Raw genomic sequence first — 72,089 nt, forward strand, 5'->3', positions numbered from 1 at the left:
ACGCGAATCCGTGTTTTGGGGGCGGAGCCAACTTAGACCGAGCAGCCAATCGTCGTTGAGTGAACGACTTGCTGGAGAAGCCTGACTAAACAAAACAAGCACGCTGAGTGGATTTCTGCAGAGTTCACCTCATGTATCTGAAACGCTTCAAACTGCGTTTCTTAATTTACCTTTACAGAAAACACATTTAAATGTAAATTGCTCGTCTTTTAACACTCGACATGGCATGTTTCAGTTATTTTACATGTGCATTGGTTTACATTTATCATGTGAAATTTTGATAGGCTACCACATGTTCCTTACATTTTTAGATCTGTTGACACTTAATGTTGTAGATGTACATTGAGTAAAACCACATGTTTCACACATTTTACATGTTAATTTTTGTCCCTTTACTTTATGTTTCACACATTGTGACATGAGTTTTCCACCTTTTCAACATTCTTGTGTTTTGACACTTTAACATGTTGTGTTTTACACATTTCCACATGTGGATTTGTAACACTATATGTTTCGCACATTTTAGGTGAATTTTAAAGGATTTTTTTGTGGATTTTTAGGATTTTTTTGTGACCTCCTAGTAAGCCTTTGTTGAGAAAGACAAAGATATGGTAACTTTGTACAAAATAGGGTGATATTTCATACCCCTAAGAACACATCTCAGGTTGCACTATTTTATACTTTTAGATTTTTGACACTACATATTAATACAGTTTTACATGTGCATGTTGGGCACTTTACTTATGTTTGTTTTTTTGTGATTTTTGAAACTTCACGTGTTTCACACATTTTGCATGTAAATTTTTTTTACAAATTTTTTACAAATTGGATTTGTAACACTATATGTTTCGCACATTTTTAGGTGAATTTTAAAGGATTTTTGGTGGATTTTTAGGATTTTTTATGACCTCCTAGTAAGTCTTTGTTGAGAAAGACGAAAATATGGCCATTTTGAACAAAACAGGGGTGGTATTTCATACCCCTAAGAGCATGTCATGTTGCACTATCATTTTTACAATTTAGATTTTTGATGCTGGATATCACTGACACATTTTTACATGTCCATGTTTGACACTTTACATGTTTAACTTAGTTTTTGACACATTTACAAATGACTTTTGACACACATTGCATGTACATTTTCGATATCTAACATTTTACGCTATATTTAGATGTTTTGACACAACACTATTTTTTTACACATGGATTTTAACACTTTACATTTTTCACAATTTTAACAAGTGGATTTAGACAAATCACATATTACATATATGAAATAACAATCTTTTCAACGTTCTTGTGTTTTACACATGTGGATTTGCAACACTATGTTTCGCACATTTGTAAGTGGATTTTTAAGGATTTTTTGTGGATTTTTAGAATTTTTTGTGACCTCCTAGTAAGCCTTTGTTGAGAAAGACAAAAATATGGCCATTTTGTACAAAACTGGGGTGGTATTTCATACCCCTAAGAACACGTCATGTTTTACAATTTTTGATTTTTGATGCTGGATATCACTGACACATTTTTACATGTCCATGTTTGACACTTTACTTGTTTATCTTTGTTTTTGACACATTTTACAAATTACTTTTGACACACATTGCGTGTAAATTTTTGACATCTAACATTTTACACTATTTTTGGGTGTTTTCACACAACACTATTGTTTTACACATAGATTTTAACATTTTACATTTTTCACAATTTTTACAAGTGGATTTAGACAAATCACATGTTGTGGTTTAACAATTTTCACCTGTAGATTTTTAACAATGCATGCTTTATACATGAAGTTTTGACGTCTTACATGTTATGTTTCACACAAGGATTTGTGACACTTAAAATATTGTTTTTACAAATTTAACTTGTAGATTGTTAACACTTCACATTCTACCCATTAGAGATTTGACACTATACATGTTATTGTTTTTCATGTTTACACATTTTATATGTGCATTTTTGACACCACGTTTTCATAAACATTTTATGTGGATTTATTGTGACATTTATTTTTATGTTTCACAATACATTTGACACTGGAATATTGTTGCACATATTTTTAAATAAGTATTTTAACACTGCATAGATTTTTGGAGTTTTAACAATATACATGCTATTGTTTTAAACATTTGCACACAAAGATTTTTGCCATGTGGTACATATGTTTCACATGTCTCTATTTGGATATGTTACACTTTTTATGTTGTATAAAAGCATCTGCTAAATATTGTAAATGTAAATCCACATATTTTCAACCTAATTTTTAAGGGTTCAATATTAAATGAAAGACTTGTTGCATTTCTGCATACATGTTGGTTTAAAGTAATGCTTTATTAAAATATAGACTTCCTGATTTATGCCACTACAAAGTTGAGTTTTTCTACATATTTGTACCTGTCAATTTTTGACACAACACCTTATTTTACATATTGTTACCTGTGGATTATTGATGCTTTGACACTACATACCATGACATTATGTTTTACTTTTTATTTAAAAGTGCTGGGTATTATATTAAAGACTTTGACAGACTGTAATGTTTATGTCATCAACAGCCTTGTTTAATTAAGGGGTTAATCCATGCTTTACTATATTTTTGGGCTGGGTAATGCCAAAATATATTGCATGTTTACAAAGCAGTAGAAGTACCATTTTGAATATCCTAGAGACTACATTTTTACAGTTAAAATGGGCTTGTTTTGTTTTCCCACCTGCATGGCATTGACACAATAGTGTGTCTTTTCGTAGTCTTGGGTTTTAAGAAAAAAAAAAACTATGATTTTGTCATTGCATTGTCATATTCTAACAGTTATAAAATAGTCAAACATGTCTTCTGTTTGTAGTGAAAATACTTCATGCAGTAGTAGACAGAAATCACAAAGGTGGTTAAAGTTAGGATATGTCTCAACACTGCCAACAAGTGATCTGGAGATTATTTATGTTTTATTTTTCCTATAACAGCCTTAAACTGTTTACAAGTGTGGACTCCATAAAACGTTTGCATTAATAGTTTTTTTTAAACATTCACCTAACTAATATTAACTATGAATAGTTTGCAGACGAACTAGCCTAAAAATTTCATTTCAGGTCACAATTCCTGAGAAGCTCTAATTTTCCTGATCTTTGCTTCAGAGCGCCTGAAACATTCAACAAGTCCCAACACGCCCCTATAGGCAAGTTCAAAGAATAAAGCAGACAAGAAAAGAAACTGTAGCGTCTCCACCAGGTGCATAGAATTACAGTTTAGTGTTTGTTCTGCATTCATGGTAAACTACAGTTTAACTATTTATGAATACGTGTGTACATAATTATTTCACGCAGTTTTAATGTGTTTTGCAATGCAGCCTGTAAACTTGTGTTTATTCAGCTGTCATTTTACATGACACAGTGCTGCTGTAAATGTATTAATATTTTACATTCAACAATGCTGTTTTCAAAAACCATTTTAATCGCGTATGTTTTTTTACAATTAATATGAACCAAAGAATCTTTAAAAACACTATATTCTTTAAAGTATAGACTTTAAACAGGAACCCATCTATTTTAAATTAAGCTTTAAATACTTCTATTAAAAAAACATTTAAAGAATAAAAAATGTGCATTAAGATGCGATATTTAAGGTGTAAACCACTTTTACTACCAAATATGTACACCTCCCATAGATAAATCAGTGCAATAATTAATGAATTATGATTCATTGGGGTATAATATGGTTCTACGTGTTTACTAATATAAATGAAGTTTAATGGCTCAATTCAAATTCGTGAGTTGTGCATGTCTAGACCAAGTGTGTGTGTGTGTGTGTGTGTGTGTGAGTAATGAATGCTAAACACAGAAGAGTGGGGGTAGCTTCCCTGCAAGTCTGAGTCATAAAGAAGAACCGACTCTTTTATCTGAGGTTTAAAACTTCTTTAACATCTTGAACTGATTCACTTTGCTTTTATGCGCTGATTAGACAAAGGCGTTTTTTCAAGCGTGTTCGTTTGTAAGCAAGGACTGAAAAGTATAGACTAAACATGCATTTAGTTTTTGCAACTATAACATTTATTTGGCATTATTTCATTTTACTTACCCAACAGACTGAAGAACACGTGTTTGTATACCGACATGATAGACATATTTAATGCACACATGTATTTTAAAAAGGTTTAAACATAACCTCTCACATTGTGTTCAATAGTTTGAGACTTGTTGCTGAGGCATGTCCCAAGATAAATAAAGAAATGTAGAAATAAAAAAGCCTCATAGATTAGTAATTATTCTAACTGAGATGTAGACTCTAGGCTTGTATGGTGCTTTGAAGCAAAATAATTAGGTAAATAAAATACAAATTAACTGTGAAAAATCTGAACATATTTAATGTGTTAAAACCCTACACAGCTGTTTAAATAATATGTTAGGCATTTTTGCCTAACATTCAAAAGTACAAAAATGTCAGGATGTGCTACTGATTATGTATAAGCCCTTTAAATGTAAAATAAATAAATAAAAAGCTTAAAAACAACTGTGTGGCCGCTCAGGTGGCGCAGCGGTAAAGAACGCTAGCTCACCAGAGTTGGGGTTTCGAATACATCATATTGAATCTCATCTCTGCCTTTCCGACTAGGCTGGGCGGCTGCATGAACAACGATTGGCTGTTGTTCAGGGTTAGGGGGTAAAAAGTCGGATCATAGGTCCTCGTAACTGGTGCGACTGCGGCCCCTGCTGGCTGACTGATGGCGCCTGCACAGGGCTGAGGAATAATGCTGATGGGGGTGTGGCCCTCCGTGCACAGTGCCTGTCAAGTATATGAACTAGACTTGTGCAGGTGAAAAATGCAGTCTGTACTGACTGTGCGTACCGGAGGGGGTGCATGTCAGTTGAGAGGCGTCCTCAGTCAGCGGTGAGGGGTCGAATCAGTATAGCCGTATTCAGTGTAATTGGACACGACTAGACTGGGGGATATAAATTGGGGGGAAAAAGAGGGGAAAAAAACAACAACTGTGTGACTGTTTAGCAAGTGTTCACAGACTGGACTGAACAATGAAGATCTCCTCCAGGCCACTCAAGAAGGATGGGTCCTTGCTGAGTCTTGTTCCTCTCAAGGTTTCTTCCTGTAATTTTAAGGGAGTTTTTCCTTGCCACTGTCGCCCTCGGCTTGCTCAATAGGGGTTTTTGGTCCTGGATTCTGTAAAGTTGATTTGGGACAATGTTCATTGTAAAAAGCGCTATATAAATGAGTCTGACTTGACTTGATACACATAACCTATTCTGTACAATACCTGCACATCTGGACATTATATATTTATTCTAATTCTAAACTGAAACGTTATATGCCGGAATAATACTTAAAACATTTACATTAACGGACTTAGTAGATTATACTTTAATGCTGTATATCTGGTTTTTGCATTGCTGCACCTTATTCTTTTTTTATATCTCCACTGCTGAAAAAAAAAAAACCTATGCTGCTAACTGCATATCAGAATATGTTTTTCTACCTTACCCATCGTTTACTCAGTACCATGCACTGACCAACACTTGTCTCTAGTCTTGTCTTCCTTAATTACTCTTTAGATTAGAAATGTCTTTTTTTTTAAATTTATTTTAGGCCTTTTTTGTATTTATTGTACTGTTGTTTATCTGCACTGTGTACTGCACTGTCTTGCACTTTTGTTCTGTGTTGCACCCTGGTCCTGGAGGAACGTTGTTTCGTTTCAATATGTACTTGTATAAAGCTGAAATGATAATAAAGCCTCTCTTAAAGTACTGTAGTATGCTGGGGCATTGGTAGCTTCACTGTGGGTTAGCAGTACATCATGGACACATTGCCTCTTCTGATGTTAATAGTTATGTTGCAAAGACTTGTGGGTAGTCTACCCTTTTCAGGGCAGCCTTTTTTTTTCTTTTTTCTTTTTTCTTTCTTTAGGGGGGTGACTGATCATGGTGCTTGAAAACAGGTTCTGTGGTTGGTATCCTTGGTACTTGATTTGTTATATTACAATACAACGTAAAAAAGCTACATTTTATGTTTTACTGTTTTATTCTGTACAAAAATAGTATGTTAACATGCATTAAAACATTCACGTTGTGCCACCAAACACACACAGGTCATTACAAATGCACAATTGGAAATCTAAACCTGCTTTACCTCATTAGAAACATAAATTATATGTAAACTAAATTTAAGAGGAGGGCTTGTAATGCTCCAATTTGTTAAGACAATTGTAAATTCACAATTGCATCAAGAAACACTACAACACTAGAATAATCTTAAATGAAGGAATTGTGTGTTTTTAAATGGCCATGTTAGAGTTATTACAGTGGAAAGATGCTTAGACCTGATAGTGTGTGTTTAAAGATATCACCACAATGCTAGTCTTTAATTTGAGAGGCTGTTGTTGTTTAAATGGCTGTTTCAGAATTGATTTTAAAATAAGAAACTAGATAAAACCAGGCATTGATTAACGTGGAGATTGTGACGTGTGGTCAGACAACAGTAGGGTGACAGAAAACCTACCACCAGGCTAAGCAACTAATACTCACTCTAAATGTGCTAAATCACTGATGATTGTGAGCTGTTTCATGGCTAATAGCTAATATAGCCCAGAAGAATATAAGACAGTCTCATGAATTGTAGTACTCATGAAATCAAGCTCCATTATATTGTTTTATCTTTTTATTGCCCTCTCGTGTCTGGCTCTGGAAACTACAGTAACAATGTCTGTAGGCAGAATTGAGTCAATTATCTAATTTATAAAATGCAGACATACAGCATTTTTCTATTGAGTACGTTTGTCCTGCTGCAAGATAAACGTGGTTTAAGATTTCTTTGTACATTAGAAACACTCTGTTACTCTGTTACAAAAAACCTTCTGATTAAATTATTAAATGGTGTGTTCTAAATTACTTTTATTTTCAAATATTTTTATTCATTTATTACAAATGAAAGATCCCCAACTATTTCATTGATCAATTTAATTGAATTAAAATGTAATTAAATTAAAATAAATACATTTGATATCTGCATCACACTCTTCATGTTTACCACAGTGTTACAACATTACTGTGTTCATATTAATTACAATTTTAAAGCATTTGGGAACTGGGGATAATGTACAACCCCAATTCCAATGAAGTTGGGACGTTGGGTAAAACATGAATAAAAACAGAATACGATGATTTGCAAATCCTTTTCAACCCATATTCAATTGAATACACTACAAAGACAAGATATTTAATGTTCAAACGGATAAACTTTATTTTTTTTTTTGCAAATATTCACTCATTTTGAATTTGATGCCTGCAACACGTTCCAAAGAAGTTGGGACAGAGGCAACAAAAGACTGGGAAAGTTGAGGAATGCTCAAAAAACACCTGTTTGGAACATTCCACAGGTGAACAGGTTAATTGGAAACAGGTAAATGTCATGATTGAGTATATGAAGGGAGCATCAACGAAAGGCTCAGTCGTTCACAAGTAAGGTTCACCACTTTGTGAACAACTGCGTGAGCAAATAGTCCAACAGTTTAAGAGCAACGTTTCTCAATGTGCAATTGCAAGGAATTTAGGGCTTTCATCATCTGCAGTCCATAATATCATCAAAATATTCAGAGAATCTGGAGAAATCTGTGCAAGTAAGCGGCAAGGTCGAAAACCAACATTCAATGCCCGTGACCTTCGATCCCTCAGGCGGCACTGCATTAAAAACCGACATCATTCTGTAATGGATATTACCACATGGGCTCAGGAACACTTCAAAAAACCATCGTCAGTGAACACAGTTCGTCGCTCCATCTACAAGTGCAAGTTAAAACTCTACCATGCAAAGCAAAAGCCATATATCAACAACACCCAGAAACATCGCCGGCTTCTCTGGGCCCGAGCTCATCTGAGATGGACTGACGCAAAGTGGAAAAGTGTCCTGTGGTCTGACGAGTCCACATTTCAAATTGTTTTTGGAAATCATGGACGTCGTGTCCTCCAGGCCAAAGAGGAAAAGGACTGTCCGGATTGTTATCAGCGCTAAGTTCAAAAGCTAGCATCTCTGATGGTATGGGGGTGTGTTAGTGCCCATGGCATGGGTAAGTTGCACATCTGTGAAGGCACCATTAATGCTGAAAGGTACATACAGGTTTTGGAGCAACATATGCTGCCATCCAAGCAACGTCTTTTTCAGGGACGTCCCTGCTTATTTCAGCAAGACAATGCCAAGCCACATTCTGCATGTGTTACAACAGCGTGGCTTCGTAGTAAAAGTGTGCGGGTACTAGACTGGCCTGCCTGCAGTCCAGACCTGTCTCCCATTGAAAATGTGTGGTGCATTATGAAGCGCAAAATACGACAACGGAGACCCCAGACTGTTGAGCAACTGAAGTTGTACAGTGTATCACAAAAGTGAGTACACCCCTCACATTTCTGCAAATATTTTATTATATCTTTTCATGGGACAACACTATAGACATGAAACTTGGATATAACTTAGAGTAGTCAGTGTACAACTTGTATAGCAGTGTAGATTTACTGTCTTCTGAAAATAACTCAACACACAGCCATTAATGTCTAAATAGCTGGCAACATAAGTGAGTACACCCCACAGTGAACATGTCCAAATTGTGCCCAAAGTGTCAATATTTTGTGTGACCACCATTATTAGCACTGCCTTAACCCTCCTGGGCATGGAATTCACCAGAGCTGCACAGGTTGCTACTGGAATCCTCTTCCACTCCTCCATGATGACATCACGGAGCTGGTGGATGTTAGACACCTTGAACTCCTCCACCTTCCACTTGAGGATGCGCCACAGGTGCTCAATTGGGTTTAGTCCATCACCTTTACCTTCAGCTTCCTCAGCAAGGCAGTTGTAATCTTGGAGGTTGTGTTTGGGGTCGTTATCCTGTTGGAAAACTGCCATGAGGCCCAGTTTTCGAAGGGAGGGGATCATGCTCTGTTTCAGAATGTCACAGTACATGTTGGAATTCATGTTTCCCTCAATGAACTGCAGCTCCCCAGTGCCAGCAACACTCATGCAGCCCAAGACCATGATGCTACCACCACCATGCTTGACTGTAGGCAAGATACAGTTGTCTTGGTACTTCTCACCAGGGCGCCGCCACACATGCTGGACACCATCTGAGCCAAACAAGTTTATCTTGGTCTCGTCAGACCACAGGGCATTCCAGTAATCCATGTTCTTGGACTGCTTGTTTTCAGCCAACTGTTTGCTGGCTTTCTTGTGCGTCAGCTTCCTTCTGGGATGACGACCATGCAGACCGAGTTGATGCAGTGTGCGGCGTATGGTCTGAGCACTGACAGGCTGACCTCCCACGTCTTCAACCTCTGCAGCAATGCTGGCAGCACTCATGTGTCTATTTTTTAAAGCCAACCTCTGGATATGACGCCGAACACGTGGACTCAACTTCTTTGGTCGACCCTGGCGAAGCCTGTTCCGAGTGGAACCTGTCCTGGAAAACCGCTGTATGACCTTGGCCACCATGCTGTAGCTCAGTTTCAGGGTGTTAGCAATCTTCTTATAGCCCAGGCCATCTTTGTGGAGAGCAACAATTCTATTTCTCACATCCTCAGAGAGTTCTTTGCCATGAGGTGCCATGTTGAATATCCAGTGGCCAGTATGAGAGAATTGTACCCAAAACACCAAATTTAACAGCCCTGCTCCCCATTTACACCTGGGACCTTGACACATAACACCAGGGAGGGACAACGACACATTTGGGCACAATTTGGACATGTTCACTGTGGGGTGTACTCACTTATGTTGCCAGCTATTTAGACATTAATGGCTGTGTGTTGAGTTATTTTCAGAAGACAGTAAATCTACACTGCTATACAAGCTGTACACTGACTACTCTAAGTTATATCCAAGTTTCATGTCTATAGTGTTGTCCCATGAAAAGATATAATGAAATATTTGCAGAAATGTGAGGGGTGTACTCACTTTTGTGATACACTGTACATCAAGCAAGAATGGGAAAGAATTCCACCTACAAAGCTTCAACAATTAGTGTCCTCAGTTCCCAAACGCTTATTGAGTGTTGTTAAAAGGAAAGGTGATGTAACACAGTGGTAAACATGCCCCTGTCCCAACTTCTTTAGAACGTGTTGCAGGCATCAAATTCAAAATGAGTGAATATTTGCAAAACACAATAAAGTTTATCCGTTTGAACATTAAATATCTTGTCTTTGTAGTGTATTCAATTAAATATGGGTTGAAAAGGATTTGCAAATCATTGTATTCTGTTTTTATTCAAGTTTTACACAACGTCCCAACTTCATTGGAATTGGGGTTGTAAAGTTTTTCTCCAACTTTATCTTTGCGTAATAGAGTTTCAGGTTAATTTACGGTTCAAGGTTCATGCACAATAAATTAAGGTTTGCAGCCGTGCCCTACACAGACTGAGATTTCTCAAGATTTCTTTAATCATTTCACAATAATCTGCAAAAATGCTAAATTAATTGCAGTCATGATACCTTCGCCTGTTAACAATTTACCTGCTTATAGTGGAATGTTAGAAAACAGTGTAACTTTAATATGCTACAAACCTTTCACTCATATTTTGCCCCTTGACATATTTTGCCCCTGTCAAGAAACACAGATTCCTGTTTTTCTTGATTCTTGTCTGGAAACTGAGTTTGTATATTCATGTGTATATGTATAAAAAAATGCTAGATTTTTTGTGAGACATTTTACTATATCATTTTTTACTAAATGCAAAAAAGCACCCCTTGTTTATTCAACAGAATTTTATTATTTAGTACTTCTTAATAAAAATAATACATTACTTTCATTTTGTAGCATGGGCTTCTAATTCCTTGTAAGTGATAAAGATTGACTGTATTTGGTCTCAATGCCATATTAGATAGATAGATAGATAGATAGATAGATAGATAGATAGATAGATAGATAGATAGATAGATAGACAGACAGACAGACAGACAGACAGACAGACAGACAGAAAGACAGACAGACAGACAGATAGATAATTTATTAATCCCGAAGGAAATTAATGTCTCAGTAGCAGGTTACATAGATCAAAAGTAATATTTGTTTTGTTTATTTAGGATTTTAATGTCATGTTTTACACTTTGGTTACATTCATGACAGGAACGGTAGTTACTCATCACACAAGGTTCATCATTTCACAAGGTTATATCGAACACAGTCATGGACAATTTAATATGTCCAATTCACCTCACGACTGTGGGAGGAAACCGGAGAACCCGGAGGGAAACCCACGCGGACACGGGGAGAACATGCAAACTCCACACAGAAAGGTCCCAGACCGCCCCACCTGCGGTTCTAACCCAGGACCTTCTTGCTGTGAGGCGACAGTGCTACCCACTTAGCCACCACGACGCCCTCAAAAGTACAAGGCTGGTATAGATTGTATTAACTGTAAAGTATAGATTATAAAATGTACAGTGCAAAGATAAAAATGTGTAGATGGATGTGCAAAGAAGTTTTGGCTTGTCTAGGGCTTGTGTAACTGCAGCCATCAAAAAGTACTTGGCCCAGTGTCTCTTGCCTATGTCAGAAATAAACCCAAACTGTCCCCTAATGCTAAGAGGAAATTAGTCCGTATAATGTAATTACATGTAATCCAAAAACCACCAAAAACAGGCAGCCAGACTGGCAGACATTTGGTTATACAGTAAACACGGTCATTTTTGTAGTCTCTTTGTAGTGTGAGACAATAAAACTACATTACCCAGAATGCACCGCAGGAATAATAAAAACAGGAAGTAAGTGCTAGGGAAATGTCAAATGAATCAGAGAGGAGCGTCATGTGTGGGTTTGTTGTATTAAACGATCCAGTGCCAACCGTCTTTACGAAATGGATAACCTAATAAATTAGAGTCTTTAATGCGGTTCAGAGATAAGAGTGCCAGAAGCTTAATTCCAGCCGTTCCATCAGGGGATTTGCTACTCGTATGATGGAAAGAGCGATGGAGCAGTTCAACGTACAGCTGAACCGGCTAACGCGCTCATTACGGCGTGCCAGGACAGTGGAGCTCCCCGAGGGTAAGACTGGCACAACACTGATTTATCTCCCATCGCAGAGACTGGGCATTTCTAATGTATACCATTATCTGTAGAAGCTCTACTACAGTCTCAGCCTCTGGTTTAACCCCACCAGAACTTACAGTACTACAGTCAGGCCTGTACATGCTGAGTGAATGCGTTATTTCATGTAATACAGGCTACACACATGAATATAATGGATCCAGATAAACCACCAACAAAACACCAGTAAGACGCACCCCATCATGCCTTTGATAAACTGACATTTCTGGCCACATCCCAAACCGCATGCTTCTGTATGTAATTCAATAATAGTTCCCTACAAAGTCAAAAGCAGAAACTGCCCATAGAAATAATGACTTTTTGTGTGTTTACACAATGTCCAGCCGAACAAGTAGTAGTCTAGTAACTTGATAGAATTCAGGGGGCAGAATAATACTATTTAAATTTAATTATTCAAAATAAACATAAACATATTCAGAATATGTATTTTGAATATAAAAAAATGAATACAGGTTTATTATTTAAAGAAAATATTTCATGCTTTATATGAAGTTGTTTTTCCCCCCCACAAAATGAAGATAACACTTTATTGACCCCTGATTGGAGTTTGTTTGTTTGTTTATTAGGATTTTAACGTCATGTTTTACACTTCACGTTCATGACAGGAACGGTAGTTACTCATCACACAAGGTTCATCAGTTCACAAGTTTATGTCAAACACAGTCATGGACGATTTAGTGTCTCCAATTTAACTCACTTGCACGTCTTTGGACTGTGGGAGGAAACCGGAGCACCCGGAGTAAACCCACGCAGACACGGGGAGAACATGCAAACTCCACACAGAAAGGACCCGGACCGCCCCACCTGGGGATCGAACCCAGGACCATCTTGCTGTGAGGCGACAGTGCTACCCTCTGAGCCACCGTGCCGCCCCCTGATCAGAGTAAATAAAAATTGGGCTGTTCAGAAACATTTGCAGATTTTTTCACCCTTGAGTTGAAACACATTTAAGGTTTTTATACCAAATGCACCAACATGCATATATTATGGGAAGGATTTTCATAGCTGATATGAGCCCAAAAACTTAAGTACCACTATTGTTGACAAATAAAATAAAGAATTACTTAGGATTAAAGCACAATTTAATACTACTTGACATTAGGGTACATTTACCTGACTATTTGACTGTTCATTTGGGATTGAATATCACAGATCTTAGTTCATTCAAAAAAGTTTATTATGTTTTCTTCATTAGCCTAAATAATTCATTTACATTTACATTTTCGGCATTTAGCAGATGCCTTTATCCAAAGCGACTTACATTATGGTTACAGTGTACAGTCTGAGCAATTGTGGGTTAAGGGCCTTGCTCAAGGGCCCAGCAGTGGCAACCTGGCAGTCGTGGGGTTTAAACCAGCAACCTTCTGCTTACTAGCCCAGTACTCTAACCACTAGGCTACAACTGCCCTTATAAAAAGGATTTTATTACAAAAAAACGAAACATTTGTATTTAGTTCCATATACAGGTTAGGGGGGAAAATCTGAGTACAGGTTTATTATTTGAAGTAAATACTTTATGCTTAACATGAAAATGTTTTCTGCCACAAAATTAAGATAACACTTTATTGACCCCTGGATGGAGTAAATAGAAATCGGGCTGTTCTGAAACATTTGCTGATTGTTTCACCCTTGAGTTGAAACTTGAAAGTTGGATGATTTACATATTTAAAATCTTTTATACCAAATAAAACATGCACATATGATGGGAAGGAAAAGTCAAATATTGGTGTCATAATTTCCATAGCTAATATAAGCCCATTCATTTAAGGCCCACTATTTTTGGGTAATAGTAAATTATTTAGGTTAACAGCACAAATAAATACTGCTTGACCTTGGGGTACATTTACTTGACTATTAGCAAGAAGGTCCTGGGTTCGATCCCCAGGTGGGGCGGTCCGTGTCCTTTCTGTGTGGAGTTTGCATGTTCTCCCCGTGTCCACGTGGGTTTCCCTCCGGGTGCTCCGGTTTCCTCCCACAGTCCAAAGACATGCAAGTGAGTTAAATTGGAGACACAAAATTGTCCATGACTGTGTTAGATATAACCTTGTGTGAACTGATGAACCTTGTGTGATGAGTAACTACCGTTCCTGTCATGAATGTAACCAAAGTGTAAAACATGACATTAAAATCCTAATAAATAAACAAACAAAACTTGACTATTTGACTGTTTTCGGGTGGCATGATTGCTCAGTGGGTAGCACTGTCGCCTCATAGCAAGAAGGTCCTGGATTCGATCCCCAGGTGGAGCGTCTCTGGTCCTTTCTGTGTGGAGTTTGCATGTTTTCCCCGTGTCTGCCTGGGTTTCCTCGGGGAGCTCCGGTTTCCTCCCACAGTCCAATGCATGCAAGTGAGGTAAATTGGGGATACAAAATTGTCCATGACTGTGTTTGACATTAAACTTGTGAAATGATGAATCTTGTGTAATGAGTAACTACCTGTTTTGTCATGAATGTAACCAAAGTGTGTAAACATGATGTTAAAATCCAAATAAATAAATTTTACTGTTTATTTGTTTAAATATCATGCCCAGATCTTGGTTTATTCTAAAATGTTTTATGTTTTCTTTATTATCCTATATAATTTGACATTTAATTAGAATCGCATGTGCCTTATTCTATTATAAAGAAGGAAAAAAAAAACCTCACAAACATCTACCTCTTTAATTACATTTTTTTATAGCCCTTGTGTGTGGGGGCAGCAATAAAGAGCTTGAGTTGGGGCGGGAGGGGGTGAAAAAACATATTTGCTTGTTAGTTACTTAGTAGGTACAGTAGTCTCTGTGCTGTAAAGCTTCAGGTCATTTTATTGTGGATTTAAGCATTCTTATGTGGGTTTTCTGTAGGTACACAATTTACTTTTACTTCCCAACACATCCTTGTAGTTGTACTGGTTGCTCTAAATTACCTGTGGGTGTTTGTTTGTTTGTTTATTAGGATTTTAATGTCATGTTTTACACGTTGGTTACATTCATGACAGGAACGGTAGCTACTTGTTACACAAGGTTCATCAGTTCACAAAGTTATATCGAACACAGTCATGGACAATTTAGTATCTCCAAATCACCTCACTTGCATGTCTTTGGACTGTGGGAGGAAACCCACGCGGACACGGGGAGAACATGCAAACTCCACGCCCCACCTGTGGGTGTAAATATAAATGGGTGTAAATATAAGTGTGGTGGTCTGTGATGAACTGAATATCAACAAATGAATGAATTGGAACACACCTTAATGCTTTGCACAATATATCTGTAGAGCTTGATGACACAGCTGCCTGTTAATTCACCTGTTGTGCATCCAGATGTACAGCCAGCACCACAATGGTCTGGGTGTCCCACAAAAGAAATGGCAAAGCAATATTGGGAGATTTTAACTGTTCACGTTGTGCAAGTGTGCACATTATTTAGGGAAGGATGGTAGGGTAAAGAAATATTTTGAAAGCTGTTTAAAGTTTTAAAATTACTGTAGAACTGTAACTGCTGTTGTAGACCTGCATTTACAAGCTGCACTGGACCCTTTATAGAAGGCTAATTTAAAACTGCTATCCCTGCTGTTATTCTTGGATAAATTCCCTTCTCAAAACACTAATGTGAAGTCATTGTTTATTACATTTTTTACAGACAATGAGACAGCTGTCTACACCCTTATGCCCATGGTGATGGCTGATCAACACAGGTAGGGCTACAAAGCAAAAAAAAAAAAAGCCAAGCATAGTTCTCTTTTTCTTTGTGTGTCCAATGTCCTTAAAAATATTCTTTTTCTTATAGATCAGTCTCAGAATTGTTGTTAAATTCCAAGTTTGATGTGAACTATGCCTTTGGCCGAGTGAAAAGAAGCCTTCTCCATATAGCAGCCAAGTAAGGAGCCGTCTGAATGTCTGTTTGGCTGTTAACTGGCCTTAACTTAAATCTGTTAAGTTAAAAAATATGTTATTTGGTACATTTACAAACACATACACTGGACATATCTGGTTTCTTTCTTTTTTCTCCACTGATATCAGGCTTTTATCATGTGCACTCAGTAATAATAATACTGTACATCTTTTGGCAAGCTTGTTGCTTTATGCTAATTGTCTCAGATATTTGTATAGCAGATTTTATACGTTATGTTGGTGGATCCGATTATTAATGAATCCAGGAGTGATCCTGAAATAAAGAGCAGTATAGACTCTTATAATATTTATTAACTGCACATAGATATAATAGTGGCTCTTTCCCCCCGTCCTTAGCTGTGGGTCAGTGGAGTGTCTGATTCTCTTACTAAAGCGTGGTGCAAACCCAAACTACCAGGACATCTCTGGCTGTACCCCACTCCACCTAGCAGCAAGAAATGGGTAAAGTACTTTTTTTCTATAATCATGCACCATTTGGCACCATACTGGTTACAAAATGTCACTTCTACTATTTTTTGTATTTGTTTGTTTATTAGGATTTTAACGTCACGTTTTTACACACTGGTTACATTCATGACAGAAACGCTAGTTACTCGTTACACAAGATTCATCAGTTTACAAGTTTAATGTCAAACACAGTCATGGACAATTTTGTATCTTTAATTCACCTCACTTGCATGTCTTTGGGAGGAAACCGGAGCTTCCGGAGGAAACCCACACAGACATGGGGAGAACATGCAAACTCCAGAAAGAAGCGACCCAGACTGCCCCACCTGGGAATCGAACCAAGGTCCTTCTTGCTTTGAGGTGACAGTGCTACCCACTAAGCCACCGTGTCGCCCTGAACAGTGTATTTAAAGAGCTCCAGTTTTTATTGTACATCAGAGCAGTCCATTCATCATGGGGCAGGTTGTAAAAATTAAATGCTTATTAGAAAAAAAAAACCTTTAGCTTACTTACTTATCAAAATCATGAGCTATAAAAAGCCTACTATTTCTATTTTCATTTTTTTGATACATAATGTGTAAACTAGTTGTTTAAAAAAGCATTAAATGGCTTTATTTGTACTACGGTTAATATAGTTTATTTTTACCTGAGGACATTGCGAATAATAGAGCTGCACTTAAACTCTTTTTTAAAGAAATGTCATTTTAATTAAATTTACTGTATTTAGAAAAGTCAATACCAGGAAAAAAGCCAACAAATCTATTGTTTGACATCGTTTTAATGTTTACCTTAAATTAGATGCTCTGTCCTAAACTGCCTACTGCTGTACTATATAGTATTTCCATAAAGCTGAACTGTAAAGCATATTGTACCATATCTGCTTTTAACCGGTTAATTAAAGACCAGGCTTACAACATTTTTTCCTTAATATTATTGTGCTAAATGGCATACTTACCCTTCTACAGGTCAGGTCTAGTGATCTATAAGGTTAGAGTAAAAGTTTAAACTTGCCCTCTCTTTTAATTCTTTAAAAAGAACAAAAGGGCGGCACTGTGGCTCAGTGGGTAGCACTGTCGCCTCACAGCAAGAAGGTCCTGGGTTTGATTCCCAGGTAGAGGGGGAATCCGGCTTTCTGTGTGGAGTTTGCATGTTCACCCCGTGTCTGTGTGGGTCGAGCTTCGGTTTCCTCCCACAGTCCAAAGATGTGCAGTCAGGTTAATTGGAGATACAAAATTGTCCACGACTGTGTTTGACATTGAAGACTGATGAATTGAAAACTGATGAATCTTGTGTAACCAGTGACCACCTGTGCTGTGATGAATGTAACCAAAGTGTGTAAAACATGACGTTAAAATCCTAATAAATAAATAAAAAGAACAAAAAAATCTATAACTTTAATTGTATGTTTTTTTTAATACTGGATTTATTGTACAGTATTGTTCAGAAAATGACTTTGTGTGAATTTGTGTACACGTTACTTTGACAGGCAGAAAAAGTGCATGGCTAGGCTGTTGGAGTACAATGCAGATGTTAACATCTGCAACAACGAAGGCCTAACTGCAGTAAGTATATATCTAAATTTCAAAATGTTTGATTTTGTCTGTATGGTGTCAGACTGGACTTCATATGCACTCCCGTCCTTTTGTACTGTGTCTATAGATTCACTGGCTGGCAGTGAATGGCAGGACGGAGCTGCTTCATGACTTAGTGCAACATGTTTCTAATGTGGATGTGGAGGATGCCATGGGTCAGACAGCCTTACATGTGGCCTGTCAGAATGGACACAAGACTGTAAGACTTTTATAATCACTACTACAGGGGCTATTTAAAATGTGCAAGTGTAGGGGATAAGCACCGTCTCTTATTTCTATGCGTCTGTATTTATGTACCCTGCAGAGGTAGGTAACTCAGGGTGCTAACATAATTTTGGGTGGCGCAGCAGCTTAAATCAGTGCCAGACAGTTACAGGGTCTTAGGAGCCTGGATTCAAATCTTACCTCCGTTTCTCTCTGTGGGTTTTGGCAAGTCATTTATGTGGGTATACTTTGTGTGATTTTAGAAGACATGCTCTCAGACTGCTAGATAGAGAAGCATGATTCATTATTCCACAAAACATGTTTCCACTGCTTTAAAGTCCAGTGGCAGAGTCCAGTGGCAGCATGCTTTACGCCACTCCATCGCGGGTGACACGGTGGCTCAGTGGGTAGCACTTTCGTCTCACTGCAAAAAGGTCCTGGGTTTCATCCCCAGGTGGGGCGATCTGGGTCCTTTCTGTGTGGAGTTTGCATGTTCTCCCCAGTCCAAAGACGTGCAAGTGAGGTGAATTAGAGATACAAATCTCAAAAATTTGAGATATGTGTTTGATATTAAAGACTTGAACTGATGAATCTTGTGTAATGAGTAACTACCGTTTCTGTCATGAATGTAACCAAAGAGTGTAAAACATGGCGTTAAAATCCTAATAAATACATAAATACACCACTCCATCCGATGCCTGACATTGTGCTTGGTGATAAAAGGCTTGCATTCAGCTGCTTGGCCATATAAACCCATGCCATGAAGCTCCTTTCTGCTGATGTTAATGCCAGAGAATGTTTGGGTACTGAGTCAGCATAGCATTGACAATTTTAATGCACTCTCTACCTCAGCACTCTGAAACCCTGCTCTGTAACTTTACGTGTGTGGTTTCCACTTTTCAATTATCCCACTCACAGCTGATTTTAAGATCGTTTAAGATCTAGGACACAAAAATGACACAAAATGCAGCGAAAGCATCCTATCACAGAACCATGCTCAAAGTCAGTGAGATTTTTAGATGGACTCATTCATTTACAAATGTTTGCAGACTGCATGGCTAGGAGCATAATTTTATACACCTGTAGCAATGGGACTGAATGAAACAACTGAATTCAATGATTAAAAGAAGTGCATATGGTATATTCATAAATTCTATAAGCACAGAAGTATTAGGACACGGTATAACATAATTAGGGCTTTACTAAATTCACAGGAAAATGTGCTTAAGTTCACTGACCTCGTTTTTCAAAAATCACAGATTTCACGGAAGTGCCACATTTCACAACAGTCATTAAATAACACTCATAAATTGAATGATAGAATAAATGGAAGATACAATACACAGCACAGCCTTCCTTAATAGTTGAATGTGAACCTAGAACATCCAGCGACAATGTGAGGCTCTGTGTCAGATACGAAAATTCTCTTCCGTGTCCACAGAATTGGTTGGGAGTTTTCCTAACTCAGTTACCTGAGTCGTATTTTTAGCTGCTTTAGACTTGGACATCTTGGACATTTTGACTAAATTTTTAACTGAATTGCCATAGGATTGCTAAGACACTTGAGGCACTTGAACGCTATGCAAATTATTTTTATTTCTTTTATTTTATTTTTTTTCCCAATTTAGTGTAGTCAATCTGCTAGTGGTGCCCAAGGAGGGGGTGACTTGACTGACACACACTCCCTCCGATGTGTGCGCAGTCTACTGATGCCTTCTTTTACACCCACACCTTTTATTAGTTTTAATCAGAGCTTTGAGTATTAAAAATGGCAATGTATTATTATAACTTAAAGTTTGAATGTTGCTCTTATAACAGTCACTAGCTTTTATCTATTGCGAAAAGGTAAACTGAATTTGGCAGTAATGACTTGTCAGTGGTTACTGCCACTCATGATTAACGATCAGGCTTGTCTCTTATTTAATGGTTCACTGTTATATGTTATATTTCTCATAATAAAATAACTCAAGGGTTTATTTCATCATGTGTCTGGCTGTGTCTAACAATAGTTTTTTTTCCTTGTTGATTTCTGCAGACAGTGCTGTGCCTTCTGGACAGTGGAGCAGACATCAATCGTCCCAACGTCTCTGGAGCTACCCCTCTCTACTTTGCCTGCAGGTCAGTATAAATACTGCCAGGAAAGTTTGCACATAGAACTCAGAACCTTAGCACTAGTAATAGGAGAAATGGATCAGATAGAATCATACAGGATTAATCATATAGCAAAAGCAAAGCAAAAAAGCTTTGTTTACAGAAGTCTGTTTATTGTTAGACATTAATGGGACACAGTGGATAATTAATTAATTACCAGTAATTGTGTTGAATTCAAAACCATATTTTTTGGGACAGTGGTAGCCTAGTGGATAGAGCTTTGGGCTGTCCGTCAAAAGGTTGAGAGTTCGGATTCCAGCTCTGCCATGCTGCCACTGTTGGGCCCTTGAGCAAGGCCCTTCACCTTATCTGCTCTGACCTTAGCTTCCAAACAAAGAATTTAGATTAGATTAGATTAGATTCAACTTTATTGTCATTGTGCAGAGTACAAGTACAGAGCCAACAAAATGCAGTAGCATCTAACCAGAAGTGCAAGAAAGAGATTATTTACATATAAGTGCTGAAGTGACCAGATAAGTGAAAATGAAGAGACATATATTAAGAAGAGTAAACAGACAATGATTGTCCAGTGTGTAGACTAGTATATAATTACAAAGTTATGAAAGGTGACTACAGTGGCTAAATGAATGAAAATAAATAGAGTATATAAGTATAGAAGATACTATACAGTATATACATTATTGTGGTGCTGGTGTGATTAGTGCAATAGCAGACATCCCAAGTTGCAAAAACTCATTTCAGGGAGGTACCCCCGGACCTGGACCTCGACCCCGACCCCCCCAAGCCCCCCAAAAAAATAAAAAAAGCTAAAAAACCTCACCAAAGGATATGGGTGATAACAGAACTTTTAGGAGCTGCTAACTGAGCTACTAAGCTAACTGTTCGCATCACAAACACATTAATGTGTCCTACATAGTGCACTAGATAGTGTGAAAGATAATAGATTTATGTTCCCTACATAGTGCACTAGATTGTATATTAGAAAATAATTTATGTTCCTTACTTAGTGCACTAGATAGTGAATTAGACACTTGGTTTATGTTCCCTACACAGTGCACTAGATTGTATATCAGATCACGGATTCATGTTCCCTACATAGTGCACTAGAGGGTGTATTAGATAACGCATTCATGTTCACTACATAGTGCACTAGAAAGTATAACTAGATGATGATTTGTGTTCCTTACGTAGTGCACTAGATAGTGTATTACATAATTAATTATGTTCCCTACATAGTGCACTAAATTGTATATCAGATAATGGATTTATGTTCCCTACATTGTGCACTAGACAGTATAATTAGACAATTGATTTATGTTCCCTACACAGTGCGCTAGATTGTACAGTATATCAGATAACAGATTTAATACGCGATCGGGGGAATAAAGTCTGTGTCGCATGCGTGCGCGTTTGTGTGTGTGTGTGTGTGTTTGCGCGCGATCTTGGCTGCTCGTTCTAGATTCCGGGAGATTTTATCTGACTTGCGGGCATCAGGGAGCCGCTATGTATATGCGGGAGACTCCTGGAACTTCTGGGAGACTTGGGATGTCTGCAATAGTGCCATGTGCAAATTTGCAAATACTGATGATATGTACACAGATGAGATGAAACACTTGTAAAAAGTACAAAAGTTTAGTGCGATCCAGGGTGGAGTGATACTTTTACATTGGTGTGGTAGAGTTTAGTAGGGTTACAGCCTCTGGGGAAAAAACTCTTCCTGAGTCTGCTGGTACGAGAGCGGAGGCTCCTGTAACGCCTGCCAAACGGAAACAAGGTGAAAAGTCCATGGTTGGGATGAGAAACGTCCTTAATAATGTTCCTCGTTTTGCCCACGCACCGTTTATAGTAAATGTCCTGTATGGTGGGTAACTGGGTGCCGGTGATGCGTTGGGCGGTTTTAACCACCCGCTGGAGAGCTTTCCGGTCAGCTGTGGAGCTATTTGCCGTACCACACAGAGATGCAGTTTGTAAGAATGCTCTCAATGGTACAGCTGTACTGTACAGTTGTATTGTACATCTGTATGTGTGTATATATGACAAATACAGGCACTCTATTCTATTCTAATATTACTTTCACTCATCTCATCTGCAATAGCCGTTGATGTTTGATCTTAAAAATGTCATCATGCCGCCCAGGTGGCGCAGCAGAAAAAACACAAGCAGTTCACCAGAGCTGAGATATCGAATACATCGTATCGAAACCTGGCTCTGCCTGCCGGCTGAGGCTGAGCGGCCACATGAACAACGATTGGCCTGTTGTTCAGATAGTGGTGGGATTAAGCTGGATGGGGAGTCTCTCTCAGGCTAGTGCGATTATGACCTCTGCTGGCTGGTTGGTGGCACCTGCATGGAGATGGGTAGAGGGTGTGGCTCTCCGTACACAGCGCTGTACTGCACTCGTCAAGTGTGGGTGATAAGATGTTCGATTGCTGTGCACGTGTCGGAGGGGGCGTGGAGCAGCCTCGTCCTCCCCAATCAGGAGCGGGGACCAGCATTAGTGAAAAATTGGAATTCGCTAAAGTGGGAAAAAAAAATGTCATCGTTTTGTTTCTCAGTTGACAGGTGCTTGTGCTAGGGCAGTTGTAGCCTAGCGATTAAGGTACTGGACTAGTAATCAGAAGGTCGCTGGTTTAACCCCTACCACTACCAGGTTGCCAGTGTTGGGCGCTTGAGCAAGTCCCTTAATCCTTGATTGCTTAGACAATATACTCTCACACTACTGTAAGGTGCTTTGGATAAAAGCGTCTGCTAAATACCATAAATGTAAATGTGCTACAGAGGATTAAACCCTGATTTAAGGTATGCAGCACTTAATCATAACTGTGATACATTATGATACATGATGACATCTTATACGTTTGTTTTTAATAAGCCAGTTTAAACCAGGTTCGGTGTCTTATTCTTTTTCTTCTCACCACCTGCGAGGTGGAAGTAGGCAACCTGCTATCCGCAATAAAAACATTAGCATCGGAAAGGCTGACTGGCTCATCAGTAAGCACCTCATTTATATAATCCAACTGTAGATCCTAATGTTTTTGTATGTTTGAGGCAGTGAGGATTACAGGAGGAAATCTGTCAGGATCTGACTTCTGTGCAGACTAATGACACTCTGAATTAGATGAGAAGGCAATAACGACTAAGCACTTTTTTTGGCCCTTGTTGTATTGTGCCTAATACACTTTGATGAGTTGAGTTGCCAAGCAACAGTGTTTCTCATTCTCTCATTTCAATTACAAATAGCAGTCAATAGCTGTCTACTTGTAGTTACAAATACATGCATACAAGTGGGTTTCGTTTCTAATAAATAATTCAAAACTATAATTATTTGTGTATTGATGGGGTTATGAAAGGCTCTGTGTCTGCTTTGTGATTCATATCTTATGCTGTCAATAAAAAAAGGATTTTTTTTGTAGAACAGCTATATAGTGCTTGGTGATGCTGTCTGACTCATTTTAGTCAGTGTGGGCGATGTGGCAGAAATATTATATACTTACACTAGGAGACAAACTGTAATTTAATATAAAGGTATATTAGTCTAGTCAGGCTAATAAGTTTGATGGGTAACACTGTCACCTCACAGTGAGAAGGACCTGAGTTTGATTCACAGATGGAGCAGGGTCAGAGTTCTTTGTGTGTGGAGTTTGCATGGTCTTACCATGTCTGTGTGGGTTTCCTCTGGGAGCTCCAGTTTCCTTCCAAAGACATGCGATTAGATTAATCATGTGTAACCTGTAAACATAAAAAAAATCATATAAAAAATTTCTAAATTACAACAAAAACCCAAACAATGCTTTGTTAGCTTGTTGAAAGGACGTCCTCAGGATTAGTTTCTCAGACAATAACATAACATTTTCCGCTACTATGCATCAGTATATTGCTTTATTCATGTATTTTGATGATGTTTAATGCACTACTGTTTGAAGAAACAGCACTGTATCATTTATGATACTCACACTTCCTTCCTTTATTGTGTTCCTGGGATCATGCTCATAACTCTGTCTTCCTTAGACTTTTCAAGCATAATTATTGCCAGTTTTGAGTTCCAGTTTTGTTTAATCTGACTAGAGTGTATTGTTCCAGAAGTGTTCTAATGTGTCTAAATGTTTGTGTGGACTTTAGATGTGCATCCCTGTGCATTTTTTCTTTTTAGCAAAGTGGTGTTGCTTGGTGTGTATGAATAAAGTTGATTGTGGTACAGTTCAATGCTTATTGTTTTTGTGTAACTGCTGTTGCTGCTGCTTCAGGTTGTCCTACTACATTTTTTGAGTGACTGTGGTTTTGTCTCTTATCTCTATATTGAGGGCATGTCATCTTGGCTTGCATACTTTTGGCTCTATGAACATGAACTTTACTTGCAGATTATCAAACCAGTTGTACTGACAGCAGTATTTAAGGTGTTTGCTATGGTTCTGTAGCTTTTTACATTTTAGCGTAAACTTTGTTTTTCTTTGAAAACTTTTGTAAGCTCCTTTAACATGTTTGCTACATGTTCAGTGATGTTCTTACACATTAATTATCACTGTTGTTGTTGTTGTTGCATAGTAAAGATATTTTGAAATAATTTGATAATTCATAGAAGTTTGGAAAGCTTCAACCCTTTCTTAAATCTTAAACATGCACGTTTAAAACCTCGATGTCTTGCAATGCATTACCATTCACATTATAAACTCCTGGACAGTGGCATAATTAGGAGCTCATGGGTCAAAGTGCAAAAAAAAAAAAAATTGGGCCCCCTCAACAAAGTTACCCCCAGTAGTTACGCCTCTGCTCCTGGAACAATGATTCATGTCATTAGACGTGGTTTATGTAATTGTTGTGTTGCTTTGGTAATAAAGTGAAATAAAATGTTTCCTCATTTTTTTCCAGTCATGGCCAGAGGGACACAGCTCAGATCTTGCTTCTTAGGGGTGCTAAGTACCTGCCAGACAAAAATGGGGTCACACCTCTTGACCTTTGTGTACAGGTGAGTATCTTGTATTACTGGGATATGAAACTTTTTACCAGATAATAGTGTAATAGTTTGTGTATGAGAGACATGAATTTCTAATAACAGTAAACTGACCAATTATATTTTCCCACTAAATGGCTGGACTTCGAACTTTCTGTCTCAGGTGTAATATAGAATCATCAATAGTAGTGGTTCAACACTGATATGTTTCAGTGTAACACAAGTGCTGATTAGTTACTGCTAATTACTCGTTATCTTAAACACAGTGTATGTTAGAGTAGATGGAGCAGGGAAATCAGTAAACTGGCAGAGTTTGCAGTAAAAACTGTATCTGTATTCTTTTAAGGGTGGCTACGGGGAGACATGCGAGATTCTCATACAGCATCATGCCAGGCTGTTCCAGACTCTCATCCAGATGACTCAGAATGATGAATTAAAGGAGAACATGGTGAGATTTTGATCTCTTATTTTATCTATATTTTATCTAACATGTAGTTGTATTACTAATGTATTTGTGTATTTGTGTGTGTGGCTTTAGCTCAGGCAGGTTCTTGAGCATGTGTCTCAGCAAAATGACTCCAACTATCAGAGGATCCTGACCAGTCTGGCTGAGGTGGCCACCACCAATGGACACAAGCTGCTCAGGTAAGCTTCATTCAGCATCCTCTCAGCCATAAAGCACTTTTGATACATTAAGCTGATCTGTAATCCACTGCTTTTCCTTTTTAGTTTGTCTAGTAATTATGAGGCACAGATGAAGAGCATGCTTCGAATCGTACGGATCTTCTGCCATGTGTTTCGCATCGGTCCAGCCTCGCCTAGCAATGGTACTGACATGGGATACAATGGGAACAAAACCCAGCGCAGTCAGGTCTTCAAGGTCAGTGTGTTCTTTATTCAGTCGAAGCTTTATTACCGTGTCTCCAGTGAAAGTGTGAAAATGAATTCAGACAACCAGGAGACAGAGGTGCACTAAAATAGTTTGTCCAGAAGAGGGTACTAGCTGCTTATATTACACATTTCTACTCGGAGAGAAGTCTGTATGTTTTTGCCTTGATTCTTCTCCCACATGTTTACTTAAACAAAATATAATATACTATTTTGAATGGTGGCACAGATAATGCTGTCGTCTCCCAGCTAGCAGGGCCTGGATTTGGGTTTTGTCATTTCTGTGTGGAGTTTGCATGTTCTCCCTGTGTCCATTTGGGTTTCCTCCAGGTGCTCTGGTTTCCTTCCACAATTCTAAAGACATGCCGTCAGGCCAACTGGAGTGTGAGTGAGTGTGTGTGTGTGCTCTGTGATGGACTAACAACCTGTCCAGGGTGTTCCATACATTTGGCCCAATTGGTCAGACACACAGCGACCCTGATCAGGATAATGCTGTGGTAGAACAGACAACAAATCAATGAATGAATGAATAATATTTTATGAATGAATGAATATTAATTTGATGGCACTTGGGTGGTGCAGCAGTCTTGTGCTCTAGCCCGCCACCCCTGGGATCAAGGTTTGGATCTCAGTGGTGCTGTTGGCTGGTCAGGCATCTACACAGGCTCTGTCTGGGAAAGGAGAGGTCCTTATGTGGACACCCCTCCTGAATATTGAGATCATTTGTTTCATTTATTTATATTTATTTATTAGGATTCATGATAGGATGGGTAGTTTCAGGTTACACATGATACATCAGTTCAGGTTCAGTGTCAATCACAGTCACGACCAATTTTTTATCTCCAATTCACCTCACTTGCACGTCTTTGTACTGTGGGAGGAAACCGAAGCTCCCGGAGGAAACCCACACAGACACAGGGAGAACATGCAAACTTCACACAAAAATGACTCGAAAATCGACACCAGGATCTTCCAGCAGTGAGGCGACATCGCTACCCATCGAGCCACTGTACTGTCCAAAACTATTCATATACAAACTAATTTGGTGCTTCTAAATTTGTAGCAGCAGTTTGGGGAAGGCCTCTTTTTGGTTCAGCATGACCATAAACCATAACCATAGTGCAGAAAGCAAAGCACTATGCTTGATGATGTGAAGAAACTTTACCAAATTGGAATGTTGTCTGTGCGTCAGTCTTTCTCATTTAACATCAGTGCTCTTTTGACCTAATAAGTACAAATTCTCACAGACACACTTCAACTTTTGTGAAATAGCTTACCAGAAAAATGGAGGCTGTAATAGCTGCAAGGAAGCCCCCTTACTCATAGTAGGTGCTCATGATTTTGGAACAGAATGTCCAACATGCTTATGGTCTGGTCATATAAAGTAGATTTTAATAGGATTATTGTATAAATTGTTGAGAGCATAAAAATGCATCGAAGGATTCTCTACATTAAAGGCAATCTGGCATTTCAAATAGCATACAAGGGTGGCACAATGACTCTGTGGGTAGCACTGTCGCACAGCAAGAAGGTCCTGGATTCGATTTCCAGGTGGAGCGGTCGGGGTCCTTTTTGTGTGGAGTTTGCATGTTCTCCCCGTGTCTGTGTGGGTTTACACCGGGAGCTCCGGTTTCCTCTTACAGTCCAAAGACATGCAAGTGAGACTGTGACTGTGTTTGACTCTCAATGACTGTGTTTGACATTAAATGAATCTTGTGTAACCAGTTACTACCTGTCCTGTCATTAATTTTACCAAAGTGTGTAAAACATGACGTTAAAATTCTAATAAAATAAAATTAATGCGAATTTTGCATTTCCAAATAATGTGTTTTAGTGTTCTATCATGAAACAGTGGGATGTTTATAAGTACTGGACACACTGATCTGAATATTAGCCACATTTGTGAAATATTTTGTATGTTTTGAGCCCTTTTGTGATTCCTGAACACACAGCCCTTCACATGTGTGCATACACCGATCAGGCATAACATTATGACCACCTTCCTATACCCCATACGCAACAACTTGCAATGCACTGTGTATTCTGACACCTTTTTATCAGAACCAGCATTAACTTCTTTAGCAATTTGAGCTACAGTAGTTTGTCTGTTGGATCGGACCGCACGGACCAGCCTTCGCTCCTCATGTGAATCAATGAAGTCGCCGGTTTACCACTGTTCCTTTCTTGGACCACTTTTGATAGATACTGACCACTGCAGACCTGGAACACCCCACCAGAGCTGCAGTTTTGGAGATGCTCTGACCCAGTCGTCTAGCCATCACAATTTGGCCCTTGTCAAACTCACTCAAATCCTTACGGTCGCTCATTTTTCCTGCTTCTAACATCAACTTTGAGGATAAAATGTTCACTTGCTGCCTAATATATCCCACCCACTAACAGGTGCCGTGACGAAGAGGTAATCAGTGTTATTCACTTCACCTGTCAGTGGTCATAATGTTATGCCTGGTCAGTGTATGTTCATGTTTACTTTCAGATAGTGTAGGCTGATTCACTGTTTAAATGAGGAAAATATTATTGGAAAATACTATTTAAAAAATATATTATAAGATGAAAAATGAGCTGCAATAAGACAAGAAAATAAAAGGCAATTGAACTGACAAAACCGTTTTAGAGGTATCAACCTTGCTAAAGATTTAGCAAGGGCCAGTGATAGCTCAGTGGGTAAGGTACTGGACTAGTAAACAGAAGGTTGTCGGTTCAAGCCCCGCCACCACCTAGTTGCCACTGTTGGGTCCCTGAGCAAGGCCCTTAACCCTCAATTGCTCATCGTGTTCCGCTCATTCTGTAAGTCGCTTTGGATAAAAGCGTCTGCTAAATGCTGAAAATGTAAATGTAAATGTAAAGATGACAGCATAATTGTCTTAAGTCTCTACCTTTTACAATTAAGCTCATTGTTTTTCGTACACATGGTAGGAACTTCTTTTCTCTCTATTTTTTACTGAGAAGATTATCAGACAGAACAGACAATTGTCAGAGATTGTGCGACATTATATTTATATCACTTTTTCATGCAGATGAGCCACCTACCTTAATACGCTCAGCCTAGACTTGTAAAGATGGCTATTATTCATCCAGCAGCAGATCTTTACATAATGTACTGCAGATCCAGACTGTCTACTTATTCAGTTCTTCATCTTTTTAAAATGCTGCCATGTACCGGACTCTGATGTGTGAAATGTGCTGTTCCTCAGCCTCTGGAACTACTCTGGCACTCTCTGGACGAGTGGCTGGTGCTCATCTCTACAGAAATGGACAAGTGTGTGGACGCCACCTCCTCTTCTCCAGGAAGTGACATTGCATCGCTTCTTCTAAAGCAACGAGAGGCCGACCCCTCCGATTCCATCGAAAGTTCTGCCTTTCTGCCATCGTCACTGGACCCTGAGGTAATGATGCAGACGCCGGAGGCTTATGTGGATGGTCAGGATGTCATCTCCATGACTGCTAATAGGCTGAGTGCAGTAATCCAAGCCTTCTACATGTGCTGCTCCTGCCAAATGCCACAAGGGTAAGAGTGCTCACTTGCTTCTGACCCTTCAACAGTCCTCCTTACTCTGTGAGAATTACAGTGCTGTCAAATAAAAAGTTAGTTTGGGTATACACAAATGAATTGCTAAACCGTGGATAAATTACGACAGCACAATAATTGAAGGACCGTCTCGACTTGGATGAGGTTATTTCACAAGCAGTCACAACATGTATGTTAATATGTTAACTGTTACGGTTGTTCTTTAACATTTGATTTTGTAATGTAGATTTTTCTTCAATTTGTCTTTCAATCGCTTCCCTTTTACTGATGTTGACCTCCACCCTGATTGAGGAGAGCCGTGTGCAGTAGCCAACTGCATCTTTTCACCTGCACGAGGTGAATTCATATGTGGATCAGCTTTGTGTACGGAGAGAGACACACCCTGATCCTCATTAACCCTCGGCTCTGTGCAGACGCCATCAATCAGCTAGCAGAGATCTCCTTCAGCATCCTCAAACAACAAGCCAATGGTTTGTGTAGGATGGCAGAACTGGGTTTTGAACCGACAAGTTCGAGATGTCAGCTCTGGTGTGCTAGTGTGTTTTACCGCTGCGCCACCTGAGTGCTTTTGTAGTGTTGGATCACACAAAGCAAAAATAAACTTTATGAAATATGTCCTGACATTTTCCCCCAAGTAAAAACACAGCCAGAGAAACGTATTGATCAGGTGGTTTATACTACATACTTACAGCAATGACAATCTACAGCAACTCCCAAGACTATGAGTAAAATCTTTAATCAAACCAAAATGAAAACAGTCCTCAAGTTTTTTGGAAAAAATTGGTCTGAAAGAGTGAATCTAAAAACAGCACTTGACCTGGACTATAAACTGAAAAATGAGAATTATCTACCTTTCCTGCCTTGAATGTAGCAACTGTCTTAGCACGGCGTAAAACATCTAAATGAATAAATAAATAAATAAATATAGTGTAGATTTTTAAATGGTTGTTAAAGGAATTGAATCTCCTGCCATTTGTATCATATTATATTTTAAAGTAAATGCTCAGCTCAGTATAGTGGAATGTCTTTATTATTATATTTGTTTTTTTCTATACAATTATTGTTGATATGAATCTTTATAGGCTCTTTGGGGGAAATGCAACCCACTACTTGACTGACTGTAGAAAGCTTTAGAAGTGGCAGGGTGGTTAAGTGGGTAGCACTCTTGCCTCACAGCAAGAAGGTCCTGGGTTCGATCCCCAGGTGGGGTGCTCCGGGTCCTTTCTGTGTCTCCCTGTGTTCTCCCCGTGTCTGCATGGGTTTACTCTGGGTGCTCCGGTTTCCTCCCACAGTCCAAAGACATGCAAGTGAGGTCAACTGGAGATTCAAAATTGTCCATGACTGTGTTTGATATAACCTTGTGAACTGATGAACCTTGTGTCATGAGTAACTACCGTTTCTGTCATGAATGTAACCAAAGTGTAAAACATGACATTAAAATCCCAATAAAACAAATATTTAAGCTTATTATATGATTTTAATAATAAAACATAACAAATATTTCAAATATTTGTTGCAGCCTTGCAATTTAGACAGATTAAGAAAAACAATCATAAACAATGCAGCATATTCAAATATACCATAAAAGAAATGACTGAAACACGGGCAAATAAACATGATTATTTTAATCAGAGCTCAGCTTTGTATAACAGTCAGTGAAATAAATGAGAAAATAATGTTGCTTCACACTTCTGTTGCCCCTGAAGATTTCTAACTGCATGTAATTAGAAAATTAAATAGCTTTTTCATTACCACTGAATTAATGATCTCTTGGCAGGTTCTACTATGATATTTCTGTTCCTTTTGTACAATTTGGACTGTCCTACACTTTATAGAGTCTAAAGTGATTATTTTGTCTCTTTGGAAATTACTGTTTAAATAATTTAGCTACATTATGCTTTCTGATGGCTCCGTAGCTGCTATGAGATTTCAGTATCTGTGTAATTAAAGTTTTATTCCAGGTTACATTTCTTAGCACTTCTAAAAGATGCTTCTGCAGCTGTTTCTCTGTTCAATAATCATTTATTATTCTTTTTTTCTGGAAAGCATGACGTCTCCTCGTTTCATCGAATTCGTGTGTAAACACGACGAAGTGCTCAAGTGCTTCGTAACCAGGTATATAAATATTCAGCTTCCTAAAATTGTAAATCTTTTGACTTTTTGCACACTTTATTATTGTGTTTTTTCATTTTGAATTAATGTACTTGCCATTTTGACCAATTAATCTACACTTAATTGCCTATAGTTGTGAAGTGAAAATTGTTCTTTGCTTTAATATCTCTAGATATTTGTCTAGATAGAGTAATGCATCTGGTCCATAATGTACATTTCATTATCAGGACAAAAACAAGCTATGAAGTCCAAGGATCCATGATAAAATTGTGGCAAGGCAAAGATCAGGGCAAGAATATAAAATAATATTTTAGGCTTTAAGAGTTCCTAGGACCACAGTGGCCTTAATCATTTTAAAATGGAATAAGCTTGGCACAACCTTGAACTTTTTTAGTGTTGGCTGTCTGGCCACATTGGGCATCTGGATAGAAAGGACCTTGGTCAGAGAGGTAAGATAGAACCCAAGGGTTCCAAAAATCATCACCCTTATCTCAGCAGCACTCAGACAAGACGCTCAGGCAAGACGGAAGCCATTGCTGAATAAAATGCATATAAAAGCTCACTTTGACCCCGGTGGTGCAGCGGGATATTCTGCTAGCACACCAGCGCCGAGATTCTGAAACTCCGTGTTGTCACTGGTCATCTAGCGGGCATAATTGGCAGTGCCTGTAGGGCGGGATCACCGGACTATGTGGGTGGGGTCTTCAAACGCTGTGTAAGGACCCTGATTAACAGATAGAGAGGTGCCTGTGCAGAATGCATGGGTGAAAAAGGGTTCCACGTGGGTCGGAGGAGGCGTGAGCAGCAATATATTCACCTCAACTGCAATCAGGGATCCCCCAGCAGTGGAGAACAAATTGACTATGCTAAATTGAAAAAAAAAATCATGTAACTATTAACATATAACATTCTAACTATCATGTAAAGCGCTCTAGCAACATGAGGAAACAGCACAATTTCTGGCCAAAACAGCCCCTGCTCATGACCTGCCTGATACCATCCTTACAGTGAAACATGGTAGTGGCAGCATCATGTCATGATACTGTTGTTGATTTTCGACAGTAGGGTCAGTTAGATACAGTGTATCACAAAAGTGAGTACACCCCTCACATTTCTGCAGATATTTAAGTATATCTTTTCATGGGACAACACTGACAAAATGACACTTTGACACAATGAAAAGTAGTCTGTGTGCAGCTTATATAACAGTGTAAATTTATTCTTCCCTCAAAATAACTCAATATACAGCCATTAATGTCTAAACCACCGGCAACAAAAGTGAGTACACCCCTAAGTGAAAGTTCCTGAAGTGTCAATATTTTGTGTGGCCACCATTATTTCCCAGAACTGCCTCAACTCTCCTGGGCATGGAGTTTACCAGAGCTTCACAGGTTGCCACTGGAATGCTTTTCCACTCCTCCATGACGACATCACGGAGCTGGCGGATATTCGAGACTTTGCGCTCCTCCACCTTCCGCTTGAGGATGCCCCAAAGATGTTCCATTGGGTTTAGGTCTGGAGACATGCTTGGCCAGTCCATCACCTTTACCCTCAGCCTCTTCAATAAAGCAGTGGTCATCTTAGAGGTGTGTTTGGGGTCATTATCATGCTGGAACACTGCCCTGCGACCCAGTTTCCGGAGGGAGGGGATCATGCTCTGCTTCAGTATTTCACAGTACATATTGGAGTTCATGTGTCCCTCAATGAAATGTAACTCCCCAACACCTGCTGCACTCATGCAGCCCCAGACCATGGCATTCCCACCACCATGCTTGACAGTAGGCATGACACACTTATCTTTGTACTCCTCACCTGATTGCCGCCACACATGCTAGAGACCATCTGAACCAAACAAATTAATCTTGGTCTCATCAGACCATAGGACATGGTTCCAGTAATCCATGTCCTTTGTTGACATGTCTTCAGCAAACTGTTTGCGGGCTTTCTTGTGTAGAGACTTCAGAAGAGGCTTCCTTCTGGGGTGACAGCTATGCAGACCAATTTGATGTAGTGTGCGGCGTATGGTCTGAGCACTGACAGGCTGACCCCCCACCGTTTCAATCTCTGCAGCAATGCTGACAGCACTCCTGCGCCTATCTTTCAAAGACAGCAGTTGGATGTGACGCTGAGCACGTGCACTCAGCTTCTTTGGACGACCAACGCGAGGTCTGTTCTGAGTGGACCCTGCTCTTTTAAAACGCTGGATGATCTTGGCCACTGTGCTGCAGCTCAGTTTCAGGGTGTTGGCAATCTTCTTGTAGCCTTGGCCATCTTCATGTAGCGCAACAATTCATCTTTTAAGATCCTCAGAGAGTTCTTTGCCATGAGGTGCCATGTTGGAACTTTCAGTGACCAGTATGAGAGAGTGTGAGAGCTGTACTACTAAATTGAACACACCTGCTCCCTATGCACACCTGAGACCTAGTAACACTAACAAATCACATGACATTTTGGAGGGAAAATGACAAGCAGTGCTCAATTTGGACATTTAGGGGTGTAGTCTCTTAGGGGTGTACTCACTTTTGTTGCCGGTGGTTTAGACATTAATGGCTGTATATTGAGTTATTTTGAGGGAAGAATAAATTTACACTGTTATATAAGCTGCACACAGACTACTTTTCATTGTGTCAAAGTGTCATTTTGTCAGTGTTGTCCCATGAAAAGATATACTTAAATATCTGCAGAAATGTGAGGGGTGTACTCACTTTTGTGATACACTGTATATAGTGATAGATAGATACTTTATTTATCCAGAGGGAAAGTATTACAAGGGACACTATTAAAAATTAAGAGACAGATGGATGCTGCCAAATACAGGAACACCCTCTAGAGCACTTCTAACTCAAACTTGGGCAACAAACTGGAACGACATCTTTTAACCTGACAATGATCCGAAGCATACAGCCAACACAACACTGGAGTGGCTTTCAGGGCAGGTCTCTGAATGTCCTTGAGTGGCTCAGCCAAGGCCGAGACTAAAAACCCCGTTGAACATCTGTGGAGCAACCAAAAGATGGCAGACAAACCCTGGGTCACGACCTTTGGGTGGGTTGCGAGCCAAAAAAAATGGGTCGCAGAGAAAAATAATAATAATTAAATAAATTTATTTTAACAGGCACATAAACTCAAAATGAACTTGTACACTAACGCCCTCTTGTGGAGGCTTTACGTTACACTTTGTAAACCACAGTGGGACCAGATTGCCACCATTTTTATTAATGAAGTATAATTTGTGTTGTGTTTTGTTTGTGTTGTCTGGGTCGCGGTAAAAATCATGGACAAAATGTGGGTCGCTTGAAAAAAAGTTTGAAAAACCCTGCTAGTAAGACCCAGACAGACATTATATGGCTAGTAAAACTAAATCAGTAAATAGTTCCTGCTTACATGTCTGTTCAGTGAACCCTTCAAAGCGAACATTTCATGTTGTATTTGCTTTTTTTCTTATCATAGGAACCCCAAGATCATCTTCAACCACTTCCATTTTCTGCTGGAGTGTCCAGAGCTAATGTCTCGCTTCATGCACATCATCAAAGGCCAGGTAATGCCTAGTTCACACTACACGATATTTGCCCTGGTCGGCGCTAGATTTGCCGGCTCGGAAGCAACTCGGCGTTCGCTCAGCGATCGCAATTCGGCTCTCAATCGCTATGTGTGAACTACTCAACATCTGAGTTGCCCAACTGGCAATGAGTGCTATGTTGAACAGCCAATGAGAATGGTGTATGAGGAGTGTAAAAAGGTGGGACAGGGGCATAATATACTTTATATCAGAATATATTGGTACACACACAAGTTTTACAGTATTTCTGACCTTATCGTTCTCTATAAAACATAACATTGCTGCATTGCAAAAAAATATTTATTAACCTCCAACTCACTATAGAACAATCCATGCTGGTCGCGTTGCCAAATCCACTCAGATTCATTAATTTTTTGTCTTTGTTTTTACGCTGCACATCAGTGCACAAACTTCGATCGCTCGCTACTTGTTGACGTGCATTTTTGGACGTGGTATCATTAAACCTTTCGTCACTTCTCGCGTTTGTTTTTGTGACAAAAACGTAGTTTGGGAGACCAGAGAAGCTCGCCTGTGATTCCAGGTGGTGATAGTTCGTGTAGTGTGAAACCCCCTATCGCCGATCAGTCGTGTAGTGTGAAATACACACCGACTTAAAAGACTCCCGATTACAAGAGATCCAGTTGTGTAGTGTGAACTGTACAGCACCTGACGACTTGGAAAGTCGTGTAGTGTAAACTTGGCATAAGATGCAGAATGAACATGTTAAAGCAGCACTTTTCACAAATCTGAGTAATCTGATTCCTCCGAAGTGATTGTGCTGCAGAACTTTTGGTGCTTTTCTCAAGTGACTTTCAAAGACCCGTTTCAGTCTTCTAGGATCATTTAACTGTGCTATTATAGCATGAATAACACTTGTTTAGAGTCCTGTTATAAAGCTTCGTAAATTTTAAGTGCCACATCACAGTATAGCGTTCACAGACTTTTCAATATGCATGTTTGCGCTGCTGCATGCTGAGCCTCGTTACTTCCAGATTATGGTCCACTGGGGAATACAGTGCCATTTTAATTACAGATTTTAACTTGCCGAATCCGATTTCATCTCTTGATTTTCCTCTTTGTTTTGCTCCAGGTGCCCCTGGGGGAAAGAGTTCCTTTCAGTTATATTAATTTGTACGTCTTGCAGACTTCCCCCTCTTCGCATCATGAATAAAGTCATTTGAATATTATGCAAATTGAGTTGCCGTCTCCCCCTTTGTGTAGCTGGAGCGTTTCTTCTCCCCATTATCTCCACTTTACTGAGGCAGGCTGTATAGTTTATGGTAAATGATTAATAGGCCAGATGATTCCTCTCTGGCTAAGCTAGAAGACTTTAGGCTCTCATCAAAATGTAAAACTTTAAATTGCCGTTTTATCTCCCCTCCGTAGCCCTTTAAGGAGAGATGCGAGTGGTTCTACGAGCATCTCCTGGCTGGACAGCCTGATTCGGATATGGTCCATCGGCCGGTCAATGAGAACGACATTTTACTGATTCACCGAGGTACAACAACCCACATGGCAGAATGTTAAAACGCTTCTGAACTTTATTTACACACTTGCTGTCTAGATCTATATCTTAATCCATTCCTCTGTTTCCTCCTCTTTTAGAATCGATATTCCGCAGCAGCTGTGAAGTTGTATCAAAGTTCACCAATGAAAAGCTCAAGCAGGGCATCGCCGTGCGCTTCCACGGTGAAGAGGGAATGGTTAGTTAGCTTTTTCTTTAATGTTTTGCATGTAGTGTTCAGCATTTTTCCAAATTTGCCTTATGAATATCCACACTCTGCCTTAGACCGCTGCCCCAGAACTGACATCATATGCTAGTCACTTATGCAAAGTCACTTAGATCATATTGTTCCTCTATTATAATGTATATTTCACATGAACTGAACATCTTGACCCGTGTCTGTCTGATTGATGTTATGCGTGTTGTTTGTATGGCTTCTTTTAAACATGCCTAATAAGCATTCTTACTACAATATTTTACTTGAGTAAGATTTTTGACTACTTTACTCACCTCTGCAAAATGTCTTTGCATTCTTTCGGTTAGCACGGCTGGCCCGTGGGGGGAACTCCCTACATATGCATCCATAGGCTATTGCTGCTGGCCCACCAGCTTTTGGTAATTTATTGGGATTTCTATGTGCGGACGTAACATTTTTATTGGATGAATAAACAATACCAATATTATGTATTTCTTGTTTGAATACCAGACCAACTAAACACATTTCCTATTCACATCACCATGTCCAACCCTAGCTGCTCATTTCTCAAGCGACGTTAAGTTCCACAGCTTTTTTCAGCTCTGCTGCGCTACAATACACATTACAGTGCTTCCTCTATTGTAATAATCTGCGCTTGCTGTGCACGCTGTGCTGCAGTGTAAGGCAACATATCTGGTGCGCTTGACGTTGGCAGATGGTGCCCTGATTGTCTCTCTCTGTCTCAGGGTCAGGGGGTGGTACGAGAGTGGTTCGACATTCTCTCTAATGAGATCATCAATCCAGACTATGCACTGTTCACACAATCAGCAGATGGTAAGCAATATTCTAACCGTAACTGTGCAATGTGCACTTTTGGTGAGATTTGTCTTAGTCAAATGTACAGAGCGTATCTGTTCCTTTCATGTGGGTACTTCCCCTTTTATGTGTCTTAAATATACAGTTGCAAAAACAAGGAAATACTCGATTTGCAGTAATTATTTGTAGCGGTTCAGACCCCAAAGGGTTTGTGATGGGGTGGAGCAGGATGTTTGAATTTTGACATGATGTTCACATATCACATGCTAGTGTCTGCAATGTTTCTAAATAGCCAGATAAGCTATTATATACAGTATACATATGTACATATACAACCCAGAGGTGGGCAATTACATTTTCCAAGGGGCCACATAAGAAACTGGGACTGTTGTTGAGGGCTGGACCAATAGGGTAAAATTCTGCTCAATATTAATTTTATCTCTTTATAAAAAGCAGTAAATTTAATTTATCAGTTGTGATAAGCTGTTACTGTTAGAAGTAGGGATGTAACAATACACTCTACCCACGATGCGATATGATTCACGATACTGGGTTTACGATATGATTTTTCATGATTTTTTTAAACAAAATAATATTGAAGACAAATTATGACTAAGTTTCCTTTTATTATTCTCTTTAAAAAAATAAAATAAAATACTGTAGAGCGTCCATGTGGCGCAGCGGGATATTCCGCTGACGCACCAGCACCGAGATTCAGAACTCCTGGGTTCGAGGCTCGGTGTTGCCACCGGTCGGCTGGGAGCCATCTGGCGGACATAATTGGCTGTCCTGCAGCAGACACTAATTGGTTTGATATCAATGTACACAGAATTGTAAAAAGTTATAAACGAAGCACACTGTCGTCAATGTGAAGTATACAGTGCTGTGAAAAAGTATTTGCCCCTTACAGATTTATTTTGTTTTTGCACGTGTCACACTTAAATGTTTCAGATTATCAAACAAATTTGAATATCAGACAAATATAACCTGAGTAAATACAAAAAGCTGTTTTGAAATTATGATTTCATTCATTAAGGGAAAAAAGCTATCTCAAACAACCTGGCCCTATGTGAAAAAGTAATTGCCCTCCCATGAATTAACTGTGATTAACCACAATTTTGGGAAAGCTGGTTTCAATTTCACTAGCCACACCCAGGCCTGATTACTGCCAGACCTGTAGAATCAAGAAATCACTTAAATAGAACCTGACTGACAACATGAAGTAGGCTAAAAGATCTCAAAAAGCAACACATTATGCCCCAATCAGAAGAAATTCAAGAACAGATGAAAAACAAAGTCATTGACATCTATCAGTCTGGAAAAGGTCACAATGCCATTTCTAAGGCTTTGGGACTCCAGCGAACCACAGTGAGAGCTATTATCCACAAATGGAGAAAACATGGAACAGTGGTGAACCTTCCCAGGAGTGGCCGGCCTACCAAAATTACTCCAAGAGCGCATCGACGACTCATCCAGAAGGTCACAAAAGAACCCAGAACAACATCTAAAGCACTGCAGGCATCACTTGCCTCAGTTAAGGTCAGGGTTCATGATTCAACAATTAGAAAGAGGCTAAAATTCCTCCACAGAGATGTGAAAGACTCATTGCCAGTTATCGCAAACGCTTGATTGCAGTTGTTGCTGCGAAGGGTGGCACAACCAGTTATTAGGTTTAGGGGGCAATTACTTTTTCACATAGGGTCAGGTTGTTTGTGATAGATGAAATCATCACTGAAAAACTGCATTTTGTATTTACTCAGGTTATCTTTGTCTGTTGTTGAAATTTGTTTGATAATCTGAAAAATGTAAGTATGACAAAAAGCAAAAACCAAAGAGATCTGTAAGCTGGCAAATACTTTTTTACTGCACTAAAATTATATTCAAATTGTATTAAAAAGTATTAAACTGTTCTTACACCAAACTACAGATAAGAAAGAACCAGTAAAATAATCATCAAAAACAAGATAAATATGTGTACGCTAATGTCCTTAACTCAAGTTTCCAAATTATTTGACTCCACTAACTTTTCCTGCAACTGTGTCCGTTCTGTATATATGTGTGTGTGTGTGTGTGTGTGTGTGTGTGTGTGTGTGTGTGTGTGTGCGTGCGCGTGCGCGTGCGTGTGTGTGTGTTGTGTATATTTGAGAGTGTTCTGTGTCACTGAGTTTGAATCCAGTATGTTTTTTTCCTTCTAAGTAGAGGTAATAGATAATGACATGATGGGGAAAGCAGTGTTGAAGATCAAAGCCTCCTGTGATCAGTCAGAACTACATGGCTGTTTGATAATCCTTTGTTGATTTGGACTGTGTGTGTGTGTGTGTGTGTTGTTTACAGGCACTACATTTCAACCCAACAGTAACTCATCTGTAAACCCAGACCATCTAAACTACTTCCGATTTGCTGGTCAAATCCTGGGCCTGGCTCTGTATCACCGCCAGTTGGTGAACATATACTTTACCCGCTCCTTCTATAAGCACATACTGGGTAACGTACACAAACACACTACATTTAGGGCATGTTAAATGTTTACTTCAGTAACCTTTGTAACCTAATCTATATGTATCTTAGTCATAATTAATTCATAAAATACAACTTATCCAGCCTCTGTTTGGTGCAGCTTTTCTACTGAATGTATTCAGCTATTTAAGCCACACCTACACTATATGGCCAAAAGTGTTGGTTTGATTAATTTGCTGTGAAGAAACTCTAGTGACCTGCACAGATTCCTGACCTCTGTACACTAAACGTCATTGGAATTTATTTAAACCTTTAATTGACCCTAACCCCATCAAACTCAGACATACACCGATCAGCCATGACATTAAAACCACTTGTTGTTCTACAATTACTGACTGTAGTCCATCTATTTCTCTACATACCCTTTTTAACCTGCTTTCACCCTGTTCTTCAATGGTCAGGACCCCCACAGGACCACCACAGAGCAGGTATTATTTGGGTGGTGGATGATTCTCAGCACTGCAGTGACACTGACATGGTGGTGGTGTGTTAGTGTGTGTTGTGCTGGTATGAGTGGATCAGACACAGCAGCACTGCTGGAGTTTTTAAATACTGTGTCCACTCACTGTCCACTCTATTAGACACTCCTACCTAGTTGGTCCACCTTGTAGATGTAAAGTCAGAGATGATCGCTCATCTATTGCTGCTGTTTGAGTTGGTCATCTTCTAGACAGACCTTCATCAGGGCGCTGTTGGCTGGATGTTTTTGGTTGGTGGACTATTCTCAGTTCAGCAGTGACAGTGAGGTGTTTAAAAATTCCAGCAGCATTGCTGTGTGATCCACTCATGTCAGCACAACACACACTAACACACACTGGTTCTGTGGGGGTCCTGACCATTGAAGAACAGCATGAAAGGGGGCTAACAAAGCATGCAGAGAAACAGATGGACTACAGTCAGTAATTGTAGAACTACAAAGTGCTCCTATATGGTAAGTGGAGATGATAAAATGTACAGTGAGTGTAGAAACAAGGAGGTGGTTTTAATGTTATGGCTGATCAGTGTATAATGGGCCTTATAACCCAAAATATTGTCATTCCTTGACAAAATGCTGACTTATTATTATTTTTTTTTACTATTTATAATTTATTAATGTAATGTTAATACAGTCACCTATAATTGGGAATTCATGCTTGTTTGTGTTCATCTCTTCAGGTATCCCAGTGAGTTATCAGGACGTATCCTCCATCGATCCAGAATACGCCAAGAACTTGCAGTGGATTCTCGACAATGATATCAGTGACCTGGGCTTGGAGCTCACGTTTTCAGTGGAAACAGATGTTTTTGGAGCCATGGAAGAAGTTCCCCTTAAACCAGGAGGAACTACAATTCAGGTTACACAGGATAACAAGGTGAGGGGGGAAACAGATATGTCATTTTAGTACCAGCAACTCTGCACTTAGCAGAGTTGTTTTCAATCAACCTAAACACTGCCACATCACCCCACTGCTGAGTTCACTGTGTTCTCTTCACTTACTTCTTGTAGCAATGATGCTCATCTACAAAGCCAAAAATGGACCAGCCCCGAGCTACCTTAGATAACTCATCATGCCCTGCTCTGTAACATGCAACCTTTGAGCCACTAGGGTCGTTTGTCTTGATCCTCCACCCAGAACTCAAGGAAGACAAGCATCAAGACTTTTTTCTGTAATTTCACCCAAGTGGTGGAACGAACTTCCCCTTAGGCTGAGCAATAACATACACTTACTAACTTTCTATTGTACTTTCTATTTAAAAATTTTTTTATTCTTGAACATTTGTCTACTTAAACTAGAGTAAGGTAATGTTTACTATGGAAGCACTTCTGTAGGTCGCTTTGGATAAGAGCGTCTACTAAATAATGTAAATGTAGCATATTAGCTTCCGACTGTATACCCACTGTTTGGCTTGTGGTTTGATAAGCTTAATGTGGAACTTTTCATTCTAAATGCTAGGTAGTATTTATGGCATTAATCTAACAAAGCACATCAGACAGGTGCACTTTCCACACTTTAATGGATGGCTGTGCTAGCATTATGTCAGCTGGATGTTTTTTCTGTCTGATAGTTTGGTCAAAAATTATTTCTCGGCTACTGGTCGGCTGGGCACCATCTAGCGGGCACAACTGACAGTGCCTGCAGTAGACAAAAATTGGCCACCGTGTCTGCTGGGTGGGAAAAGACTGGACTAGGTGGGTGGGGTCTTCAAACGCTGTGAAAGGACCCTGTTTAGCAGACCTCATGTGCGAATCCACTGAAGCATCGGCGTGAAAGAAGGGGTCAGCAAAGACTGCGCACGTGTCGGAGGGGGCGTGAGCAGGCAAATATACCCTCCTCAAATGCAATCGGGATCTCCAGCAGCGAAAAGGGGAGAACATGCATAAATAAATAGAAGAAAAATAAATAAATAAATAAAATAATGGTGCACAGTTTAGTGAGATTTTTCAATAAATACTCATACAATGGCTTCATTATGCCAAAAAGCTTAACAGTGCTAGACAATGAGCCACACGTACTGGCGAAGCAATGTTCAGTGTCCTTAGGTGGCTCAGTCAGAGTCCTGATGTTAAGCTTATCAGACATTACTGGCTGATACACACCACTGCTCCACAGCTAACCTCAGAAAAATGAATTGTGTGAAGAAAAATGAGCCAAAATTTACAGTCATCTTATGCCCATAAGAGTTGCGGGATTTGTTCATGCCCAAACGCTATTTCAACATGAAACAACTCATCAGACAACAAGAATGCTAAAATTGTGCAGTGTCTACATAGTATAATTTCTCTCTCATTGTCTTTCTCTTTCAGGCAGAGTATGTGCAGCTTGTGACAGAATTGCGGATGACTCGAGCCATTCAGCCTCAGATCAATGCTTTCCTGCAGGGTTTCCACACCTTCATCCCTGCCTCACTCATTCAGCTCTTTGATGAGTATGAGCTGGTCAGTAGCTTTCTGATTAGTGGCCCGTTAATAATCCATCTCCCCATTCTGAATGTATCTCCACACAATAGGTACATTCCATTACTCTCATCTCTCACTCTCACATACGCCGCCGTCCCCCCCTCTGAGTTTAGTTTAATTTTATTTTATTTGAACAAAACAAGCTTACTGAGACTTGGGCATGAAATTCCCTGTGGGCAAGTGTCAGGCAGAAGATAGAAGTGACAGAAAATATCACGCTCGTATAAAGTATGGAAGGGAAAACCAGCCCTCAGAAGTTGGAATCAATTTTCCTCTCACTGAGCCTACACAGAGAATCAAATCTTGTGATATTAGGAGTTTTGTGCTGGAAGCGGCTGGTTATATTACAGTCAGTCGGTACAGATTAAATTGGGCTGAATGAAAAGTGGAGTCTGGGAGGATACAGTTTAAATAATATGAGATGTGTACAGGGGATTACTAGTTATATCAGCCTGTTTCTGTGCAGAGTTCCTTTAGAGAAATTACATCGACGCGACCCTTGTCATTGGTGCATCTCTAAACCTCATTGGCATGCCCCTGGGTGCAGACAGAGGGAATTAGAGATGGGATGTTCGTCTGTTATTAATGTGCTGAAACAGGAAATGACACCGAGACAAAAGACATCAATTTAGGTGCAGTTAGAATTTGCTGTATATGATGAATGGGACTTCAATCAATCAAGTAGGTCTAGAAAGTACACAATGACTAGACCCAGAAAAAGGATTAATGAGCTATTATACACATAAAATAAGTGACCACTGCAAAAGTATCAGTTTCTCTGGTTTTCCATTTAAATTCCAATTAAAAATATTGTCATTTATTTGCAAAAAATTCTGTTTACGCCCACTACCGCTGGGATCTGGGGGTTTGGGTCCTGCCAGGGGTACCTCACTACAGTTTCCAGTGCTTCTGGGGAAAAACGAACCCTTGCCAGGACACCATGTTGTGTTTTCAAACCTTGAATAATACAAAGACTTTAATTTAAGAAAACAGAAATGAGTATTTGGTGAATTAACCCTTTAAATCTTGGCATGCTCTTTACCTAACCAGTCTTTTACATTGCTGTTTGGTGACTTTATGACACTCCTGGTGCAAGGATTCAAGCAATTTGGGTTTGTTTGGCTTGTGATGATTAATCTGGAGAGCTGGTCGTAACAGGGTCTTGAGCTGGTGATCCTCCATTTACACATTGATTGACCAGAGTTAACATTGTCAGGGAACATTGTCATAGCAATAGGCAGTAGTAGCTCAACGGTTAAGATACTGGACTAGTAATCAGAAGGTTGCTGGTTCAAGCCCCACCATCACCAAGCTGCAACTGTTGGGCCCCTGAGCAAGGTTCTTAACTGAGCAAGGTCCTTAAGTTCTTAAAATGTATCAGGATAACATTTTATGGAGCTTGATTCATACATTCTTCACAACAACTCTACCTGATTACAGCCTTGCTAACACACCAAATCAACAATTTTCCACCAAATTTCACTTTGAGTGTGAGACACTGTAGCTTGAAGGACTGTAACCAGGCGTTGGGCCAAGCTGAATATCGGACTCAACAGAGATCAATTTCAGTGCAGTTAGAATTTGCTGCATATGATGAATGGGACTTCAAGCAATCAAGTAGGTCTAGAAAGTACACAATGACTAGACCCAGAAAAAGGATTAATGAGCTATTATATACATGAAAAATATGTGACCACTGGTCAAATTACGTTAGCTCACTACCGCTGGGATCTGGGGGCTTGGGTCCTGCTAGGGGTACTTTACTACAGTGCCCAATGCTTCTGCCAAAAAACAAACCCTTGTCAGGACACAATGTTGTGTTTTCAAACCTTGAATAATACAAAGACTTTAATTTAAGAAAACAGAAATTAATATTTGGTAAATTAACCCAGATTTTTAGTCTTTCAATCTTGGCATGCTCTTCACCTCACCAGTCTTTTACATTACTGTTTGGTGACACACTGGTGCAAGGATTCAAGCAATTTGGGTTTGTGTGGCTTGTGATGATTCACCTGGAGGGCTGGTCATAACAGGGTCTTGATCTGGTAGCCCTCCATTTACACATTGATTGACCAGGCTGTGTGGTATGGAGCATTGTTTTCCTGGAGTTAGGGAACATTGTCGGAGCAGTCCTGGCTTCCCTTCATTGGCTCGCAGTAAAATTTAGGATGAATTTTAAAGTATTATTGCTGGTTTTTAAGGCCTTAAATGGGATGGCACAATCATACATTGCAGAACTGTTGCAAGTTCGGACTCCGCTAAAAGCCTCAAGGTCTGGCAACTTAATGCTTTTGGAAACATCAAGGGGTAAGTTCAGAAGCAGGGGTGATCGAGCCTTTGCGGTAGCTGCTCCAACATTATGAAACAACTTGCCTTTTCAGATTAGGACTGCACAATCACTTGGTGTCACATCTTTTTACTTTGGCGTTTAACGCTGGTTGAGGGGTGTAGTGACTGTAATTCCTAGTGTTAATATGTATTATGTTTTAGGAAAGTAATTTATTATGTTTTTTATGGTACTGTAAGATTTATTTTTGACAGTTTTTATGTTACAAAGTATACTGAGCCTGTACAGCACTTTGGTCAGCCGTGGTTGTGTATAAGGTGCTATATAAATAAACTTTGCCTTGCCTTGCCAAGCTGAAAGTCAGACTCAACAGAGATGACGTTACTCTTAGTCCACTATGGACCTCAGTCCTCTGTAGTACAATATTAGGGTCTTTTAAAAACCTCAGCCTGGCTTTTTATTAATGGGTGTTTTTTTTTTAGCTTTGTACAACTGAGATAAAAGATTAGAATGCAGAAGTCTACAAACCAGAGATGCTTTCTGTATTTAATATTTTACTACAATTTACTTTAAAGAAATCATTTGACACATTGCAGCCTTTTATTATTATTATTTTTTATTATTATTATAGTAGTAGTAGAAGTAGTAGTATGTAGTAGTAGCTTGGTATTATTACTTGGATTATCACTTCCTAAGGGGGTTTCCAAAGGGTTTACTTGGTAGCAGACCACTCCTCTTCAACACACACACACACACACAAACATTTAAATTTTTTGGCATTTAGCAGATGCTTTTATCTAAAGTGACTTGCAGTACTGTGGCAGCATATTGTCTAAGCAATTGAGGTTTAAGGGCCCAACAATGGCAACCTGGTAGTGGTGGGGCTTGAACCAGCGACCTTTTGATTACTAGTCCAGTACCTTAACCGCACCGCTACAACTGTCCAAAATTGGTTTCTTGATGCCGTGTGCTTGCCTTCTTATTTAAACCATGTCAAATGGGTCTTGAACTAATTTGAATGGACCAAATACTCCATAGTGTCTCTAACCATTTCAGCTTTCTGTTTCTGTATGTCTTGTACCTTGTACCTCATACCTCGTACTTTCTTTCTTTTATACCCCCTGTTCTTTTCCAGCTATTACTGTGCCCTCAAGTGGGCATTTGCGTCAGTCTTACAGACTTAGCTAACCCACTGACAAACCTTGAAGGGACCTGCTAATGAGCGCCTGTGTTTCAAATTACTCATATTCTCATACTCTGTCTTTAATATCTATCTCTCAGTGTGTAATCTGAACATCGTGCAGGCAGCGGAATCCTTCATGTAAAGTGCACGTTAAGTGATTAAATGCACTTTTTTTTTTACAGTGCTTCTCAGTACATTGCTGTACTTCTTACGCCCGTCCTTCATGGAGGAGTTTAAGAGAAATATTGAACACTTGGGAGGCATTAGCGTAGCTGTGTTATGAGTCAGCCCAAGCTGGATGATTTATTGATTAGATCTGCTGCAATGGGCCATGTTGCTTTGTGCGGTATTTTTTATTTAAGTGTATACGTGTGTGTGTTTGTGTGTCTTTGCAGGAACTACTGCTGTCTGGCATGCCAGAGATTGATGTAAGCGACTGGAAGAAAAATACAGAATACACCAGTGGCTATGACCTGGAGGAGCCAGTTATCAAGGTGAACATGTACCTCCACATGACCTCTTGCTTGAAGAGGCTTTGTATTATTTGCTAGGACAGTCTATAGGTTTTTTGGCAAAAAGTTGATTTAGTTGTTGTTACAGGTACCTTGGTTCCTGTCAGAAAAGGGGTCAGATAAGATTTGAATGCAACTAGGGCAAAATCCCCCGTTTTGTTACAAATTGGGGTGTGGCTATTGCCACTGAACATTCTGTCGAGGCAGCGCCAACCAGGATCCTCACTCACTCACTCACTGTTTCAACCGCTTATCCAATTAGGGTCGCGGGGGGGTGCTGGAGCCTATTCCAGCTTTTCAATGGGCGCAAGGCACACAGTAACACCCTAGACTGGGCGCCAGTACATTGCAGGGCAGACACACACACATACCCATTCACCTATTCACCATTCACCTATTGCCCATTCACCTATAGGGCAATTCAGTATCTCCAGTTAACCTGACTGCATGTTTTTGGACTGGGGGAGGAAACCCACGCAGACACGAGGAGAACATGCAAACTCCGCACAGAAAGGACCCGGACCGCCCCGCCTGGGGATCGAACCCAGGACCTTCTTGCTGTGAGGCGGCAGTGCTACCCTCTGAGCCACCGTGCCGCCCCTAACCAGAATCCTTTATACATTTATTTATTTAGTTAAGTTTGGCACATGGATTTTAGCTGAATACTTACTCAGCTTTGGCTAATTACAAGAATGTTGTCATTTTTGGCAAGTAGTTCTAATAATTAATAGTTTAAATGCCTGATAATAGTATATCAGGTTTAAGTAATTACATAATTAGTGTGATTTTTTTTGTGTGTTGCAGTGGTTTTGGGAGGTAGTGGAGGATCTTACACAGGAGGAAAGGGTTCTTCTATTACAGTTCGTCACTGGAAGGTACTAATTTTTATTTATATCTTGTGTATATCTGTACATACAATGATCAGCCAAAACATTAAAACCCACCTCTTTGTTTCCACTCACTGTCCATTTTATCAGCTCCACTTACCATATACAAGCACTTTGTAGTTCTACAATTACTGACTGTAGTCCATCTGTTTCTCTACATACCTTTTTAACCTGCTTTCACCTTGTTCTTCAATGGTCAGGACCCCCACAGGACCACCACAGAGTAGGTATTATTTTGGTGGTGAATGATTCTCAATACTGCAGTGACACTGACATGGTGGTGGTGTGTTAGTGTGTGTTGTGCTGGTATGAGTGGATCAGACACAGCAGCGCTGCTGGAGTTTTTAAATACCATGTCCACTCACTGTCCACTCTATTAGACACTCCTACCTAGTTGGTCCACCTTGTAGATGTAAAGTCAGAGACGATCGCTCATCTATTGCTGCTGTTTGAGTCGGTCATCTTCTAGACCTTTATCAGTGATCACAGGACACTGCCCACAGGGCGCCTTTGGCTGGATATTTTTGGTTGGTGGACTGTTCTCAGTCCAGCAGTGACAGTGAGGTGTTTAAAAACTCCATCAGCGATGCTGTGTCTGATCCACTCATACCAGCACAACACACACTGACACACCACCACCATGTCAGTGTCACTGCAGTGCTGAGAATCACCCACCACCTAAATAATACCTGCTCTGTAGTGGTCGTAGGAGAGTCCTGACCATTGAAGAACAGCATGAATGGGGGCTAACAAAGCATGCAGAGAAACAGATGGACTACAGTCAGTAATTGTAGAACTACAAAGTGCTCCTATACGGTAAGTGGCGCTGATAAAATAGACAGTGAGTGTAGAAACAAGGAGGTGGTTTTAATTTCATGTTTGTGATGTATTTCCATCTTTAATGTGACATCTGTGCAATTTAATTGAAAAACACACTGGAAAAAAGCAACCCAAGACTGCTATGCTATGATCCCAACAAATGTAGGATTTTTAACTGTGTCTGTTAATGCCACGTCGACATATTTATCAAGTAGATTTCATCTGAATTGCCTCCTGACATCTATTTTCTCACATCCTTTCTGGATTTCTTTGCTCTCTTTTTCTGTCCCCAGTTCCCGTGTTCCACACGGTGGTTTTGCTTTTCTTATGGGTGGCAGTGGTTTGCAGAAGTTCACCATTGCTGCTGTGCCCTACACGTCCAACCTATTGCCTACCTCTAGTACCTGGTGAGAAATAACACTCACGAACATGATCTACACTATCATTTTAGCTGGAGGGGACACCAGGGGGCAGTGTGTCTCTTTGAAAGTGTGCCAGTCATATACCACGTGAAGGCCAGTGATTGAAGCAGAAGCTCCTGAGGCATGATAAAGAATGTCAGAAACATAATCACATGGATGAGCAAAAAAGCTAGTAAGACATGGAACAAAAAGAGCCATGACACCCAGAGTTTAAAAGGGCATTGTGTGTATGTGTGAGTGTGTGTGTGAAAAGCCTATACCACCCTGTAGAGTGAATCTCTGTCTGTCTGTCTGTTTCTGTCCCCTTTAGTATCAACATGCTGAAACTCCCAGAATACCCCAGCAAGGACGTCCTTCGAGACCGACTGCTGGTTGCACTGCATTGTGGCAGCTATGGCTACACCATGGCATGATCCTGACCTAGCTGCTTCTGCTGGGTGCGCGCTTTATACACACAGACACATACGTATACATAAATGTTTGTATACATGACTTCAGGGATATCCTCAACGCTCCTGATACTCAAAATCCTTACTTTGATTTCATGGCATTAATTTGGATGCTGAATTTGGATGCTGAAAGGGAATTATGAATATAGAATGTAGAATCATAGTCAATGTGTAGTATTTTGTGTAACTTTGCCAGTGACTCCCGTCTGTACTGCCAGTGTTATGTATCAGTGGATAATTGACTTTAAATTGCGTATGCCAGAAAATGTGTGAATGTTTACAGATGGCTGACAAATGACAGAAAGAATTTGATTAAATGTGTATAAGAACGTAAGTGCACATGCTTCCAGAGAAAAATAATAAGAATTAAATAAACGCGGCACGGTGGGTAGCACTGTCGCCTCACAGCAAGAAGGTCCTGGGTACGATCCCCATGTGGGACGGTCTGGGTCCTTTTTGTTTCCGGCTCCAGCACACCCTAATTGGATAAGCTCTATGTTACATCTTGTATAGACAGTGTAGGGTGGCGTGGTGGCTCACTGTCGCCTCAAGCACTGTCAATCCCCAGGTGGGGCGGTTTGGGTCCTTTCTGTGCGGAGTTTGCATGTTCTCCCCGTGTCTGCGTGGGTTTCCTTCAGTAGGTCCGGTTTCCTACCACAGTCCAAAGACATGCAGTCAGATTGATAGGAGACACTAAATTGCCCTATAGGTGAATGGGTGTGTATATGTGTGTCTGCTCTGCGATGGACTGGCGTCTTTTCCAGGGTGTTACTTTGTGTGCCTTGCGCCCATTAAAAAGCTGGGATAGGCTCCAGCACCCCACCCCCCTAACTGGTTAAGCAGTTAAGAAAGTGAGTGAGTGTATGCGAACGCCCTCTTGTGGAAGCTTTATGTTACATCTTGTATAGAGAGAGTAGGGCGGCATGGTGGCTCAGTGGGTAGCATTGTCACCTCACAGCAAGAATGTCCAGGGTTCCATCCCAAGGTGGGGCAGTTCGGGTCCTTTCTGTGTGGAGTTTGCATGTTCTCCCCGTGTCTGTGTGAGCTTCCTCTGGGAGCTCCGGTTTCCTCCCACAGTCCAAAAACATGCAAGTTTTTGAGGTAAATTGGAGATACAAAATTGTCCATGACTGTGTCTGATATTAAAAACCTGAACTGATGAATCTTGTGTAACCAGTATCTACCTGTTCTGTCACGAATGGAACCAAAGTGTGTAAAACATGACGTTAAATTCCTAATAAATAAGTATAGAGCGAGTAAGATGTTTGTGTTGCCTGGGTCGTGTAAAAAATCATAGACAAAATGTGGGTCACTTAAAGTTTGAAAAACCCTGTACTGCATGTATTGTGTCCCTAAAAGTTCTGACTGATCAATATAATTGAATATTTCTTAATCAGAGAGTCTTTTTCAGGTTGAGTGCCCCATTTTACAGTGCACAAGGGGTCACTAAATGGTTTAATAAATATAAAATTACAGCTCTCATGCTTTGGCGTTCAAAGACCTCAATCCACTAGAACATCAACTGTTATCAATTCAACTGTTGGATGAAATCAGTTTTATAGCCCATGCAGAATTTTTGCCAATGCATGGTCAGGTGTCCTGGCAGCTCATTTTGACTCAACACATTAATGTTTAGAAATGCTGTCTAATGTTTAGAAATGCTGTCTAATGTTTAGAAATGCTGTTTAATTTGTCATCTATCTGTAAATTCATTGCTATAAGCCATGAGTGTTTGATCATGAGTGTAAAATGAGCCAAAATGCCAAATATGGCTGGAATTATTATTATTGTTATTTTTTTGGGCAGTGCTGGTTGTACTACTGTAATGTGTCTTTTTGTACGCTCTTCATTCTTTGTATTTTATGCCTAACTGTAGATTTCATTATATATTGTTTTTTTTTTTTTAAGATTGAGTTAATCATGCTGTCATTGGTTATATTCAGAGTTTGTGTCAAACTACAAATCAACAGTGCCAAAAACTCTCAAGCAATCAGATTTTTCCAAAAACGACTACTCCATATTCTTTTTTTGCTTTAAGAAAGGAGATTATTTTATTATGCAAGGATGATCATAACGTATGGTGTTAAGTTAATGCTGTCATTTAAACATGTAAATACAGATTGTATTTATTAGAAATCATGATTTTCAATGTAGTTGTATAATTATTTTTTTAATAGAAAGACTGCTTGTTGTATACATACTTCATAAGAATCTTTTGGAAAATAATTGAAAGTGTTGCTGGGTGCATTTTTTTTCTCTTCAGCTTTATTTAACCTTGTGTGTGTTTGTGTGTGTGTACGTTGCTGCTAAAAACTGATGTCATAAAGCCAGTAGGTCATACACTGATCAGCCATAACATTAAAACCACCTTCTTGTTTCTACACTTACTGTCCATATAAGAGCACTTTGTAGTTTCTACAATTACTGACTGTAGTCCATCTGTTTCTCTGCATGCTTTGTTAGCCCCCTTTCATGCTGTTCTTCAATGGTCAGGACCCCCACAGAGCAGGTATTATTTAGGTGGTGGATCATTCTCAGCACTGCAGTGACACTGACATGGTGGTGGTGTGTTAGTGTGTGTTGTGCTGGTATGAGTGGATCAGACAGCAGTGCTGCTGGAGTTTTTAAATACCGTGTCCACTTACTGTCCACTCTGTTAGACACTCCTACCTAGTTGGTCCATCTTATAGATGTAAAGTCAGAGATGATCACTCGTTTACTGCTGCTGTTTGAGTTGGTCATCTTCTAGACCTTCATCAGTGGTCACATAACACTGTCCACAGGGTGTTGTTGGCTGGACATTTTTGGTTGGTGGACAGTGATAGTGAGGTGTTTAAAAACTCCAGCAGTGTTGCTGTGTCCTATCCACTCATACCAGCACAACACACACTAACACACCACCACCATGTCAGTGTCGCTGCAGTGCTGAGAATGACCCACCACCTTAATAATACCTGCTCTGTAGTGGTCCTGTGGGGGTCCTGACCATTGAAGAACAGCATCAAAAGGGGCTAACAAAGCATGCAGAGAAACAGATGGACTACAGTCAGTAATTGTAGAACTACAAAGTGCGTCTATATGGTAAGTGAAGCTAATAAAATAGACAGTGAGTGTAGAAACAAGGAGGTGGTTTTATTGTTATGGCTGATCAGTGTATAACAGTAGTGATGAAAACATGGCTTTATGCACACATTGAGTGTAAACCAGTTTGTTTGTCAGGCCAGTTGCTTATTCTGACAGAGAAACCACTTCATTCTGACCAGGGCTGCCGTGGTCCTAAAATTTATCCTGTAGATAAAGGTTTAAACGTTCCAGGCTGTCAGCAATGCTGCATTGCCCAGCAGCTTTTCTTGTTGGGCGAACAAGTCAATTTCACTGTTTACTGTTCCAGTGTTAGCATCAGTAATTGATACCAGTTGTTTGGTTCATTGGGCAATTGTCTTTTGATAAGGGTTCATTAACCCTTAAGTTTTCTTTGAGCTATATATTTGTTTAGATTTTTAAAGTAAACTGTGATGAATATAAGTTAACAACATGTATGTATAAATGTGTGTCACTGGTCCCGTAACCTGGATTGGTCGTGGGAGCTTTGTACTGAAGAACGTACTACCAAATCTCTCCATTGTTGCCGGTCGTGCACTAACGCCTGCATTTGTGCGAAGCTCTTACCTGTCCATTAGCTTATATTGTTTGCCCATGTCTCCTTTTGCCTGGCACCGTTCCTTGAACAAAAGTCTTTGAGATCCCTGCAGATGCTGTCACATGGCCATGCCATCTCAGTTTCCTCTTCTTCACTGTGGTGAGGAACTCTTCGTATTGCCCAACGTGCTGTTTAATGGTTTCTCTGATCACTACGTTTGGTGTACAGTCTTTATAAGAGATACCTAGGATTCTTCTGAAGCATCACATTTTTATTGCTTGGATTCTTCTCTGGAGATCTGCTGTGAGAGTCCACGATCCGCAAGCATATAGGAAAATTGATAGAACTAGTGCACGCAGTAGGTTCAACTTTGTTCTGAGACTGATATTCCTGTCTCTTTAAATGGGCTTCAGTCTGGCCAGTTCTGTTGCAGTTTGTGCAGCTCTAGCCAGTGTTTCTGTCATTGAACCTTCTTCACTGATAAATGTGTGTATTGCTTGCTAACTCTGGTCGCTAACTCAGACAAGTCAACTTATCAATGCTCATAAATAGTAAATAATAATAAGCACATAAAACTTTTATAACTCTTATTTAACTTTTTAACCTGTGTAGGTGTTGCTACATTGTGAAATTATTTATAACCAGGTTGGATTACAATGTCTCAGCTTGTATGCTGCTTGTCGTCTATCTGTTTACACTTCTATAATCTATGAATTATAAGTAGATATAAAAGTATATTTATAAGTATATTTATTTGTATGGCACTTTTTACAGTAGACATTGTCTCAAAGCAAGTTTAGAGAAATATATATATATGGAAACTGTGTGTCCGTTTCATTGACCGCTATAATACAATACTCTGATGGTCCATGGAATTGACAAAAACAGCAATTTGCTAGCAAGATTGTTTGAAAGAGTATTTTATTTGCCCCAAAAATAACCAGATTGGGTAAAAAAAAATAAAAATTACAAGACTTGCTAGTTTTGGCTTGCTCATCAAGCGACTGCAAACTGGCAATGTAGTCACAAATAAGCTTGTCCATAAAAAAGTAACATTTAAATCAAAATACATAAAAAATGCAAAAATCAAACCTATAAGAAGTGAATATTGTGCCACAGAAATTAGTAATGGAGTGCTGCTCATCTTCAGGGAGGCAGGCTCGATGTCTGTGAATTTCCTCAGATATACATAAATCAGCCATAACATTAAAAGCACCTCTTTTTTTCTACACTCACTGTCCATTTTATCACCTTCACTTACTATATAGAAGCACTTTGTAGTTCTACAATTACTGACTGTAGTCCATCTGTTTCTCTGCATGCTTGTTAGCCCCCTTTCATGCTGTTCTTCGATGGACAGGACCCCCACAGAGCAGGTATTGTTTAGGTGGTGGATCATTCTCAGCACTGCAGTAACACTGACATGGTGGTGGTGTGTTAGTGTGTTTTGTGATGGTATAAGTGAATAAAATGCAGCAATGCTGCTGGAGTTTTTAAACACCTCACTGTCACTGCTGGACTGAGAATAGTCCACCAACCAAAAACATCCAGCCATCAGCGCCCTGTGGGCAGCGTCCTGTGAACACTGATGAAGGTCTAGAAGATGACCCACTCAAACAGCAGCAATAGATGAGCGATCGTCTCTGACTTTACATCTACAAGGTGGACCAACTAGGTAGGAGTGTCTAATAGAGTGGACAGTGAGTGGACACGGTATTTAAAATGTCCAGCAGCGCTGTTGTGTCTGATCCACTCATACCAGCACAACACACACTAACACACCACCACCATGTCAGTGTCTCTGCTGTGCTGAGAATGATCCACCACCTAAATAATACCTGCTTTGTGGGGGTCCTGACCATTAAAGAACAGCATGAAAGGGGGCTAACAAAGCATGCAGAGAAACAGATGGACTACAGTCAGTAATTGTAGAACTACAAAGTGCTTCTATATGGTAAGTGGAGCTGATAAAATGGACAGTGAGTGTAGAAACAAAGAGGTAGTTTTAATGTGATGGCTGATCGGTGTACATAGATATACATGTGTCTTTCCACCTCCAATAAATAAACATTCATATTTATAAATATTTATTTCCCAACAGTTAAAGAACTTTCCTGACATTTCTTTTCTCCAGGTATTTACCAGATTTTAGGGAACAATAATAAATAGGACTATTTTACAGCAGATAAAAGGGAGTGAAGATGTACTTTTATTATTAGGCTTTATACACTGCTGTAATATCATGTTCTAACCACTCTTTATCGAGACACCACTTTATTTGTTTTACCTGCTCACTATGGCAACACTATTGAAATTATAGCACTCTCTCCATGGCAACACAGCATCCAAAAGCCACTCAGCATGGTGCTGGCCCCACACTGGAGGGGCAGATAAACTCAGCATATGTCATAACGACAGCTGAGAAATGGATGGGGAATGGGAATGAAGCAGAGGAAAGATGGAGGCAGTGTGTTCATGTATTCAGGAGTGTTTGTGCTCCAGTGGGTACAGGGAGCAGATCTGAATTACACTGTGTATCATTGTAGTGTGGTGCAACTTGACTTGGTCCCCACCTACTTACACAGTGTGAGTTTAACTCTCGCATGCAATTCCATTTCTATCAGTTCCAGTTCGACAGATGTTCCAGTCCATATAATCAGAAAGACTGGGAGACATCATACAATTCCAGTACTTCTGGATATCCCTGTTAAAAACTCAGCAATGATATGATATCTTTTTGCTCGATTTTTTATTTATTAATCGAGCGAGCACTCCACCACTGTCTGTGAGGAGTTTGGCATCTTGAACACTTGTCCATGGGAGTGTGAATCCGTTTTTCTACCACCACCCAAAAACATTTTCAAACAGGTAAAATGCTGACATGAGTAAGAGTGTCTGGCCCTGTGGTGGACTAATGATCTGTATAGTGTATTGCTTTGTACCGAGTGTTACAGGGTAGGGTACTGACCGCCACAAATGTTGTTTACATACTGTGCCATTTAGCACTAGGCCCATGGGGTCAAAGCATACTTTAAGTCAGGGCCGGCACTAGGCCCCCCTTCCCCAGCGCAACGTAAGCAAGGTTATTTTTTAAAATGATCTCAGAACCTGCAACAGGGCGAGCGGCTTCTTCTGCTACACTGGGAATTAGAAAGCATTTGGTTATTATTTTAAGTAGTTTTCACTTTTAGTCTTAGTGTGCGCAGGCATATCAGCACCACCCAGATTTTCTCACTGCCCCCTCAAGCAAAGCAGTCCAGAACCGGGGCTGCTTTAAGTTACTGTATGGAGTTGAACATGTTCTCCATGTGTTTACTTGGGTTTTCTCAATGTATTTTTTAAACTCCTCAAAACAAGTGTTTAAGTGTTAAGTGGTTACATGTTTTTGGGTGGCACTTGACCCATCATGATCCTGGCCAGGATATAGTGACCACTGAAGATGAATATGATTAACCTTGCTAACGAACCCATGAAGAAGCATGGTTAATTTCATGAAGTAAAAAGGATTTAAATTAAAAGCATAATTTATAATGATGGAAGAAGGGTATAAAGAATAACAGCACTGAATTTTTTACTGTATTTGTACTTGTGTATGTACCTTATGCCATTTAGCAGATGCTTTAATCCAAAGTGACCTACAGCTGTCCAAGCAATTGAGGGTTTAGGGCATTGCTCAGGGACCAAATAATGGTCTAATCAATAGTATGTATTAACTATTAGGCAAACACTGGCCAACATAAATACCTCACTATTTGACCCTCTGTTTAGTCCTTTGATTTTTATACACTTTTAAATTCAGAATGTTTGTGTAATGATATGAAGAATCATACAAATACAGAAGTGCTGTTATTTCTTTATATCTATTCAATAATTATAAATTATCTAAAGAGCACACACAATAGCTAAGAAGCCCAAAGAAGATAAAAATGCATAAAATCACTTAGGGAACTGTTTTAGAGATACAACATTTTAATTCTAACAGACATGTCTCCTGTCTCTCACCCAATGAATCTTACCCACCGCCACTCTGCCCAGGATAAAGTGGTAAAACAGACAATGAATGAGTATACACCAATCAGCCATAACATTAAAACCACCTCCTTGTTTCTACACACATTGTCCATTTTAGCAGCTCCACTTACCATATAGAAGCACTTTGTAGTTCTACAGTTACTGTCCGTAGTCCATTTGTTTCTTTGCATGCTCTGTTAGCCCCCCTTCAATGGTCAGGACTCTCCCACGACCACTACAAAGCAGGTATTATTTGGGGGGTGGATCTTTCTCAGCACTGCAGTGACACTGCCATGGTGGTGGTGTGTTAGTGTCCAGCCAACAGCGTCCCGTGGGCAGCATCCTGTGACCACTGATGAAGGTCTAGAAGATGACCAACCCAAACAGCAGCAATAGATGAGCGATCGTCTCTGACTTTACATCTACAAGGTGGACCAACCAGGTAGGAGTGTCTAATAGACAGGACAGTGAGTGGACACGGTATTTAAAAACTCCATCAGCGCTGCTGTGTCTAAGCCACTCATACCAGCACAACACACACTAACACACCACCACCATGTCAGTGTCACTTCAGTGCTGAGAATGATCCACCACCTAAATAATACCTGCTCTGTGGCGGTCCTGACCATTGAAGAACAGAGTAAAAGCAGGTTAAAAAGGTATGTAGTAGTCAGTAATTGTAGAACTACAAAGTTCTTCTATATGGTAAATGGAGCTGATAAAATGGACAGTGAGTGTAGAAAAAGGTGTATATAAAAAGCTTCAGCATTTAGAGGAAGGAGTTTACATGAGGTCATGACAAGTTGTTTTTCTACTGGAAAAAAACACAGCAGGGGGTGAAGGGGCTGAGGATGAGTAGCTGATGGTTAAAATAACTGTTACATCAGTGTTCATCCAAGTCACATTCCATAATTAAGCAGTTGTTACTTATAATAACATCAAAGAAAATAACTGAGAACGGCTTACTTTTGCATGTTACTGTGTTTAGTTTACTCATTTGAAACGACCCTGGAAACACAGCATTATCCACTGATGCTTGAAACAATTCTTATATTTGTAAATCATTATTCAGTTCTTCTCTTTATATTTTATTATGAAGTGTTTGCTTTTCCCTGAAATGCATTAAAGATTTTGCTCCAGAATTGTGCCTAATTTAATAAAAATTATTTGACAATCTATCTTTCTCCAAACCTGACAGTAAAAACCCTGTTTTACCTGCAGCAAGAGGCAGTAAAAGACAAAAAAAAAACTTCAGTCAGGAATCCATCATGACTCAGTAATGTTGCCTCCATGCTTGCTCACTGCTGTATTATTTAAAGTAGTGATAACAGACTGAAGCATAATGATATGACCCACGGCCTCACTTTAAATGTATATAAAAATGTTATTTAATGATATTATGGTGAGCTGTCACTATCACACCTTCCTTGTCGAGCATAATTATTGCCTCAGCCAGCACAATTTTCACCGGGAGAATAAATTGCTATTAAGCTTCACCTTGTCCCTGCAGTCTGCTTTATCAAATTATGGGTGGAAGTCAGGAGGGCCTATCCAGATATACTAAATCTTAGTAAGCATTAAGAGTTAGGCCTAATTTTACATTATTATTCATACTAATGAATAGGACTAATAAAATGAAAACAAGACAGAGTAGATCATAAACGGAATCATTAATTTTAGTTCTAGCTTCACTTATTTAAAAAAGAATAAACAAACAAAAAATATCTGTTAATAGCAATCAATTTATTTTAATACTGATTATTGGATCGCTGCTTAATGTAGGTTAGTGTCATTTCTTGAGTGTCGACTTCAATTAAGTACTAGCAATAACTCAGCAATTAAGGTACCAGTCCCAGGTTAGATTGTATACTGTCACAACTGCAAGGTGCTTTGGATAAAAGCATTTGCAGAGTGCCACAAATATAAAATGTAAACTCCAAAATAAGAGTAAATGAGTAATTTACACACTGAAAGTGCTTTGCAATTTTGTTTCTCAGTTGTTAGGTAACTATGTAGAGACTAAGTGGGGAGTAAATAGTGAGACATGCTCAAATCACTACTGCTGACCAAGAAATAGTGATTAATTAATCAGTATGCTGAAATTTGTCATTATCTAACAGCAATCACAGTCTGCATAACACTGAAGAACAGTGAACCCTAAAAAATAACCCTAACAAACAAACTGTTAGCTCACTCATTTGATAAATTACAAGATTTAGACCTAATTGTTGATATTAAACTTTTTCTTTTCTAGCAGACACCAGAGCTACATGCTCCTCCCTTAGTGGAAAATTGTATAATAGATCTATTTCATCTGCTGTGGTATTCTTTCTGGGTACTGAGCAAAACAATGTCCGGAAACACATTATTTGCCAATCATATTACAATAACATAATTAATCATCTGTTGAATCATCTGTTGTATCACACACTTAAACATTCATTCATTCACTTACACAGGTGGAATTAAGATTAGCCAATTCTTACAACTGACTTACAATTACAGCTAATATGTTAAAGTCTTTGCTCAGGGGCCCAACAGTGACAAGTAGTAGTGGGGCTTGAATCAGCTGCCTGCCAATAACTAGTCCAGTACCTTAATCTCTGAGCCACCACTGCCATAATAAAAATTCCAAATACAAATAGAAAAAAACACAGTGAAGAAAAATTAAAAAAACAAAATGTAAGAATTTCAGTTGTAGGGTTAACTCATATCACCTAAAGTTGTTTGAGTTACTTGGGCAGATAATAAGGTTGCAGTTATTTATGGTTGGCAGTAGAAATACAGTGGTACCTTGTAACTCAAAGTCCCCTAAACTCGAAATCTTTGATACCCTTAAACTCAACGTTTACCTTAAACTCAACATGTGTACGATCGCCGCTTTGTTCAGCGATTGGCTTGAGCGGTGTGGTAAAACGTCATCAATGTGCGACTATGAGACGAATCTGCATTTGTGTGGAGTAACCATCATTCCCTCTGAAAGCTCCACATGTATCTGTGTTTAGCTGGATTTCCCCCCGTTGCACTTTTAAACCTGTGTTACAGCTCGGGGTTCTGAGAAATTGTGAGAATCAGCTCTTCCGAAAGAATCTAAAACATTTATCGTAAAAAAGCTTAATGTGACAATGTATTAAAAGAAAGACACAGGAGCACTAAACTTCTCTTAATTATTACTGCTCATAAGTTCTCTCCGCTAACAAAATTCCTCACTCGTTTTAGTACAATAAGTCACGTTAAGCTTTGTGCACCGTCACACTTCATAGGAAATAACAGCATGCCAGCGAAAAGCTATTTTGTCACTTCTCATGTGAATGAGCCTTTATGGAATACGAATACTATATTCCAAGCATCTCCATGATTAGGAAGCATAAATAAACAATAAAGACATAAAGGTAAATTGCAGGTTTTATTGTATTTTTATTTATTGTGTTTTAATAAAAAACTACCAAAACTACCTCTTCACTCTTCTGCCATCAGGCAAACGCTACAGAAGTGTAAAGGCCAGAACATCAAGACTGACCAACAGCTTCTACCCACAGGCAGTCAGGCTTGAGAACAAACACGGACTTTCACATACACATCTCACTTCATGAACCTTAAACCTCCTCAATACTGCACAATTGCACCTTAAAATGACTGCTGATACTTGCACAATTCGTTGCATAATTTGCATCTTATACAATAACTGCTGCTTTATGCACAAAATTGCATAGTTTTCTGCACCTTACTGTGACTGCTATGTTCCTTTTTTGCCTTAGTTTATTTCTATTTTTATTCTTTGTATATAAAATTTTTTTAAATAGTTTAAATTCTGTACTTTTAATTGTTTCATGTATATATACTTATAATTAACGTGTGGAGGACAAGCAAAGTAAGAATTTCATTGTACAGTGTAACTGCTGTTTCTTCTGTGCATATGACAATAAATCTCTTGAATCTTAATTGTATTTCAGTGTTTTTATATTATATTTGTGTTATTTTTAGTGTTTAAGTGTCAAAAGCAACCCCATTAATTTACATTAGCCTAAATATATGCAGTTCCACGGGACCATGGAACACACTAACAGGTTTTCCATACATCCTTATGGGAAAAAATAGCTTGAAACTCAACGTCCTTTAAACTCAACTCCACTCCCAGAACCAACTGATGTTGAGTTTCAAGTTACCACTGTATTATGTATTACTTTTGTAAAGTGTACTACCTTTTATACTTGTTTTACATCTTTATTAGGTTAGAAAAACAGCAAAGATAAAACAAACGGAATGATGAGTTCAAACAATAAAGTAGTAACAGGACTCCTTCCTCAAACAGGTTTAATCATATAAATTGCTTTCTCCTTTCTGAAGCATTTATAGAAATGATAAGGTGAAAAGTATGTGAGAGGCTGCAGATGGGGAAGCTTCTCTCACCTTGTCTAACTGCAGTGTCCTGTTGAGGCAGACTGCAGTGCTCACGGACGCTTAGAATGATTGGACGCCAGCCTTAACATGCTTTGGCATCCTCATTACAGGAGCTGCTCTGTCTCGTTAATTCACTCACCCGCTTCGCTCGCTGGCCGGCTGGCCACTGTGGGCCAGACTGAGAAAGCAGAGGAAAGAGTTGTGCCAGATTGTATCGTTTGCAGTGTCATTGAATATGCACCGGCCGTCCTCGTGCATGAATTGCTTTTGACACGCTGTGTGAATGTTTGCCTAGGCCATCTTCTGGTGCCATCCTGAAATTCACAGTGTCATGCGGTTGTTTAAACAAGGTAAACCATGCGTGCACACACACACACACACACACACACACGCACGCACGCACGCACGCACACACACACACAAGGACTCAACATTTTTCTTTTTTTGTCTACAATTATAGCAGCTTGGCTCATGAGGACATGTGTCTGATTACCTCTAGTCATTGCCTTTTCTGGGTGTCTGGGTGGCTTTTCTTTGTATTTTGGTGTATTTTGGCTGTCTGTCCACATCCTAAAAATGCGTGGTGTGAGTTTGTGTCCAGATTTATTCCTTAATAAGTTAATTGATGCTCATTTTGATATACACTGATCAGCCATAACATAAAACCACCTCCTTGTTTCTACACTCACTGTCCATTTTATCAGCTCCACTTACCATATAGGAGCACTTTGTAGTTTTACAGTTACTGACTGTAGTCCATCTGTTTCTCTACATATCTTTTTAGCCTGCTTTCACTCTGTTCTTCAATGGTCAGGACCCCTACAGGACCACCACAGAGCAGGTATTATTTATGTGGTGAATCATTCTCAGCACTGCAGTGACACTGACATGGTGGTGGTGTGTTACTGTGTGTTGTGCTGGTATGAGTGGATCAGACACAGCATCGCTGCTGGAATTTTTTTTAGTACTGTCCACTCTATTAGACACTCATACCTAGTTGGTCCACCTTGTAGATGTAAAGTCAGAGACGATCGCTCATCTATTGCTGCTGTTTGAGTTGGTCATCTTCTAGACCTTCATCAGTGGTCACAGGACGCTGCCCACGGGGCGCTGTTGGCTGTATATTTTTGGTTGGTGGACTATTCTCAGTCCAGCAGTGACAGTGAGTTGTTTAAAAACTCCATCAGCACTGCTGTGTCTGATCCACTCATACCAGCACAACACACACTAACACACCACCACCATGTCAGTGTCACTGCAGTGCTGAAAATGACCCACCACCCAAATAATACCTACTCTGTAGAGGTCCTGGGAGAGTTCTGACCATTGAAGAACAACATGAAAGGGGGCTAAAAAAAAGTATGTAGAGAAACAAATGGACTACAGTCAGTAATTGTAGAACTACAAAGTGCTCCTATATGGTCAGTAGAGCTGATAAATGGACAGTGAGTGTAGAAACAAGGAGGTGGTTTTAATGTTATGGCTGATCGGTGTATTTGGAACTGTTCATAATTCCCTTTACCTTGACTAAAGTCCCAGTTCCAGCTGAAGAAAAACAGCCCCAGTGTTGTAACCACCATGTTAAAATCAAAAGGGGCTTCAACAAAGTATGAGTTTTTATTTGTATTTTCCTCTAAATTATTTCAGTTTATTTTTTTTCCAGTTAAATTGTACTGATGTCACATTTTCCATGCAACTTTTATTTTGAATTAATCATATTCACACAAATGCAATATTTTTTTAACCAGTTCACCTTCTAGTAAACAGCATGCAGAGGAGTGAGGGGTTCAGGATGGATGTCAGTGTGAAGGTTCACACTGGTCACTATCAGTAGGAGATGTGGCTTGCTGTGGGTGGTAAGTGTGTTCATCTTGACCTTTGAGCCTAAGGCAAGTGGTAAAGTCCATCGTCAAATTTGGCTTTATTATTCAGTGTTTATAACTGTATATTCTGAATTTGCACATTTAATATCAACAGATATGACCAACCTGTGGTTTGTTGGTTTGTTTGTTTGGGTTTATTGCCATATAAGCTACATACTGGCTATATTTATGGCATAGATATTAAAGATATTGAAACTGTACATCATTATTTGTTCAGATCATTTGTTTTATATCAAGTCTAAAAAGTTTAGAATTTTAATTGGAGGAATCTTCTCGAACAAGTCTTTTATGTTCTCAACCCTATAACAGACATCTGTGATGGCTGAAATTCTAAGACATTCTATCAAAATATGTTTCATTGTAAGGGTTGTAGCACATAATTGACAGGTTGGTGCCTGCTCGCTAACCAGGAGGTGTCGGTGGGTAAGGGCAGTATGACCAACTCAGCACCTGGTTATACAGTAGACCCTTGACTTACAAATTTAATTGGTTCCAAAGGGCTGTTCTTAAGTCAAAATGTTCGTTAGTTAAACCTATTTTTCCCCATGAGAAATAATGTAAATAGAATTAATCTGTGCAAGACCTCCCAAACCACCCCCTTACCTAACCTTTCTAACGTCTTAAATGGTCTTTTTTGTTATAAATACAAGTATATTTTCCCTTAAATCTTAAATTATAGAATACACATTCCTGTAATAAACAATAATAAACAACAATACACAGTAGTACTGTACTGTACATAAAACACACACCACATTTCAGTACAGTACGTGTGCTGTACCATACACCATAAGTTTCCCTCTTTTTATATAAAATGTATCTACCAGAAACAACAATAACTCTCATATTTCTCTACTATTTCCTTCTTTATTTCAATAGTGTTGTATTTGGTAGGTGTAATTGCACGAAAGTAAAAATATTTTACTCAGCCGATTTTCTTCTTCTCTCTCACTTACTGTCCCCTCTGTCTGATACACAGTGACAGCTACTGGCAGGAGTAATTATACAACAAGTAATAGTAACATATTTTTTCATTTTCTCAGCACTGCACTTCCTCTGCACCTTATTTGGGGGCATTTTAATATTTAATTTTACAAAATATAAAGAAAACACCGAAGAAAACACCGTCCGCTGTCCGAATGTTTGCTCACTGTATATATATATATATAGAAAGAAAGACGGCTGGAGTCAACTTGTTCGTGACGTCACAGGTTTCGCGAATTTCTGTTCGTAATCCGTACTCTGTAATTATCTGGTAATCTTTGATTTCTGGGTGAGCATCAGTTATTGCGATGTATCTCCAAGCAATCTCTTTGTTTCTCGCTTCCTACGCCAAGTTGTCTGCTTTTTAATTACCTTCTATACCACTATGACTGGTAATCCAGCAGTAGACAATGGAAACTCCTCGGTTGTAAAGTTCTTTGTCCAGTTTAAGCAGCTCTTGGATGATTGGGTTATCTGTTCTCATGGACTCAAGAGCTTGCATGCAGGATTTAGAGTGAGAGCAAATCATGCGCTCCTCTTGGCCATCAGACACATAATTACTAGTCCCTATAAACACCAACGTGTGGACCTGAGTAAAATTTTCAAAGCAGTAGATATTAGACTGCTTTGGGGATGCTGCACACCAACTGGAGATAAATAAATAACAGTTTAAAGCTGCCATCATTACCTCAAAGTCAGTTCTTAGCCAATTTATAACAATTAAATCAATGCAATGGCTTGTTCATTACTTACCCTTACATTATACTAAAATAAAATGTTGTTTTGGTTAGTGTGAGTACTGTTATCCCATGAACTTGGATAACAATTAGCAATTAATTAGCCCTAGGCAGTGAATTAATGGGTTTCTTAGGCAAAGAATTTTAGATTAAGCTACCACTATACACCAAGCATGCTATTTCTTATCAGTGTGGGTTTCAGTTGCCCTTTTAGGTGTGAGGAAATCTAAATAATTAATAAATGACTGCATGTAGAATAGAAAAGAGTGCTGTATTCGTCATATAAACATTTCGCATATTCACATATCCCAGCTTGTTTGGAAGCTGGGGTCAGAGCACAGAGTCAGCAATTGTATGGCACTCCTGGAGCAGACAGGGTTAAGGGCCTTGCTCAAGGGCCCAACAGTGGCTGCATGGCAGAGTTGGGATTCGAACTCATAACCTTTCAATTAATAGCCCAAAGCAATTTGAGCTACAGTAGCTCGTCTGTTAGATTGGACCACATGGGCCAGCCTTCGCTCCCCATGTGCATCAATGAGCTTTGGTCACCCATGACCCTGTCGCCGGTTTACCACTGTTCCTTCCTTGAACCACTTTTGATATATACTGACCACTGCAGACCAGGAACACCCCACAAGAGCTGCAGTTTTGGAGATGCTCTGATCCAGTCGTCTAGACATTACAATTTGGCCCTTGTCGAACTCACTCAAATCCTTACGCTGGCCCATTTTTTCTGCTTTTAACATCAACTTTGAGGATAAAATGTTCACTTGCTGCCTAATATATCCCACCCACTAACAGGTGCCGTGATGAAGAGATTTTCACAGTGTTATTCACTTCACCTGTCAGTGGTCATAATGTTATGCCTGGTCGGCATATTCACTTATTTCTAAAGATACTGGCTTTTTATACTAAATACATTTAATAAAATTGTCATATTGTGCACATATTTCCACTAATAATAAACAAAATGAATAGTTTAGAATTGGTTTAAACACTAAACTAGTAAAAGTAGATGAAAGCAAGAGATAAGAGCATCCACTACTCATGAATACACATTGGTGTATTATGTTGCGTTAGGTCAGGAGGTCAGTGTGTTGTGTATTTGCATGTTTGTATTTCCTCCACCTTTATTTGAATCTGATATTTTTACTTCTGAGCGAGTATAGCTGCAATGCTCTACATCAGCGGTTCTCAGCCTTATTCTTAGACCTCCATATGTTAAAAAAAATTAAACCCTTGACATGGGTTATGATATTATTCTTACACTTTTAGCAAGGATGACAAAAGGTCTTGTGATCTGGATAAACAGCTGAATCGGATTCTTTGCCATATGTTGACCTTTGCACTTTCGTGGTGGGCAAATCAAATATTTGTTCCTTCTCAAAGACCCAACAAAAGCTATAGGTAATTTTAAACAGATCTATATGCTTCATAAGCCTATTGATTTTCCTTTTAATTATGTGATTGTTTTTACTCCCCTCAGTTAAAAGCAATGGGACCTCCGTATAGGCTCACTGAGACCCCCTTGGTTGAGAACCACTGCTTTACATAATCTTATTTTTTTTCTCCCCCTTTAGCGCGTCCAATCGTTCAATTTGCATCGTGCTTCCTCTCTGTCTATGCCTAACCCTGCCCTGACAGAGGAGATCGAAGCTAACCCATATCCCCTCCGAAACATGAGCAGCAGCCGGATGCATTTTTGACACCTGCACATTGATGAGTTTGGCGACACCTAGCGTTGCATGTGGAGAGACACTCCCTAAGGGCATTCTTCCTCATCTCTTGTGCAGGCGCCTCTAATCAGCTGGCAGAGGTCGTAATCGCATTCTGACAGAGAGAGACCCACATCTGGTTCTTTTTCCCACCCCCCAACTGAGCAACCGGCCAATCGTTGCTCATACAGCCGCCCAGCCTTGAACCAGGGAGGCAGAGCTGGATTCAAAACGATGTACTCAGAATCCAGCTCTGGTTGCAGCGTGTCTTTTTACCGCTGCGCCACCTGAGCGGCTGCTTTACATAATCTTTATTCACTTATGTTTAAAGGGCTTTGCTGTCTGCCTGACATCACACAATGTTTTATATTATAGAGAGAGGAATTATGAATGTAAAACACAACAGCTGGTAACAGCAGGATGCACTATAAGAAACACTAGCCAATAACATAATCACTCACTTTCTCAACTAAAAAAACACTTTCTTAACTGCTTATCCAATTAGGGTGGCGGGGAGGTGGGGAGGGTTTGTGCTGGAGCCTATCCCAGCTTTTTAATAGGCACAAGGCACACAGTAACACCCTGGACGGGGCGCCAGTCCATCGCAGGGCAGACACACATACATACACCCATTCACCTATAGGGCAATTCAATGTCTCCAATTAACCTGACTGCATGTTTTTGGACTGTGGGAGGAAACCGGAGCTCCCAGAGGAAACCCCCGTAGACATGGAACATGGAAACTGCACAGAAAGGACCCAGACCACCCTGCTTGGGGATCAAACCTAGGACCTTCTTGCTGTGAGGTGACAGTGCTACCCACCGAGCCACCATGCCAACAACGTAAACGTTTATTTTATTTACTGCTCCTCAAATCTCAAGTTACAAGAATTCCTTTGCAACTGTGCAAACACCTGACCAGTGTGTGTGTGCTCTCATTTTCAGCCCATCTGTTAATACCTGAAGTACCAGAAATTTTGAACATGAAGCTCAAGACAAACATATTCACAATACACGTTTGTAAGTGAAAGAGCAAATCTTTTTTTTGCTGTTGGCATGTCAAGTCAAGTCAAATTTATTAGTATAGCGCTTTTTACAATGGACATTGTCTCAAAGCAACTTTACAGAATCCAGGACCAACAGACAGAAAACCCCTGTTGAGCAAGCCGAGGGCGACAGTGGCAAGGAAAAACTCCCTTAAAAATACAGGAAGAAACCTTGAGAGGAAGCAGACTCAGCAGTAACCCATCCTCTTTGGGTGGCCTGGAGCATGTCTAAGCTGTGTGTATGTGTGTGAATTTTGAGCAGCTATATGCACTAATTTACTGAGCTGAAGAGATCACCTGATCCAACGGTCATGAAGGCAGCGACAGCAGGTATTGTGGAGCACCAAGAGCACAACAAGACACGAAAATACGTATTGTGGTCATCCGCTGCAGCCAAGGAAGTCTCTAGTTGTGACGATTTCTCGTACCACTGGAAATTGACTTCCCAGGCCAAGCGAGTGGGATCACCGGTGTGCAACACCCCTCCCACTATAAACAACTTCCAGTACAGGTATCTATGTGCATCCTTAAAGCCCTGCGGCAATGGGAAAGGGGCGAAGCAACAGGTGGCGGTTCACTGGAAGTTGTAGTTCCAACCCTGCACGGTGCAGGTGACTGAGCAGTCCTGTTCAGGATAGCACTGCTCACCCTCACACGAGGGAGGAGACTAGAAAAGGTGTCTCAAACATTGCTTGTCTCCTCTACTCACTGGACGGGGCATGTCATCCGGATGGACAGTGACAGAATCCCAAAGCAACTCCTCTTTGGCGAGCTCTGTAAAGGAAAGAGAAAACGAGGCAGGCCTTTGAAACGTTTTAAGGACTGCATCAAGGCCAGCATCACCCACACTGGAATAGCCCCCAAGCAGTTTGAGGAGTGCGCACAGGACCGAACTGGATGGCACACCGTGACGCATAAAGCAACAGAGACATTTGAGGACAAACGACGTGCCAGCATCTCTGCCAGTTTCCCTGCCCCCAATGTGGACGTCTTCGCCATTCCCGTCTTGGACTCCATAGTCACCTCCGAGCCCACCCCTGCACACAGATGTCATTGTCAAAATCGACAGACCACCTACTATGCACTAATGTAGATTTAGATACAGTAGACCCTTGAGTTACGAACGGTTTACCATACGAACATTTCGGGTTACGAACGATCTTCTTCAACTTAACGTACAAACAAATTTCGAATTACGAACAGAAATCACGAACAAGTTGACTCCACCCGTCTCTCTCTCCAAATATATACAGGGAGCAAACATTCGGACAGCGGACGGTGTTTTCTTTATATCTTGTAAAATTCAATATTAAAATGTCCCCAAAGAAGGTGCAGAGGAAGTGCAGTGGTGAGAAAATTGAAAAAAAAAAATCACTTTGTTGTGTTGTATAATTACTCCTGCCAGTAGCTGTCACTGTGTATCAGACAGAGGGGACAGTAAGTGAGAGAGAAGAAGGAAGTCGGCTGAGTAAATTATTATTTCTTTTGTGCAATTACACCTACAAAAACAACACTATTGAAATAAAGAAGGAAATAGTAGAGAAATATGAGAGTTATTGTTGTTTCTGGTAGATACATTTTATATAAAAAGAATGTGTATGGTACAGCACACGTACTGTACTGAAATGTGATGTGTGTGTTTTATGTACAGTACAGTACTACTGTGTATTGTTGTTTATTATTGTTTATTACAGGAATGTGTATTCTATAATTTAAGATTTAAGGGAAAATATACTTGTATTTATAACAAAAAAGACAATTTAAGACATTAGAGAGGTAAGGGGGTGGTTTGGGAGGTCTTGCACAGATTAATTCTATTTACATTATTTCTTATGGGGGAAAATAGGTTTAACTAATTATTTAATTTAATTAAATTCGTAAGTCAAGGGTCCACTGTACTTGTTTGACTCCACTGTATGTAAAATAAAGCCTGCGAAAACAAGAGGTACTAACTATATTAATATTTCAAACCCACTTTGTGTACAGTACATTTTCTAGTGTGTATGTTTTATCTTCTGTAAAGTATGCAGGTAATTCAGTGTACTGAACAAACAAAGCTCCAGTAGTTGATGTAAACATCAGGAAATTACATTAGCTGTATACATCTATTAAAACAGCAAATTTATTAGTCCTAACTGTCTTATTGTGTCTCTGTTTGGTTGGGCAGCAACTGACATGGGTAGTGAGGGTGACACACCTTACTAAGATTGAATGTTCTTCAATGTAAGTCTGTGTGAGTTTCTTCTGGATACTCTGCCCCCATCCTGTTCATTAAAATTTTTTATTAAAAATTTCAAAAATAAATGACATCACTTTTCTACACAGTCACCTTCCAATGCATTTTTCCCAGCGTCGTACCAACTTTTTTAAAAATTCCTTTTTCCCCCTTTAGCGCAATTTGCCCAATTGCGTCATGCTTCCTCTCCGCCTATGCCGATCCCTGCACTGACCGAGGAGATTGAAGCTAACCCATGCCCCCTCTGACACGTGGGCAGCAAGCCGTATGCATCTTATCACCCACACATTGAGGTGTTGTGCCACCTAGAGTTGTGTACGGAGAGACACACCCTAAGAGCACTCCTTCCTCATCTCTGTGTAGGCGCCTCTAATCAGCCAGCAGAGTGATTGCACCAGTCTGACAGAGAGAGACCCCTATCCGGTTTAGTCCTGCCCATCTGAACAACAGGTCAATCGTTGTTCATGTGGCCACTCAGCCTCAGCCGGCAAGGATGTATTCGAGATCCCAGCTCTGGTTGCAGCGTGTGTTTTCTACCGCTGCGCCACCTGAGCGACTTATCGTTCCAACTTTTTAATGCCATCAGCAAAAAATGTTTTTGGTTGATCAGGTAGCCACCGATGCACCGCTGCTTTCACATCATCATCACATGAAAATCTTCTGGTGGAAATCAGATGGCGCTAAATCCGGCTCTCTCTCAGTCTCTCAGACTCGACCAATTACTACTCATCCCACCCTCATCGTTTCCAACCAAAATATAAAAGTGCGGAAACTTTTTGAAGATCCCTTGTTATGTGTATCACTGTGATGAACTGATACCCTGTCAAGGATGTTTATCTACTTGCAATAGATAAATAGATAGGGGGCCTGGTCAGGGTCATGGTTGGTCCGTTCCTTCACTCCCCAAACACACACATACTCACACACACACACACACACACACTTTTTGTAGCTACAATAAACCTGACTATGTGTCTTTGGACTGTTGGAGGAAAACAAAATCCACACAGACACAGGAAGAACATGCAAACTCTACACAGAAAAAACCCTGGAGAATCAAACCCAGTACTGTCCTGCTGCAAGGCGACATGGCTACCCACTGCGCCACTGTAAGACCCAACAATGAAAAATGTAGGATTCATTAATTAATAATTAAGTGTTGCTTTTCATGAAAATTTAATCTGTACCAACAGAGAAATGTTGTCCAAGTGTAACCCCATTAAGCATGAAAAAACAAATACTGTTTTGTAGCTTAAGATGGGCTGCTGCATAAAAAAAAATTAAGAATAACTGACATAAATCCCTTATAAGAAAATACTGAGATGACTGGAGCTTACTGCACAGTGACTTTTTGAACTGGATTCAGTGTTTGGTTGAAATGTTGGTAGAAAAGAAAATTGCTGATGAAGGAGCCTGGATGTGCTGAGTTTTTTCCCCTCGTCCACTATGGGAGGTGATTATATAGCAAATTGGTCTTTTGTTATCTTGGGGAGGCAGTCAGTTGTAAATAGCTTTGAAGTT

The 72,089-nt window shown here is 39.7% G+C and overlaps 1 protein-coding gene across 3 annotated transcripts; it reads left to right on the forward strand.

Moving 5' to 3' along the window:
- Positions 1 to 11,911: 11,911 nt before the first annotated feature.
- Positions 11,912 to 49,956, forward strand: hace1 (HECT domain and ankyrin repeat containing E3 ubiquitin protein ligase 1). Of its 3 annotated transcripts, XM_062992184.1 has the most exons (24): positions 11,912 to 12,022; positions 15,705 to 15,759; positions 15,852 to 15,941; positions 16,313 to 16,417; positions 17,910 to 17,985; positions 18,083 to 18,214; positions 20,255 to 20,337; positions 25,198 to 25,294; positions 25,626 to 25,727; positions 25,818 to 25,924; positions 26,009 to 26,159; positions 29,380 to 29,693; positions 31,761 to 31,829; positions 35,277 to 35,364; positions 36,772 to 36,883; positions 36,991 to 37,088; positions 37,832 to 37,919; positions 40,236 to 40,385; positions 41,574 to 41,770; positions 43,204 to 43,335; positions 47,222 to 47,320; positions 48,143 to 48,213; positions 49,338 to 49,451; positions 49,777 to 49,956. In XM_062992184.1, the coding sequence occupies exons 1-24, from the start codon at positions 11,932 to 11,934 to the stop codon at positions 49,877 to 49,879; spliced, it is 2,724 nt and encodes a 907-aa protein (XP_062848254.1). In that variant the 5' UTR covers positions 11,912 to 11,931; the 3' UTR covers positions 49,880 to 49,956. The 3 variants fall into 3 exon arrangements, with proteins under 3 accessions (XP_062848254.1, XP_062848255.1, XP_062848256.1); XM_062992185.1 differs by lacking the exon at positions 18,083 to 18,214; XM_062992186.1 differs by lacking the exons at positions 17,910 to 17,985; positions 18,083 to 18,214; positions 20,255 to 20,337.
- Positions 49,957 to 72,089: the final 22,133 nt, after the last annotated feature.

This window comes from Trichomycterus rosablanca, chromosome 3, assembly GCF_030014385.1.
Source record: "Trichomycterus rosablanca isolate fTriRos1 chromosome 3, fTriRos1.hap1, whole genome shotgun sequence".
NCBI classification, from domain to species: domain Eukaryota; kingdom Metazoa; phylum Chordata; class Actinopteri; order Siluriformes; family Trichomycteridae; genus Trichomycterus; species Trichomycterus rosablanca.

Bases quoted from the DNA above. Each gene is read 5' to 3' on its own strand.
- hace1 (XM_062992184.1), top strand. From the start codon at position 11,932: ATGATGGAAAGAGCGATGGAGCAGTTCAACGTACAGCTGAACCGGCTA. The intron at 26,160-29,379 runs GTCAGTGTGTTC...GCTGTTCCTCAG, and splicing joins AGCGCAGTCAGGTCTTCAAG to CCTCTGGAACTACTCTGGCA. The intron at 40,386-41,573 runs GTAACGTACACA...TCATCTCTTCAG, and splicing joins CTTCTATAAGCACATACTGG to GTATCCCAGTGAGTTATCAG.